Source organism: Musca vetustissima, unplaced genomic scaffold, assembly GCF_032173495.1.
Source record: "Musca vetustissima isolate MV318-11 ecotype Yass unplaced genomic scaffold, APGP_CSIRO_Mvet_v1 utg4643, whole genome shotgun sequence".
Classification (NCBI taxonomy): domain Eukaryota; kingdom Metazoa; phylum Arthropoda; class Insecta; order Diptera; family Muscidae; genus Musca; species Musca vetustissima.
The window spans coordinates 108764-180852 of record NW_026879744.1 but is presented as its reverse complement, the minus strand read 5'-3'; the positions used below and the strand labels follow the sequence as shown (position 1 = coordinate 180852).

General features: G+C 35.0%; 2 protein-coding genes across 2 annotated transcripts; one reads left to right on the top strand and one right to left on the bottom strand.

Moving 5' to 3' along the window:
* Window positions 1-34359: 34359 nt before the first annotated feature.
* LOC133324864 (cytidine deaminase-like) lies at window positions 34360-36008 on the top strand. The gene is made up of 3 exons (XM_061533693.1): window positions 34360-34423; window positions 34556-34748; window positions 35795-36008. The coding sequence occupies exons 1-3, from the start codon at window positions 34360-34362 to the stop codon at window positions 36006-36008; spliced, it is 471 nt and encodes a 156-aa protein (XP_061389677.1).
* A 2356-nt stretch (window positions 36009-38364) lies between these two features.
* On the bottom strand, window positions 38365-64472 carry LOC133324862 (polyamine-transporting ATPase 13A3). The gene is made up of 9 exons (XM_061533692.1): window positions 64370-64472; window positions 48121-48411; window positions 47836-48042; window positions 45226-45587; window positions 44963-45161; window positions 44582-44886; window positions 44291-44491; window positions 39699-41592; window positions 38365-39137 (listed from the first exon to the last, which is right to left on the bottom strand). The coding sequence occupies exons 1-9, from the start codon at window positions 64455-64457 to the stop codon at window positions 38365-38367; spliced, it is 4320 nt and encodes a 1439-aa protein (XP_061389676.1). The 5' UTR covers window positions 64458-64472.
* Window positions 64473-72089: the final 7617 nt, after the last annotated feature.

Genomic DNA, 72089 nt, shown 5'->3' with positions numbered 1-72089 from the left:
CTGTATAATTATACCCTTCACCACACTGCGGTACAGGTTATTATGTCTTTGTGCATATGTTTGTAACAGGCAAAAGGAATCGAGATAGACCCATGGTTCCTTTTGAAAATATGCATAGAATCACTTTCTGAGCCGATTTATGCATGTCCGTCCGTCCGTCTGTTCATGTTAAATTGTAAACAAAGCACAGGTCGCATTTATGATCCGAATTGGATGAAGTTTGGCATAGGTCACTTATTCGGCCCAAGGACGAACCCTATTGACATTGGGAAAAATCGGTTCAGATTTAGATATAGCTCCCATATATATATTTAACCGATTTAATGTAAACGGTCCCTACATATCTTCCGATTTGCACGAAATTTGGTACAGCCTAATCATTTAGGTCTAGAATGATGTCTGCCAAGTTTCGAGAAAATCGGTCCAGATTCAGATATAGCTCCCATATGTAGTTTCGTCCGATTTTATGTAAATGGTGCCCCAAAGTCCCTATATATCTTTTGATTTTCGCGAAATTTGGCATAACGTACTGAATTAAGTCTAGAGTGATGTCTGCTAAGTTTCGAGAAAATCGGTCCAGATTTAGATATAGCTCCCATATATAGTTTCGTCCGATTTCATGTAAATGGTGCACCAAAGTCCCTATATATCAATCGATTTGCACGAAATTTGGCATAACGTTGAATTGAGTCTTATATTTCGCGAAAATAGATTTACATATAGCTCCCATATATAGTTTCGTCCGATTTCATGTAAATGGTGCACCAAAGTCCCTATATATCAATCGATTTGCACGAAATTTGGCATAACGTTGAATTGAGTCTAGAATGATGTTTGCCAAGTTTCGCGAAAATAGGTCAAGATTTACATATAGCTCCCATATATAGTTTCGTCCGATTTCATGTAAATGGTGCACCAAAGTCCCTATATATCTTTCGATTTGCACGATATTTGGCATAGAATACTTAATTGAGCTTAGAATGATGTCTGCCAAGTTTCGAGAAAATCAGTCCAGGTTTCTATATAGCTCCCACATATAGTTTCGTCCGATTTCATATAAATGATGCACCAAAGTCGCTATATATCTTTCGATTTGCACGAAATTTGGCATAACGTACTGAATTGAGCCTAGAGCGATGTCTGCCTTGTTTCGTGAAAATCGGTCCAGATTTAGATATAGCTCGCTTTTATTATAGATTGATTTTAAGTAATTGACGCACCAAGGAACCAATAGGAACAAAACGTTCTGAAATTAGTATAACCTAACCTGTGACAAGTTTGTTTAAAATCGCTTAATATTTGGATAGACCTTCCATATATATTTTCGCCCGATTTCAAGTAAATTGGGCATTAAACTCCTCATGTTAGTCAGATTGACATCAAATTTTGCACAACGTACAAAATTGAGCATAGAATTACGTAGTTGCGTTTTCTAGAAGTACAGACATAGCCCAACGTATGACCTATGTATATTTGTTTGAAGTCGTTTGACATACTTTATGGATGGATCTAGGTAGATTCACATTTAGATAAATATCACATATTTTTTTCATACAATTTTATGTTAATAGTCCTGTTTAATATACCCATAGTGGTGAAGGGTATCATATAGTCGGCCCCGTCGGACTTTCCTACTTTCCTTACTGGTTTGTTGTACAATAGTTCTGAATTCCAACATCTAATATCATGTTTATAACCATTTAGTACTCTTCATACACATAAGCACTATTTTCCGAAATATGTTTCTTATTTCCATTAAACATTAAAAATTGATCAGAATTTTTTTATGTAAGCTTTTCTAAAACTACATCACTTCTACACTCTAACAGTAATCTTAATTCCACCAAAGTCTAAATTGTACCAAATTTAGTACTTTTCGTACTCATAAGTACAAATTTCCAAAGTGCCCAATTATGCTTTCAAATAGTAATCGTAAGTCCAAATTTAAGAATTACAGCTCTGTCTGTTCACTAAAAACCAAATTGTACCAGTTTTGGTATCATTCTGTGTTTTTCATATCCATATTCCAAACTCTCAGGATTCGAGTTCTACCCGTTCACTAAAAAAAAATTGTACCAAATTTTGTGATTTTCGTACCCATAAGTACGAATTTCCAACACCACCTCAGTCATGCACTCCAAAAATAATCATGAGTCCACACTCCAAATTGTACCATCCAAATTGTACCATATTTAGTACAATTTATTACTTTTCATGTATTACTTCTTGAATTCCACATATTTAGTACTATTCGTACTTATGAGTTTTAATTCCCAACACTATCTCAATCCTGTACTCTAACTGTAATTTTATTTTCAAATATAAGTTTTCCACCATCTCTATCCTTTCACTCAAATCGAAATTGTACCAAACCTTAATACCATTTAGTACACATAATTACGCATTTTCAAAACTACCTCCATGTCTCATCCTACTCTCCAATCCTAATTTTAATTCCAAATTTAAGGATTCCCGCTCACACAAAACGAATTGTACCATATTAAGTACCATTTAGTGCTTCTCGTATTCATAAGTACGAAATTCCAATACTACCCTAATGCTGTAATTTTCATTCCAAATGTAAGTTTTCAATCTCTATCCGTTCAATCAAATCTAAATTGTACCAAATCTAGTAACATTTAGTACGCATAAGAACGAATTTTCAAAACTATCGACATATCTCAATCCTACACATCAACTACAATATTAATTCAACATTTCAGGATCTCAGCCCTGTCCGTTCTCGTAAAAACAATTTGTAAACTATTTGGTACCATTTAGTACTTTTTGTTTCTATAATTAAGAATATCCTACACTCCAACAGTAATTTCAATTCCAAACTTCTGGAGTCCAGCTCTATCCGTTCATAATAAAGTTGTACCAAATGTAGTACCATTTAGTACACATAAGTGCTATGCTTCCATATCTCAATTCTAAACATTATTACAAATTTTAGGTTTCCAGCTCTCTCCGTTCACCCACGTACACATAGATACGAATTTCCAAAGATGTATCTATAGTTCAATCTTCAAGAGTAATCTTAATTTCAAAATTCAAATTGTACTAAATTTAGTACCCTAAAGTATTTCTCGTACCAATAAGTACGAATTTCTTAAACTACCTCAAAATCCTACACTCCAACAGTCACTTCAATTTACAATTTGAAGACTCCAGCTCTATCTGTTCACCTAAATCCAACTTGCACAAAATTTAGTACCATTTAGTACTTTTCGTAGACATAAGTACAATTTTTTAAAGCTACCTCAATCCGGTACTCCAATATTAGTCCTAATTCCGATTTTCAGGATTCCATCTCTATACACTCAACTAAATGCAAAATGTACCAAATTTAGTATCATTTTGTACTTTTTATACACATAAGTACGACTTTCTTAAACCATTTCCATACATCCACACTACTTTCCAACCTGTATTCCATATACAATTTTAAGATTCTAGCTAAATATGTTCAGTATATACACAATTAGAACTAAATTTAGTAAAGTTTAGTACTTTTCGTACACTTTTAGGTCGAATTTCCAAAAACAAAACAAAAACTTTTGTACATCTTTTTAACTTTCCACCAGTAGCCAACATTCCAAATTTCAGAATTCTAGCTCTTCCCGTTCATCTAATACAAAAGGTACCATATTTCGTACATTTTAGTACTTTTCGTACCCTTCTAGTTCGAATTTCCAAAAACCCAGCCTTAGCTCACCCCTACACAGCAACAACAACCCACACTCAATTCAAACTTCAGCCGTTTCGTCAGGGCGATGATCTGTCAGTCAGTCACTCACTCACGTAACACTAAGCTCTTTTATATATTAAGATTACTTTTTAGCACATCTTAGTACTAAATTCCAAAATTTGTTTCACACATACTATACCACGCATATCCTAGCCAAAGCTGCATACCATATTTCAGAGTTCTATATCTAACCGTTCCCGTGTAATACAGTTTTTAGTACCTTTTGGTACGAATTTCCCGACCTACATGCCAAATTTCAAGTTTCTAGCTTTAGGCTACGTTTAGACTACTAAATCCACTCGATCTCAAACGTCAATTCGTATTGCGTATAAGTCACGTTAATCCAGTTCACAAATCCAGTGGATTATATTTGACGTATGCGCTATGGAATTGACATTTGAGATCGGAGAGAGTGGATTTCGTAAATCTAAACGTTTCGTGTGGGCGTTGATGATCAGTCAGTCACTTACAACGCAACTCTTCTATATATATATATATAGATGAAATTAACATTTTTAATTTATAAATAAATACTACTACGACCAAAAATCAAAAATTCGACCCAGCATTCCGATATTCCCATAAAATGGGAACAAAATTACCAGACATCCGAATTAATTGGTTTTTTCCGTTTTAAATATCCTCCTCTTCCAATATTTTTTCACCTTTGTAAAACACAACATTATTGTTCGCAACCCTTTTGCACTTATATTTATGATTTGCTCACAATTCTGTTCGTAATCGATATAATTTCAAATACAACCAAAACCAAAAATGAACCACTTTTCTTGTAAATACCAACATAGCAAAGCTTTGGAGTCTGTTGTTTACTTTAAAATTCCAAAAAAAAAATTGTCTATCAAAATATACTGGTCTAAACAGCTGGCATTTAGTACGTCGATTTAGAAGGCAGTGTAAATTGTGCAAAAAAATCTATTTTTTGCTTCATCGAAAACCGACTTAAGGTTACCTTTTCAGATTCGTCGACAATCGACCTAAGTATTCCTATAATATTCAATTGTTATTGGCCGTTAGTTAGCAGCGGCATGGTGATGGCACGGTGCAGTGAGTAGTGTGTCGAACTACCGAACAGGGAGGCTCGAGTTCGAACCCCGCTAGATGGCAAAGTAACATTTTTCGAATGAAAAATTTTTATGAAAAAATACTTACCCGCCACACCCCCGCTTCACATAATTGTATCTACTTGATGATTACCCACCCCCTCTGGTCATAAACAAAAATAAAAAATAAACAAATTCAAACCACCCGTCATCATCGACACACCCACCTACTACTGGACAACCAGAATATGGAAGTGTAGAAATAACATTTTCATTTCTACATGACTTCAAAATTTCAACTTCGACTAGGTCGTTTCGACCAAGTGGTGACACATTCCGGTAACAAATGGCAAATTATTTCATTGAAAGTCGGCACCACCACTGCTACGTTAATGGTGGCTGCTGGTGGTGCTTGGTTGGGTTGTTTGTGGAAATATCTGAAGTTAAATGTATTGTCATGTCAATATATGCAGTTGTCAGGGTGCGATGGCAAATCATCTCCAAATCCCCACTTCTGGCTTCGAACGAATTAGATAAAGATGCCACTTGCCAAAGAAACAAAAATCAGTCCCGTCAATCGAATGGGCATCAGTTTGAATCCATTCTAAGCCCAGCGACATTAATGGTTGGCACGACTGCCACATTAATGGTTGCTGGTGCTTGGTTGGTTGCTTGTGGAAATATCTTAAGTTAAATGTATTGCCAATATATGCAGTTGTCAGGGTGCGATGGCAAATCATCTCCAAATCCCCACTTCTGGCTTCGAACGAATTCGATAGAGTGTGCTATATAAAAGACGCCACTTGCCAAAGAAACAAGTATCAGTCCCGTCAATCGTCAATGGCATCAGTTTGAATCCATTCTAAGCCCAGCTACGTTAATGGTTGGCACGACTGCCACATTAATGGTTGCTGGTACTTGTGGAAATATCTAAAGACACCATATTACGGACTTGGAAAATAAATAAGAATCCGTCGCCAATGAGCGAGCGAGCAGAGGCAGCAGAGTGCCAGTGGCACGAGAAAAGGTATTTCAATGTGAGGCTTAACCTCATCAGATAAAATCCACCCGGAGCCATCTTGTCAACACACAAAAAATTAAAAACAAAGTCACTACCATTGACACTACCGGAATATGAAAGTTCCGGAAATATTCATTCATTTGGCATATCCATTGGCAAAATCACACTCTTATCCATCTACCCTCCATGACATAAATTACCAATATTAACAATATAAATAAAGTTGATTAGCAATTCGTTAGCGAAGGCACTGGTTTTATTGTAAAATATATATCCTGAGATAAAATCTACCCGAAGCCACCTTGTATACAAGCAAAAATAAAATCCAAAATCGGAATCATCGACACCATTACTGGAAGTGCAGAAAACATTCGGCATCGGAATTAGTCATCCATCTACCTCCATGACTTCAAACATTTCAACATCGTCTAGGTGGTCATCATTATCAACGACCGTTGGCTCCATCTCATCCCAATCCATTCCTTCAACATTCCCAACCATGTTCTGCGGCACATTCGGTAATAAAGGTTCATGGGTATTTTCAGTGGATGTCGGCACTACAGCTACGATAATGGTTGGCACTACATTTACGTTAATGGTTGGCAGTACAGGCATCATAATGGTTTCTGTTGGTTGGTTGGTTGACTGAGGAAATATCTGAAAATACCATATTGACAATGTAACGTTATGCCCAACGAAACTGGCAATCTTCGGTGTTACTATACTCACAAATATAAATACGAAGATATTGTGCAATACGATCTGAATACGATTAAGGTCTGAATACGACTAACTGATTCGATAAAGTGTAGGGGAGGTTATGCAAATACAAACGGTGATGCAAGTGTATTAGTGAAAACATAAATAGACCAATAGGGAAAAGAATCAAAAATCAGTCGTCAGGATGCCAGTGGACGGGTGAAGTATTTCAACGTGATAACTTCTACCCGGAGACACCGTAGCTGTGGTGCCGACTTTCAATGAAATTATTTGCCATGAACGTTTGTTAGCGAATGTGCGCAGCACTTGCCAATGTCGAAGAAAGGGACTGTGATGGCACAGCCCAAGTTAATGAGCTGTTTATCGTGGATGATGCTGACTTAGACGATATTGTCATGTTTGAAATCATGGAGGTAGATGGATGATTCTGAGAGAATTGCCAATCGATGTTGAGTTCGCCGAATGTTTTCTGCACTTCCATATTCCGGTTGTCCAGTGGTAGTGTCGATGATTGCGATTTTGGATTCTACCAAGTGATTTTGATGCCAGCAGATGAAAATACGAATGGCATTTGGTGTTTGGGTTACTCCAGCCCCATTCCGTTAACTGATTTTGATGCCGACACAAGTTTACGCTATACTATACATTGGACTGATAATACGAATGGCGTTTGGTGCATGGCATAGCTATTCAAAGTAGTGTCATTTGAGGAATTGATAATGGCAGCCCTTCTTAATATGAAATTTTAAAGGCTGAATGTTGTCAAAAGCAAATTCATGAAAAAATTGGAAACATATGACTATATGAAACTGATTTGTATAGTAATGCCATGGTCTGGTGTTAGGAGTGCTACAGTACCATTCTGCCAAGTGATTTTGATGCCATGGCATGCCAATGTTATACGGCAGTATCGGGCGAACCACCGCACGCGTGCTGTCTCGAGAGTAAATACCACTATAAATATTCTCTCACACACACATTCAACTGAACTTCCAGGCATGCTTACATTTATCTTTCTTTCTCTTTACGTCAGTCGTTTTTAATGGTGAATTCTCAGTTACGCTCGCACACACTTGCTCTCAATTTAATTTTGCCCAGCACTGAACTGAACCAATTGAAAAACCATTGACACACACCCAAAGACAAATGCCTGAGAACAGAATTTTTTACGCTCTGCCGTGCTTGCTATACAGTGGACTGCAAATACGAATGGCATTTGGTGTTAAGAGTGCTACATTGCCATTCTGCCAAGTGATTTTGATTCCACTGCATGTTAACGCGATACTATACAGTGGACTTAAAATACGAATGGCATTTGGTGTTTGGGTTACTCCAGCACCATTCTGCCAACTGATGTTGATGCCAGCACATGTTTACGCTTACTATACAGTGGACTGAAAATACGAATGGCGTTGGGTGCATGGCATAGCTATTCAAGGTAGTCTTAATATGGAATTCATAAATCAATTTCAAATAAAATGAAAACCAAATTCCATAAAATGTTACACATGGCGATTGGCAATTTAAAAAAAATATTTTTTTCTAAAGCTCCACTAGATTTAACTAAGAATGTTGCAATTTATATTTATTGGTTTTATTGGCAGGGAACTTTAAAATATTAATAAATATAAATGGTTCAAAAATATTCGCCACTGGACACAAGATTTGCGTACATTTCGGAAGATATTTTCGTTTACAGTTTGAAAGCTGAATGTTGTCAAAAGCAAATTTATGAAAAAATTGGAAACATATGACTGCGCAAGACTAACTTGTATAGTTATGCCATGGTTTGGTGTTAAGAGTACCATTCTGCAGCACATGTTAAAGCTATACTATATAGTGGACTGAAAATACGAATGGCGTTTGGTGTTAAACACCATTCTGACAAGTGATTTTTATTCGAACAATAAACACTAGCAAACAATGCGTGCATCCATGCTCGTGTTCACATGTTGACTGTTTATCAACGACTGATTGTTGCTCTCCGAGCGATTTTGTCTTGGCATGAGTAAGCGTGCCTGCTATATAGAGGACTGAAAATACGAATGGCATTTGGTGTTAAGAGCGTACCATTCTGCCAAGTGATTTTGATTCCACTGTATGCGAATGTTTGGTGTTAAGAGAGCGACAGTACCATTCTGCCAACAGCTTTTGATGCCAGCACATGTTTACGCGATACTATACAGTGGACTGATAATACGAATGGCGTTTGGTGTTAAGAGTGCGACAGTGCCATTCTGCCAAGAGATTTTGATTCCACTGCATGCGAACGCTATACCACCCAGTGGAAATGCTAATTGTGCTGCCTGACATATAATGACGCCAGACACAATGCATTTGTATGCCAGCGGCTAAGTTACTCATTAATATCTGAAGCAATGGCATGAGTTGTGGAAGATGTGCTGAAAATTATGGCAATGGTGATGATAGTGTCAGTAGAGAGGCAAATAATGTCAGTAAGCCTAAATTGCATATTAATGGTGTGGATGTGTGTATACGTAAATAAGCTTAATTTGCATATTAATATGATGAAATAATAAATGATATTGAATTCAAATACAACAACGGGGTTTTTGTTCCTAAGTACGTCAATAACAACATGAATGTTGTTATTGTAAATGAACATCATTAAAACAAAAAAAATTGTGTTTCATTTCGTTCGTTTGCTGAATAACTGGTTTTGAAGCCGATTACTGCTTCTTGATACAAACAAACGCACCCGCTCGCATTGCTGAAATGGAAAGTTCTAGCGAGTGCTGTGACTAATATCTTTCTTCTACGACACCATTAAAAAAAACATTCATCACCCAGTATTGATATTAGCCCCTGTTACAGTACCATTCTGCCAAGTGATTTTGATTCGACAAATAAAAACTAGCCAACAGTGCCGGCATCCATGTGCGTCTTCACTTGTTGACTGCTTGTCAACGAATGATTATTGCTTTTCGAGCGAGTTTGTGTTGTCATGCTTTTACGGTAGCGTATATGTGTAAGCGTGCCTGCTATACAATGGACTGAGAATACGAATGGCGTTTGATGTTAAGAGTGCCATTCTGCCAAATTGTGTTGATTCCACTGCATGCGAACGTTATACTATACGTTGGACTTAAAATACGAATGGCATTTGGTGTTTCGGTCACTCCAGCATCATTTTGCCAACTGATTTTGATGCCAGCACATGTTTACGCTAGATTATACAGTGGACTGAAAATACGAATGGCGTTTGGCGTTAAGAGCGCTACAGTGCCATTCTGCCAAGTAATTTTGATTCCACTGCATGTTAACGCTATACTCCACAGTGGAGTTGAAATGCTAATTGTGCCTCATGACATATGATGCCAGACACAATGCATTTGTATGCCAGCGGCATACAATATCTGAAGCAATGGAATGAATTGTGGAAGATGTGATGAAAATTATGATAGTGTCAGTAGAGAGGCAAATAATGTCAATAACCCTAAACTGCATATTAATGGTGTGGGTGTGTGTGTAGATAAGCTTAATTTGCACATTAATATGATGAAACAATAAATGTTATTAATTCATCCTCCAGTATTGTTATCAGCCCCTGTTACAGTACCATTCTGCCAAGTGATTTTGATTCGACAAATGAATGCAGGCACAACAGTGCTCCATCCTCTCCCCTTTTTCTCTTGTATCCAAACATTCCGTAAACACATATTTGTTCCTGCCTCTTCCCTTTTCACTCCTAATCATAGTTCCATAACATTGCGAAATTTATTATGCTGCGTATCATATTTCTGGCCCAATGGTTCTTATCAACAAGTGTTCGTCTCTTTGTTTTTTTATTTTTTGGTGCCATTTTTATCGATACAATTGATGAATGCATGTTGTTGTTATTCCCTATAGTTTGTTTCCCATATCTGTTCCCCTTTCCCCTTGTAAACATTTCGGTAAGCTCTGTGCATGCCCACATAGTTTGCCATTCACAATATTCTAAAACCGAACGGACACACACACGCGCACACATTGCCATACTCAAGGTCAAGAGCGCGCCCACACACGTAATCAACACAGTTTGCGAACGGAGACACACACACACATTACCATACTCAGAACGGAGGATCACACACGCACACAAACTATTTGTAAACAAAAGCGCACGTGTTCACACATACACGGACACACAGACGATTTGTTAACTGTAATTTTGTTTAATTTCGTTCCTTTGTTTAATGAAGCACAGCAAACGTATCTTGAAAGCTGGTGGTGGGGTAATCACCTTCAGCCTTCAAGATACGTTTGCTGATTAACTGGTTTTGAAGCCGATCACTGCTTCTTGGTCGGCTTCAAACGCACCCGCTCGCATTGCTGACATGGAAAGTTCTATCGTGTGCTGTGACTAATATCTTTCTTCTACGACACCACTAAAAAAATCCTCACAAACATTCATCCTCCAGTATTGTTACCAGCCCCTTTTACAGTACCATTCTGCCAAGTGATTTTGATTCGACAAATAAAAACTAGCCAACAGTGCCTGCATCCATGCGTGTGTTCACTTGTTGACTGCTTGTCAACGAATGATTGTTGCTTTCCGAGCGAGTTTGTGTTGTCATGCTGCTGAGGTAGCGAATGGCGTTTGATGTTAAGAGTGCCATTCTGCCAACTGTATATATATATACTGTATGGTTGACTGAAAATACGAATGGCATTTTGTGTTTTGGTTACTCCAGCACCATTCTGCCAACTGATTTCGATGCCAGCACATGTTTACGCTATACTATACAGTGGACTGATAATACGAATGGCGTTTGGTGTTAAGAGTGCTACAGTGCCATTCTGCCAACTTGTTTTGATTCCACTGCATGCGAACGCTATACCACCCAGTGGAAATGCTAATTGTGCTGCATGACATATGATACCATGACGCCAGACACAATGCATTTGTATGCCAGCGGCTAAGTTACTTATTAATATCTGAATCAATGGAATGAGTTGTGGAAGATGTGCTGAAAATTATGCTAATGGTGTTGATAGTGTCAGTAGAGAGGCAAATAATGTCAATAACCCTAAACACACCCCTAAATTAATGGTGTGGTTGTGTGTGTAGATAATAATAAATGTTATTAAATTTAAACACAAGCGTTGTTTTTGTTCCTAAGCAAGTCAAAACAACATGAATGTTGTTATTGCAATTGAATGTCATTAAAACATAAACAATTTTTTTGTTATCGTTTTGTGTTTCATTTTGTTTGTTTTTTTAATGAAGCACAGCAAACGTTTCTTGAGGCTGGTGGTGGGGTAATCACCTTCAGCCATCAAGATACGTTTGCTGATTAACTGGTTTTGAAGCCGATCACTGCTTCTTGATCGGCTTCAAACGCACCCGCTCGCATTGCTAACATGGGAAGTTCTATAGAGTGCTGTGACTAATATCTTTCTTCTATGACACCACTAAAAAATTCCACACAAACATTCATCCTCCAGTATTGTTATCAGCCCCTGTTACGGTACCATTCTGCCAAGTGATTTTGATTCGACAAATAAAAACTAGCCAACAGTGCCTGCATCCATGCGTGTGTTCACTTGTTGACTGCTTGTCAACGAATGATTGTTGCTTTCCGAACGGCAGCGAAATGCTGTTACGGTAGCGAATGGCGTTTGATGTTAAGAGTGCCATTCTGCCATCTGGTTTTGATTTCACTGCATGAGAACGTTATACTATACGGAGTACTGAAAATACCAATGGCATTTGGTGTTTGGGTTACTCTAGCACCATTCAGCCAACTGATTTCGATGCCAGCACATGTTTACGATATACGACTGAAAACACGAATGGCGCTTGGTGTTAAGGGTGCTACAGTACCATTCTGCCAAGTCAGTAGAGAGGCACATGATGCCAATAAGCCTAATTTGCATATCAATGGTGTGTGTGTGTAGACAAGCTTATTTTGCATATTAATATTTGCTCTGTTCCCAATAAGGAATCATACTACAGGAAATACGAACAATACTAGTAGTAGTAATATATGTGCACTAGTAAATTTTAGTCGAAATTTTCAAAGTCCAAAAAATTCAAAAATCTTTGTCCCTATAAGGTTTACCCGTGTTTGTGTGTATTTTGATGATGTCAACTGTCACCACAAGACCGGCATTATTAAACATTGTCGTGTGTCGTATTATATAGAGGGCTGGTGACGATTCACCAGATATTTGGAGACAACAAAAGCAATAACAACAACAACCACATTATTGAAAACAAAATAAAGCGCGTCAAAAATTCGCAAAAAAAAAACACCGCATTGTTTTCTTTTTTTTTTTTTTTTTTTTTTTATGGATATTAGCACTCTATAGAAAGTGATGACCTCACCACCAGCCTACAAGATACGTTTGCTGTGCTTCTTTAAACAAACGAACGAAATGAAACACAAAACATTAACAAAAAAATTTATTTTTGTTTTAACGACGTGCTTAGCAACAAAAACCACAAGCAAATTATGTTTATTTACACACACACACACCCACGCCATTAATATGCCATTTAGGCATACTGACATTATTTGCTTCTCTACTGACACTATCATCACCATTACCATCATTTTCAGCACATCTTCCACAATTCATTCCATTGCTTCAGATATTGTATGCCGCTGGCATACAAATGCATTGTGTCTGGCATCTTGGTATGATATGTCATGAGGCACAATTAGCATTTCCACTCCACTGTGTAGTATAGCGTTCGCATGCAGTGGAATCAAAATCACTTGGCAGAATGGCACTGCAGCACTCTTAACGCCAAACGCCATACGTATTTTCAGTCCACTGTATAATCTAGCGTAAGCATGTGCTGGCATCAAAATCAGTTGGCAGAATGGTGCTGGAGTGACCGAAACACCAAATGCCATTCGTATTTTAAGTCCAACGTATAGTATAACGTTCGCATGCAGTGGAATCAACACCAGTTGACAGAATGGCACTCTTAACATCAAACGCCATTCGTATTCTCAGTCCATTGTATAGCAGGCACGCTTACCCATATACGCTACCGCAAAAGCATGACAACACAAACTCGCTCGAAAAGCAATAATCATTCGTTGGCAAGTAGTCAACAAGTGAACACGCATATGGATGCCGGCACTGTTGGCTAGTTTTTATTTGTCGAATCAAAATCACTCGGCAGAATGGTACTGTAACAGGTGCTAATATCAGTACTGGAGGATGAATGTTTTTTTTTTTTTTTTAATGGTGTCGTAGAAGAAAGATATTAGTCACAGCACTCGCTAGAACTTTCCATGTCAGCAATGCGAACGGGTGCGTTTTCTTGTATCAAGAAGCAATAATCGGCTTCAAAACCAGTTAATCAGCAAACGTATCTTGAAGGCTGAAGGTGATTACCCCACCACCAGCCTTCAAGATACGTTTGCTGTGCTTCATTAAACAAACGAACGAAATGAAAGACAAAAAAATTTTTTTTTTTTGTTTTAATGACATTCAATTACAATAACAACATTCATGTTGTTATTGACGTGCTTAGGAACAAAAACCACGTTGTTGTATTTAAATTCAATATCATTTATTATTTCATCATATTAATATGCAAATTAAGCTTATCTACGTATACACACACACCCACACCATTAATATGCAATTTAGGCTTACTGACATTATTTGCCTCTCTACTGACACTATCATCACCATTACCATCATTTTCAGCACATCTTCCACAATTCATTCCATTGCTTCAGATATTGTATGCCGCTGGCATACAAATGCATTGTGTCTGGCATCTTGGTATCATATGTCATGAGGCACAATTAGCATTTCCACTCCACTGTGTAGTATAGCATTCGCATGCAGTGGAATCAAAACAAATTGGCAGAATGGCACTGTCGCACTCTTAACACCAAACGCCATTCGTATTATCCGTCCACTGTATAGTATCGCGTAAACATGTGCTGGCATCAAAATCTGTTGGCAGAATGGTACTGTCGCTCTCTCTTAACACCAAACATTCGCATACAGTGGAATCAAAATCACTTGGCAGAATGGTACGCTCTTAACACCAAATGCCATTCGTATTTTCAGTCCTCTGTATAGCAGGCACGCTTACTCATGCCAAGACAAACTCGCTCGGAGAGCAACAATCAGTCGTTGATAAACAGTCAACAAGTGAACACGCGCATGGATGCACGCATTGTTTGCTAGGGTTTATTGTTCGAATCAAAATCACTTGGCAGAATGGTACTGTAGCACTCTTAACACCAAACGCCATTCGTATTTTCAGTCCACTATATAGTACATGTGCTGCAGAATGGTACTCTTAACACCAAACCATGGCATAACTATACAAGTTAGTCTTGCGCAGTCATATGTTTCCAATTTTTTCATAAATTTGCTTTTGACAACATTCAGCTTTCAAAATTTAAACGAAAATATCTTCCGAAATGTACGCAAATCTTGTGTCTCGTGGCAAATATTTTTGAACCATTTATATTTATTAATATTTTAAAGTTCCCTGCCTGTAAAACCTATAAATATAAATTGCAACATACTTAGTTAAATCTAGTGGAGCTTTAGATTTTTTTTTTAAATTGCCAATCGCCATGCGTAACATTTTATGAAATTTAGTTTTCATTTTATTTGAAATAGATTTATGAATTCCATATTAAGAAGGGTTGCCATTATCAATTCCTCAAATGAGACTACCTTGAATAGCTATGCTATGCACCCAACGCCATTTGTATTTTCAGTCCACTGTATGGCATAGCGTAAACATGTGCTGGCATCAAAATCAGTTGGCAGAATGGTGCTGGAGTAACCAAAACACCAAATGCCATTCGTATTTTCAATCCACTGTATAGTATCGCGTTAACATGCAGTGGAATCAAAATCACTTGGCAGAATGGCAATGTAGCACTCTTAACACCAAATGCCATTCGTATTTTCAGTCCACTGTATGTATAGGGTAAACATGTGCTGGCATCAAAATCAGTTGGCAGAATGGTGCTGGAGTAACCCAAACAACAAACGCCATTCGTATTTGCAGTCCACTGTATAGCAAGCACGGCAGAGCGTAAAAAATTCTGTTCTCAGGCATTTGTCTTTGTGTGTGTGTCAATGGTTTTTCAATTGGTTCAGTTCAGTGTTGGGCAAAATTAAGTTGAGAGCAAGTGTGTGCGAGCGTAACTGAGAATTCACCATTAAAAACGACTGACGTAAGGAGAAAGAAAGAGAAAATGTGTTTACCCATCGACCCTCAGTTACAGTAGCGTATATGGGTAAGCATGCCTGGTTCAGTTGAATGTGTGTGTGAGAGAATATTTATAGTGGTATTTACTCTCGAGAGAGCACGCGTGCGGTGGTTCGCCCGATACTGCCGTATGACATTGGCATGCCGTGGAATCAAAATCACTTGGCAAAATGGTACTGTAGCACTTTTAACACCAAACCATGGCATTACTATACAAATCAGTTTCATATATTCATATGTTTCCAATTTTTTCATAAATTTGCTTTTGACAACATTCAGCCTTTAAAATTTCATATTAAGAAGGGCTGCCATTGTCAATTCCTCAAATGAGACTACTTTGAATAGCTATGCCATGCTCCAAACGCCATTCGTATTTTCAGTCCACTGTATAGTATAGCGTAAACATGTGTTGGCATCAAAATCAGTTCACAGAATGGGGCTGGAGTAACCCAAACACCAAATGCCATTCGTATTTTCATCTGCTGGCATCAAAATCACTTGGTAGAATCCAAAATCGCAATCATTGACACTACCACTGGACAACCGGAATATGGAAGTGCAGAAAACATTCGGCGTACTCAACATCGATTGGCAATTCTCTCAGAATCATCCATCTATCTCCATGATTTCAAACATGACAATATCGTCTAAGTCAGCATCATCCACGATCAACAGCTCACTAACTTGGGCTGTGCCATCACAGTCCCTTTCTTCAACATTGGCAAGTGCTGCGCACATTCGGTAACAAACGTTCATGGCAAATAATTTCATTGAAAGTCGGCACCACAGCTACGGTGTCTCCGGGTAGAAGTTATCACGTTGAAATACTTCACCCGTCCACTGGCATCCTGACGACTGATTTTTGATTCTTTTCCCTATTGGTCTATTTATGTTTTCACTAATACACTTGCATCACCGTTTGTATTTGCATAACCTCCCCTACACTTTATCGAATCAGTTAGTCGTATTCAGACCTTAATCGTATTCAGATCGTATTGCACAATCTCTTCGTATTTATATTTGTGAGTATAGTAACACCGAAGATTGCCAGTTTCGTTGGGCATAACGTTACATTGTCAATATGGTATTTTCAGATATTTCCTCAGTCAACCAACCAACCAACAGAAACCATTATGATGCCTGTACTGCCAACCATTAACGTAAATGTAGTGCCAACCATTATCGTAGCTGTAGTGCCGACATCCACTGAAAATACCCATGAACCTTTATTACCGAATGTGCCGCAGAACATGGTTGGGAATGTTGAAGGAATGGATTGGGATGAGATGGAGCCAACGGTCGTTGATAATGATGACCACCTAGACGATGTTGAAATGTTTGAAGTCATGGAGGTAGATGGATGACTAATTCCGATGCCGAATGTTTTCTGCACTTCCAGTAATGGTGTCGATGATTCCGATTTTGGATTTTATTTTTGCTTGTATACAAGGTGGCTTCGGGTAGATTTTATCTCAGGATATATATTTTACAATAAAACCAGTGCCTTCGCTAACGAATTGCTAATCAACTTTATTTATATTGTTAATATTGGTAATTTATGTCATGGAGGGTAGATGGATAAGAGTGTGATTTTGCCAATGGATATGCCAAATGAATGAATATTTCCGGAACTTTCATATTCCGGTAGTGTCAATGGTAGTGACTTTGTTTTTAATTTTTTGTGTGTTGACAAGATGGCTCCGGGTGGATTTTATCTGATGAGGTTAAGCCTCACATTGAAATACCTTTTCTCGTGCCACTGGCACTCTGCTGCCTCTGCTCGCTCGCTCATTGGCGACGGATTCTTATTTATTTTCCAAGTCCGTAATATGGTGTCTTTAGATATTTCCACAAGTACCAGCAACCACTAACGTGGCTGTCGTGCCAACCATTAACGTAGCTGGGCTTAGAATGGATTCAAACTGATGCCATTGACGATTGACGGGACTGATTCTTGTTTCTTTGGCAAGTGGCGTCTTTATCGAATTCGTTCGAAGTCAGAAGTGGGGATTTGGCGATGACTTGCCATCGCACCCTGACAACTGCATATATTGGCAATACATTTAACTTAAGATATTTCCACAAGCAACCAACCAAGCACCAGCAACCATTAATGTGACAGTCGTGCCAACCATTAATGTAGCTGGGCTTAGAATGGATTCAAACTGATGCCATTGACGATTGACGGGACTGATACTTGTTTCTTTGGCAAGTGGCGTCTTTTATATAGTACACTCTATCGAATTCGTTCGAAGCCAGAAGTGCGGATTTGGAGATGATTTGCCATCGCACCCTGACACAACTGCATATATTGACATGACAATACATTTAACTTCAGATATTTCCACAAGCACCACCAGTAGCAACCATTAACATAGCTGTGGTGGTGCCGACTTTCAATGAAATTATTTGCCATTTGTTACCGGAATGTGCCACCACTTGGTCGAAACGACCTAGTCGAAGTTGAAATTTTGAAATCATGGAGGAATGAATGACATTTCTGCACTTCCATATTCTGGTTGTCCAGTAGTAGGTGTCGATAATGGCACGAGTTTGAATTTGTTTTTTTTTTATTTTTGTTTGTGGTCCAGAGGGGGATGGGGTAATCAAGTAGATACAATTATGTGAAGCGGGGGGTGTGGCGGCTAAGTATTTTTTCATAAAAATTTTTCATTCGAAAAATGTTACTTTGCCATCTAGCGGGGTTCGAACTCGAGCCTCCCTGTTCGGTAGTTCGACACACTACTCACTGCTCCGTGCCATCCCCAATGCCGCTGCTAACTAACGGCCAATAACAATTGAATATTATAGGAATACTTAGGTCGATTGTCGACGAATCTGAAAAGGTAACCTTAAGTCGGTTTTCGATGAAGCAAAAAATAATTTTTTTTTGCACAATTTACACTGCCTTCTAAATCGACGTACTAAATGCCAGCTGGTTAGACCAGTATATTTTGATAGACAATTTTTTTTGGAATTTTAAAGTAAACAACAGACACCAAAGCTTTGCTATGTTGGTATTTACAAGAAAAGTGTTTCATTTTTGGCTAAAAAAAACAGTGTTGTATTTGAAATTATATCGATTACGGACAGAATTGTGAGCCAATCATAAATATAAGTGCAAAAGGGGTGCGAACAATAATATTGTGTTTTACAAAGGTGAAAAAATATTGGAAGTGGAGGATATTTAAAACGAAAAAAAAAACCAATTAATTCGGATGTCTGGTAATTTATATATATATATATATATATAGAAGAGTTGCGTTGTAAGTGACTGACTGATCATCAACGCCCAGACGAAACGGCTAAAGATACGTTTAGATTTATGAAATCCACTCTCTCCGATCTCAAATGTCAATTCCATAGCGCATACGTCAAATATAATCCACTGGATTTGTGAACTGGATTAACGTGACTTATGCGCAATACGAATTGACGTTTGAGATCGAGTGGATTTAGTAGTCTAAACGTAGCCTAAAGCTAGAAACTTGAAATTTGGCATGTAGGTCGGGAAATTCGTACCAAAAGGTACTAAAAACCATATTACGCGTGAACGGTTAGATGTAGAACTCTGAAATTTGGTATGCAGCTTTGGCTAGGATAAGCGTGGTATGGTATGTGTGAAAAAAATTTTGGAATTTAGTACTAAGATGTGCTAAAAAGTAATCTTAATATATAAAAGAGCTTAGTGTTAAGTGAGTGAGTGAGTGAGTGAGTGACTGACAGATCATCGCCCAGACGAAACGGCTGAAGCTTGAATTGAGTGTGGGTTGTTGTTGCTGTGTAGGGGTGAGCTAAGGCTGGGTTTTTGGAAATTCGAACTAGAACGGTACGAAAATTACTAAAATGTACCAAATATGGTACCCTTTGTATTAGACGAACGGGAAGAGCTAGAATTCTGAAATTTGGAATGTTGGCTACTGGTGGAAAGTTAAAAAGATGGAAATTCGACCTAAAAATGTACGAAAAGTACTAAATTTAGTTCTAATTATGTATATACTGAACATATATAGCTAGAATCTTAAAATTTTATATGGAGTACAGATTGGAAAGTAGTGTTCGATGTATGGAAATGGTTTAAGAAAGTCGTTCTTATGTGTACATAAAAAGTACAAAATGATACTAAATTTGGTACTTTTTGCATTTCCTTGAGTGTATAGACATGGAATCCTGAAAATCGGAATTAGGACTACTATTGGAGTACCGGATTGAGGTAGCTTTAAAAATTATTATTATATGTACGAAAAGTACTAAATGGTATAGAGCTGGAGTCTTCAAATTGTAAATTAAAGTGACTGTTGGAGTGAAGGATTGAGGTAGTTTAGGAAATTCGTACTTATTGGTACGAAAAATACTCTACGGTACAAAATTTAGTACACTTTGAATTTTGCTTGAAAGGATATAGTTGAAAACCTGAAATTTGAAATTAAGATTACTGTTGAAGATTGAACTATAGATACATCTTTGGAAATTCGTATCTATGTGTACGAAAAATACTACAATTTGGATTTGGGTGAACGGAGAGAGATGGAAACCTAAAATTTTGGAATAATGGTTAGAATTGAGATATGGAAGCATAGTATCTATGTGTACTAAATGGTACTACATTTGGTACAACTTTATTATGTGTGAACGGATAGAGCTGGACTCCAGAAGTTTGGAATTCAAATTACTGTTGAAGTATAGGAAATTCTTAATTATAGAAACAAAAAGTACTAAATAGTACCAAATAGTTTACAAATTGTTTTTACGAGAACGGATAGGGCTGAGATCCTGAAATATGGAATTAATATTGTAGTTGATGTGCAAGATTGAGATATGTCGGTAGTTTTGAAAATTCATTCTTATGCGTACTAAATTTGGTACAATTTAGATTTGATTGAACGGATAGAGATTGAAAACTTACATTTGGAATGAAAATTACAGCATTAGGGTAGTATTGGAATTTCGTACTTATGAATACGAGAAGCACTAAATGGTACTTCATATGGTACAATTCGTTTTATGTGAGCGGGAATCCTTAAATTTGGATTTAAAATTAGGATTGGAGAGTAGGATGAGACATGGAGGTAGTTTTGAAAATGCGTAATTGTGTGTACTAAATGGTATTAAGGTTCGATATGATTTGAGTGAAAGGATAGAGATGGAAAACTTATATCAAGAAGTAATAAATGAAAAGTAATAAATTGTACTAATTTGGTACAATTTGGATGTTAGAGATGGAATCCTTAAATGTGAAATTAAGGTTATTGTTGGAGTGCATGACTGAGGTGGTGTTGGAAATTCGTACTTATGGGTACGAAAATCACAAAATTTGGTACAATTTTTTTTTTGTGAACGGGTAGAACTCGAATCCTGAGAATAGGCTACTGTGGGAGTGTAGGATTGATATAGGTTTTGAATATGCATATGAAAAATACAGAATGATACCAAATCTGTTACAATTTGGTTTTTAATGAACACACAGAAATTCTTAAATTTGAGCCTACAATTACTATTAGAAAGTGATCTGGAATATTGAGATAGGGTTGGAAGCTTATGCAAATATAATGATTTGCACAAATACTTTTTTTGGAAATTAGTACTCAAATGGTACTAAAAAGTACAAAAGGTGTATTACACCTGAACGGTTGGAAGTAGAACTCTAAAATTTGGTATACATATTTCTCAATGACAACCGAATCAGAAAAAGAAATTTGAAAATTAGTACTAAAGGTACTAAATATTATACAGTATTTTTCGGCTAATTGGCCCTACGGTTAATTGGTTTCCACGCTTAATTGAACCACATGGTGGGGGGAAAAAATATTTCATAGGAAAGTACATGTAAATTTTCTCGGATAATTAAACCCTGTTAATTGATTTTTCCGCTTAATTGGTTCAAAATTCATGTCATCAAAAATTAATTTCCTTTTACTTTTCACCGGTAAATTGCATAATAATAATGAAAAATAATCTGCCATTTTTTTTACATACATATTTGACATAATTTGTGAAAAAGACTAGGTGGCATCTCTACTAATTCAAAATATATGTTTATGGCAAAGGAAAAACTGCGAAAAAGCGTAATTTGTATTTGAGATTGGATTTTTTTAAATCATTAGTAGTTCCAGTTTTACGTGATTACAGTAATTGAACAAACTATTCAATTAAGCGGGTTCGGATAATTGGTTCTTCGGTTAATTGAACAAAAATGTGTGCAAATTTTGATGTGCAATTAACCGAAAAATACTGTACTACGATATAACAGGTAGGATAATATATATGAAAGTTGGTATGTATCTTAAGCTATTTGAAAAAAACAACGAATGTACAAGCGCATTTTTAGAAATCAGTACTAAAAATTTTATTACATTTTAGTACTGATTTATAAATATTATATTACAATAGAAATGTGAAACTTCGCCTAAATAACTTTTTTTTTTTTTGGAAATTAGTACTAAAGTGGTGATAAAAAAGTACTAAAGAATAAAATAAAATTGTAGAAATAGAAATCTGAAATTTACTATGTAGCTTGCTCTATTACAAATAGAATGCTATGGATTATTTTTTTTTTTTTGTTATTAGTACTTAAATGTACTAAATAATGTAGTATAGTAGAACTGGAAGAAATGAAGATCTGAAACGCGGTACGTAGATTTAACTATGACAAATACTATTCTATACAGTAATATATTTTTGAAATTAGTACTAAAATGGTACAAAGTATTAAATTATAATGCAAAATTATAGAGATTAAAATCTGAAATTTAGTATGTAGCTTAACTATTACAAATAGAGCGATGTACATAACTATTTTTTTTTTGGAAAATTATTTCCATTATTCCTTCCGTTTGTTTATGAAATGAGGGAGCCCCCGGGTTTAGATCGTATAGAAGTTGTGGACAGTATCTGCCGGATTAGAAGTAGAAAATCGCCAGGTATGGATGGTATGACTGGAAGGATGGTGAAAGCCATCTGAAAGGTTATGCCGGAATATATCGAGTCCATTTTCTCCAGCTGCATTCGTCATGGATACTTTCCGCGTACTTGGAAATGTGCCCGATTGGTGGTGCTACTTAAGTCGCCTGATCGGGTGAGGAGTGACCCTCGCTCGTATCGGGGCATAAGTCTTCTTCCAGTTCTTCTAAAAGTACTAGAGAGGATTATGGTGGCACGGCTTAAGGTCGGGTGGCAGATTGCTCTTTGGACGAGTTATTTCCGGGACAGGAAGGCTTGTGTCGTGCCCCTCGGGAGCTTCGCGGGGGTTGTGGTTTCGCCCCTCATCAAGGGGGATAGTATGCCTTCTGCATGCTCTCCGATTGGTACAGCACTTCGGTGCTGGTGCGCGCATATCCGCCTGTGACTCAGCCACTGTGAGGTAGGCAAATAGGCAGGTACTCACGCTAAACTACTCAAGATACTATACTAAATATTGTATACGACAGAGGGAGTACAGGTAGAGTTATGAAATTTTGTATGTATATTTAGCTATAATAAATTAAAAAATATAATTTTTTGTTTTTAAAGTTGTTAGAGACAGATCTCCAAATTTTAGTATTTTTTTACTTTGGCAAATAAAATTTTTTATGGAAATACTTTTCGAAAATTTTTACTAAAAACTATGGAGGCTGTAGTGCTTTTCTGTCCCAAAGCATCTCAGGTTATGGGTCTATTGCGCTTTTGGGATGGTTGCAAAATTCTATAGAGTGATGTGACTATTATGCTTCTTCTTCTACTTACTTACTTAGCTGGCTTGTTACAGAACGGTTGTTCCATAAGCCGAGCTTAAAAAAGATTTCCAAGCGCGTCGATCTTGTGCGCAAATCCACCAATTTGGAATACCACGTTCCAAGATGTGGTTTTCTACTTGGTCTTTTCATCTAATTCGTGGTCTTCCCCTGCAACGGGAACCATCGGTAGGCTCGTTTTTCTATGCCTTTTGAGCTGGGGCATTCTCATTCATCCGCACAACATGGCCTAGCCACCGTAGTCGCTGCAGCCGCGTAAAAATTGTAAAGCTCGTGGTTCATTTGACGCCGATATTCACCGTCGACGCAGATCGGCCCGTAGATCATTCGGAGATCATTTTCGTTCAAACACCCCAAGAGCTGTCTCATCTGCTTGCGCAAGTACCCATGCTTCTGATCCATATAATAGCACGGCGTCTTGTAAAGTGTGAGTTTGATCTGGCGGGAGGTGGCCTTGTTTCTAAACTGCTTACTTAGACCATAGTAGCATCTGTTGGCCATCAGAATCCTTCTTTGAATTTCAAAACTGATGTCATTCGTTTTATTTATGGCGGCACGGAGGTATATAAAATCTTTGACTACATCAAAGCTGTAGTTTTCAAGTTCCACAGTTGGTCCGAGTCTACTGGACGTCTTGCGCGTTGATACCATCAGCTTGGTCTTCTCGCCGTTTACTGTCAGCCCACTTTGGCAGACTCCTTTTCAATTTGTTCAAAGGTGGCTGTTACCGCTCGCCATGTTCGACCCATTATATCGATGTCATCGGCGTAGGCGAATAACAATAACATAACATGTGTTGTTTGGTGTACAGAGTGCACCATATGACCGTATGACCTATGCGTCTCGTATGACCTTTTCCAGCAGAATGTTAAAAAGATCACACGACAAACTGTCACCTTGTCTGAATCCTCGTTCGGTATTGAAGGGCTCCGATAGGTCCTTTCCTATATTAACTGCTGACAATGTGTCACTTAAAGTTGTCCTGCATAGGCTTCTTCTACGTCACCATTCAAAAAAAAAAACCCTCACAAACATTCATCCTCCAGTGTTGTTATCAGCCCCTGTTCCAATGTTTTCATAGGACATTTTCCAATGTGTTTGTTTCCAGCAGTAATGTTTGATCGTTCCTTATCTCTCTCATGTCCCTCCAACCATCTGGCAACTTGTACTGCGCATGCCTATTTCCTCTGCTACCACGGTGCTTTTAATGAAGTCGAGACTACGTAAAGCCTCTACATAGTTACGATGTTGAATATGCCAAATGTTTTCTGCACTTCCATATCTCGGCGGTTGTCCAGTGGTAGTGTCGATGATTGCGATTTTGGTTTTTATTTTTGCTAGTAGAAAATAAGAGTGCTACAGTACCATTCTACCAAGTGATTTTGATGCCAGCAACTGGACTGAAAATACGAATAGCGTTTGGTGTTAAGAGTGCTACAGCAAGTGATTTTGAGTCCACTGCAATGTTAACGCCATACTTTACAGTGGACTGAAAATACGAATGGTGTTGGTGTTAAGAGTGCTACAGCTCCATTCTGAATTTCAGTCCACTGCATGTTAACGCTACAGCACCATTCTCCCAAGTGATGTTGATTCCACTGCAATGTTAACGCCATACTATCAAAGACATAAAAGTATAAAGATACGACAATTGATACGTCGATAAATTCCAATAGATGGCTTTTGTTACGATATCATAACAACAGACAAAGACATAAAAGTATACAGATACGACAATTGATACGTAAACAATTTCCAACAGATGGCTTTTCCTCTGTTGTTACGATATCATGACAACAGAGAGAACAATATTAAAAGTTTTTAGTGAAAATTAAAAACAAATTTTCAACAATGTCCAAATATGTTCTAAATGGCGCCAAAGACGAGGCTAGCATCAGAGAGTTTGATACATTAGGTAAGTAGGAGACGATGATGGCTATTTTCAAATCTCGATGGCTACTTTATATCTCTGGAGGATTATCTGTCTGATTTGCTCAGAGACTCTAATTGTTAATACAGTAGTTTTCGTTTATAATCCACAATTATAGTTGCACAACTTTTGTGGACTATAAGCGAATTTGTACTATATCCGAATTTCGTTTTAAGTCCATTACTGGATTATAACTGAATCGTGATATAATACACGTCATGGACTATACACAAAACATGTACTTTTCTAAATAAAATTTAAGTTTATTAAAACAAATTCATATATTTATTTAAAATAAATAAATTGTTTAAACAATAACCACTGCATTCTGGCCACGCATTTCATTAAACCATATAAGAAGCGACTTTTCAATATCAGGGTGATCACCTTTTCTTTGACGCAATGTTTTTAGATTGCACGAATTGGAAGCTTTTTTAATTTTTGAACTATTTTTGATTATTTTATAAACTGTTGATTTATTTACTCTATACTTGGCACTCAGTTGTCCACATTTCATATTATTTTCTTCATAGTCTTTCAATAATTTTAATTTTTTCTCCACACTCAATGTAACGCGCGTACCCATTTTCACAACTTCTATGAATCTAGCAATTTTTGACATTTATAAATGTTGCCAGAAATCCAAATGCCATTCAAGTTCAAAAAACTGGGTGGCCTATATGAAAATTTCAAAAAACAGGTGCCAGAAATCCAAATGTCATTCAAGTTCAAAAAACAGGGTGGCTTATATGAAAATTTTTTCTATGCAATATTAGTTTTGCATGCACAGAAAATGTGGCCTATAAACGAAAATGGACTATAGGCGAAGTGGACTATAGAACAAATAATTTGTATGAATTTGGAAGAAAAATTTCAGTAAATAGAACTTTTTCGCTTATATCCGTTTTTGGCCTTTAAGCGAAATGGACTATAAGCGAAAACTACTGCAGTAACTTTCTAATTTCTTTCTTCTTCATTTAGATGCTCCGGTGCGAAAATTAATATTAGCCGCTGTGGAATCTCGCAAACATGCCTATCGTCTGTACCAAGGTGGATATACAAGGTAGCCGCAAATTCTTTTAGAAAATGTTATAAAAAATATCGCCAAACAAGCTCTACAAAATTCAGAGAGATTTTCATTTATAATTTTATTTTTTTAGTTTTTTTTTTGGTTCAACATTACAACTACATTTTTGATATTTATTTGCACCAACAGTTGGGCCGATGCGGCTACCTTATTAAATATACCTTGGTCCGTACAGTAATTTTGCTGTTGCAGCTGCCATACGCACTTCAGATGGCACCATTTACCAGCGTTGACAGTTTTTTTTTTCTAATGGAAATTTCCAAACGAATATATATTATCCCCATAAATCTCCAAAAAAATCCCTTTGCAAGAATCTTTAATTAATCGAAATTGATTTCGATCTGTTCTTGTGCCTCAAGAAATTCTACTAGATTTTATTTTTCGATATCATAAAGGAAATTTGTTTTCGTAGTAAAAAGTAGTACGGGATCAGGCCAATATATTTTAAAAAATAAAAAATGAGTATAGAACAATTATTTTGTAATAATTATTTGTCGTTCCCATACTCCCAAAATCTGCTATTTTTTACTACGATAACAAATACTGTTTCTCTACCAGTCAAGTTAAAGTAACTTGGCTGCCTGCATGGAGGGGAAATTTTATATTTATATTTTAAATAAATATCAATACCGGCTCTGATCTTCGCCTCTTTGTTTTGCCCCTCTTATGTCAATGTTCTGATGTTTCTTTTTCGGCATAACTCATCCCCTTTTTCTTCCAACCCCCCATAAAATTGTTTCGAGAAATTTTTCATAGCAAGATGTTTCACAAAAATATATTTACACATTTTCTGATTTTACATAATTTCTGTTGATTTCTGGGACTTTGTCATTTTACGCTTCAAAATCAGAATGGTGCTGTAGCACCAAGGGTGCTGTAGAACTTTTAATATTGACACCATTCGTATTTTCAGTCTGTATAAAGTGGACTGAAAATACAAATGGTATCGGTGTTAACGAGTGCTACAGCACCATTCTCTCATGTGATTTAGATTCCATTTCGTGTTAACGCTATACAAAAAGTGCATGAAAAATTCGAATGGTGTCGATTTTAACGAGTGCCACAGCACCATTTAAAACAGGCACGCTTACCCATATACTACATTGTTGCTCAAATTAAAAATGAGAGCGTTGTAGGGAGAGAATTCAAGTGTACACTTAAAGTTTAAGTCTTAAACTTTAAGTGTACACTTGAATTCTCTCAATTCTCTCAATGATCGCGTTGAGTCATCCGTTGCGTTATATGTTATCGAAAATATAACAACCGCACAGTACCATGGTGCTATAGCACCATGGTCCTGTAGCACTCTAAGCAGAATGATCGCGTTGAGTCATCCGCTGCGTTATGTGTTATCGAAAATATAACAACCACAAGGAAACAATAACACTGTATAGTATGGCGTTAACATTGTAGGACTCAATATCAGAATGGTGCTGTCGCATTCTTAACACCACACCATTCGTATTTTCAGTCCACTGCATAATATAACGTTCGCATGCAGTGGTATCAAAATCACTTGGTACAATGGTACTGGAGTAACCGAAAACCCAAACGCCATTCGTATTTTCAGTCCAGTTGCTGGCATCAAAATCACTTGGTAGAATGGTACTGTAGCACTCTTATTCTTGCCTGTACAAACAAAAATAAAAATTAAAATCGCAATCATCGACACTGCCACTGGACAACCGGAATATGGAAGTGCAGAAAACATTCGGCGTACTCAACATCGATTGGCAATTCTCTCAGAATCATCCATCTACCTCCATGATTTCAAACATTTCAATATCGTCTAAGTCAGTATCATCCACGATCAACGGCTCACTAACATGGGGGCTGTATCATCAAAGTCCATTCCTTCAACATTTTCGACCAAGTGCTGCGGGACATTCGGTAACAAATGTTCATGGCAAATAACTTCATTGAAAGTCGAAACCACAACTACGGCATCTCAACGACTGATTCTTGATTCTTTTCTAATTTCGTCAACATTTTTTATCACTAATGCGTTAGTTGTATTCAGACCTTGATCGCATTCAGATGCTACTGCACAAATCTGTTGCTATTTATATTGTTAGTATAGTGACACCAGTTTCATTGGGTCGACGTTATTTATATTGTTAATATGGCATTTTCAGATATTTCCTCAAGCTACCAACCAAATCAACAGATACCAATTATGATGATTTTAATACTGTCAACCATTATCGTAGCTGTGATATGTGTGCCTCAGCACATGGTCGGGAATGTTGAAGGAATGGATTGTGATGAGATGGAAGCAATGGTCGTTGTTGATGATCACGACATAGACGATGTTGAAATGTTTGAAATCATGGATGATGAGTCTGAGAGAATTTGCCAATCGATGTTGACTACGCCGAATGTTTTCTATACTGATTTTGGATTTTTTATTTGCTTGTATACCTTATTACATATTTTTTATTATTTATTATATTATATTTTACAATTAAACCAGTGCCTTCGCTAACCATTAACATAACTGTGGTGTCACCTTTCAATTGGAATTGTTTGCGATGAACATTTGTTGTTACCGAATGTGCCGCAGCAACATGTTTGAAATCATGGAGGCTAGATGGATTATGCCGAATATTACAGTGGTGTCGATGGTGGTGATTTGTTTTTAATTTTTTGATCCGCGTGGATTTTATCTGATGAGGTGGTTGAGCATCACATTGAAATACCTTTTCTCGTCCACTGGCACTCTGCTGTCTTTGCTCGCTCATTGGCTCATTGGTACTATTATATAGTCAACTTTTTTATATTGGCGGTACTATGGTGTATCTTCAGATATTTCCACAAGCAACCAACTAAGCACCATTAACGTAGCTTGGGTTTCGACAAGGGGCTTCGAATAGATTCAAACTGATGAGGTGTTTGAATTCAATTCGATTGACGGACTAATTCTTGTTTCTTTGGCAAGTGGCGTCTTATTATTTTGGTACTCTATTATATATCGATGTCGTTCGAAGCCGGAAGTGGGGATCGGCATCTCAACGACTGATTTTTGATTCTTTTCTAATTTCGTCTACTTTTTTTAACACTAACATATATCACACTTTATCGAATGCGTTAGTTGTATTCAGACCTTGATCGCATTCAGATGCTATTGCACAAATCTGTTGCTATTTACATTGTAAGTATAGTGACACCAGTTTCGTTGGGTCGACGTTATTTATATTGTTAATATGGCATTTTCAGATATTTCCTCAAGCTACCAACCATATCAACAGATACCAATTATGATGACTGTAATACTGCCGCCAACCATTATCTTAGCTGTGATATGTGTGCCGCAGCACATGGTCGGGAATGTTGAGGGAATGGATTGTGATGAGATGGAAGCAATGGTCGTTGTTGATGATCACGACATAGACGATATTGAAATGTTTGAAATCATGGAGGTAGATGGATGATGAGGTCTGAGAGAATTTGCCAATCGATGTTGACTACGCCGAATGTTTTCTACACTTCCGGTTGTCCAGTAATGGTGTCGATGATTCTGATTCTGATTTTGGATTTTTTATTTGCTTGTATACTTTAGTATTTTATATTATTTATTATATCTTACAATTAAACCAGTGCCTTCGCTAACCATTAACATAACTGTGTGTCACCTTTCAATTGGAATTGTTTGCGATGAACATTTGTTGTTACCGAATGTGCCGCAGCATGTTTGAAATCATGGAGGTAGATGGATAAGAGTGTGATTTTTGCCAATGGATTATGCCGATAGTGTCGATGGTGGTGATTTGTTTTATTTTATCTGATGAGGGGTTAAGCATCACATTGAAATACCTTTTCTCGTCCACTGGCACTCTGCTGTCTTTGCTCGCTCATTTGGCTCATTGGTACTATTATGTAGTCAACTTTTTTATATTGGCGGTACTATGGTATCTTCAGATATTTCCACAAGCAACCGACTAAGCACCATTAACGTAGCTTGAGTTTCGACAAGGGACTTCGAATGGATTCAAACTGATGTGGTGTTTGAATTTCATTCGATTGACGGACTAATTCTTGTTTCTTTGGCAAGTGGCGTCTTATTATTTTGGTACTCTATTATATATCGATGTCATTCGAAGCCGGAAGTGGGGATCGGCATCTCAACGACTGATTTTTGATTCTTTTCTAATTTCGTCTACTTTTTTTAACACTAACATATATCACACTTTATCGAATGCGTTAGTTGTATTCAGACCTTGATCGCATTCAGATGCTATTGCACAAATCTGTTGCTATTTACATTGTAAGTATAGTGACACCAGTTTCGTTGGGTCGACGTTATTTATATTGTTAATATGGCATTTTCAGATATTTCCTCAAGCTACCAACCATATCAACAGATACCAATTATGATGACTGTAATACTGCCGCCAACCATTATCTTAGCTGTGATATGTGTGCCGCAGCACATGGTCGGGAATGTTGAGGGAATGGATTGTGATGAGATGGAAGCAATGGTCGTTGTTGATGATCACGACATAGACGATGTTGAAATGTCTGAAATCATGGAGGTAGATGGATGATGAGTCTGAGAGAATTTGCCAATCGATGTTGACTACGCCGAATGTTTTCTACACTTCCGGTTGTCCAGTAATGGTGTCGATGATTCTGATTTTGGAGTTTTTATTTGCTTGTATACTTTAGAATTTTATATTATTTATTATATTTTACAATTAAACCAGTGCCTTCGCTAACCATTAACATAACTGTGGTGTCACCTTTCAATTGGAATTGTTTGCGATGAACATTTATTGTTACCGAATGTGCCGTGTTTGAAATCATGGAGGTAGGTAGATGGATAAGAGTGTGATTTTTGCCAATGGATTATGCCGATAGTGTCGATGATGGTGGTGATTTGTTTTATTTTATCTGATGAGGTTAAGCATCACATTGAAATACTTTTTCTCGTCCACTGGCACTCTGCTGTCTTTGCTCGCTCATTTGGCTCATTGGTACTATTATGTAGTCAACTTTTTTATATTGGCGGTACTATGGTATCTTCAGATATTTCCACAAGCAACCGACTAAGCACCATTAACGTAGCTTGAGTTTCGACAAGGGACTTCGAATGGATTCAAACTGATGTGGTGTTTGAATTTCATTCGATTGACGGACCCGCCATCGCACCCTGACAACTTGCACATCAGCGACTTGCTTGGTCAGAGTTATTTATATTGGTGGTGTTGTCAACCATTAACGTAGCTGTGGTGGCGGCGACTTTCACTGAAATTATTTGCCATGAAGATTTGTTGCCAGAATCTGCCACCACTTGGTCGAAACGACCTAGTCGTAGTTGAAATTTTGAAATCATGGAGGAGGAGTATTTTTACCGATCGATGTTGGAGGACTGGGGCCCGAATGAATGTTTTTTCTGCACTTCCATATTCTGTTGGTCCAGTAGTAGGTGTCGATGATGATGGCGAGTTTGAAGAATTTGGTTTTTTTTTTATTTTTGTTTGTTGTTGACCAGAGGGGTAATCGAAGCGGGGGTATGGCAGGCACGTCCTTTTCTTATAAAAATGTTGCTTTTAAAAAATGTTACTTTGTCATCTAGCGGGGTTCGAACTCGAGACTCTCTGTTCGGTAGTCCGACACACTACTCACTGCTCCGTGCCATCCCCACTTCCGACGCTAACTAACGGTCAATAACAATTGAATATTATAGGAATACTTAGGTCGATTGTCGACGAATCTGAACAAAATACCCTTAAGTCGGTTTTCAATGAAGCTAAAAATAGATTTGTTTTGCAACATTTAGACTGTCTTCTATATCGTGGTACTAAATGCCAGCTGATTAGACCAGTATTTTTTGATAGGCAATTTTTTTTTTGAATTTTAAAGTAAACAACAGACTCCAAAGCTTTGCTATGTTGGTATTTACAAGAAAAGTGGTTCATTTTTGGTTTTGGTTGTATTTGAAATTATATCGATTACGAACAGAATTGTAAGCAAATCATAAATATAAGTGCAAAAGGGTTGCGAACAATAATGTTGTGTTTTACAAAGGTGAAAAAATATTGGGAGTGGAGGATATTTAAAACGGGAAAAAAAAACAATTAATTCGGATGTCTGGTAATTTTGTTCCCATTTTATGGGAATATCGGAATTTTATATGTTGGGCCAAATTTTTAATTTTTGGTCGTAGTAATATTTATTTATAAATTGAAAATTTTAATTTCATCTATATATACGTATATATAGAAGAGTTGCGTTGTAAGTGACTGACTGATCATCAAGGACCCGACGAAACGGCCAAAGATACGTTTAGATTTACGAAATCCACTCTCTCCGATCTGAAATGTCAATTCCATAGCGCATAAAGAGGAGTACACACTATCATTTTTGAATGGCCGTTAATTTCTCTCAGTCATCAGGCAACCACAAAAATCTTTATGGTTGCGTGACAGTCAGATGTTGGATGTTTGTTGGTTCGATAATTTGAACATAAAAAACGGCAGTCGGACAATAAATTTCGACATTGAAATTAAATCGTATGGAGAGCTGCTACATATAATGAAAAATTATAAAAATTATATGTACTGTGGACGACGTGAAAAAACAAAATAAACACCATACGTTCATCCTATAGAAGGGAACTCAAAAAATAAAGCAATCTCAAAACATCTGGACATTCTGAAATAGTTTTTAAAGTCCATGGGCTCAGAGTCTCGAATTTCTTCACCCATTTCGTTCTTTTAATAACTTTCTTTTCGCCATATTACAACGCAATTATTAAAAATGCGCACCCAATTTTTTGTCATCCATTTTTATTAATATATTTCGTTTTTACGGTGTCTTATTAGAACAATTTATAAATTTGAATGTCGGTTTGAAAAAAAAGCCATGAATGATAATATGGCCGCTACAAACAACACAACAAAACTGTAACAACCGATAAGTTATCGAAACTGTCACTCAAAAATGATAGTGTGTACACCGCTTAAGTCTAATATAATCCACTGGATTTGTGAACTGGATTAACGTGACGTATACGCTATTGAAGTTTGAGATCGAGTGGATTTAGGAGTCTAAATGTAGCCTAAAAGTACATTTACATATACGATTTTAAATCGACTCGATTAACCAAATCCAGAAATCCACCCTAATTGTTTACACATACCTTTAATCATGATCTAAATGCTGATCAGCTGATGTTTGTTAGTATACATACAAAATGATTAATTTGAACCAAACATTTTTGTTTGCAATTTGAAAATGAAAAGAAGAATTACAAAAATGGAAATGTTTTCGAAAACCTGTGACCGTGTGAAAAGTTAATAAAAACATAAAAAAATTAAAAATAATTTTTATTTTCCTTTAATCTTTCATTTTTTTTAATTGGCAACCGTTAAATTAAAAAACAAACAACATGTGAAAACAATTTCAAATTTTAGTACATTGTGTGAGAGTTGTATTTTTTCGTACAAAAACCGCGTTGCATCGCATTAGTAGCATGCTTTCGCTCATGATTTACAATAAACCCTGCCGATGATTTAAAGTTGTATGATAAATCGTGGTGAATTCAACCTGATTAAGAAAATAAACCCTGATTCAGCCTTTAATCATGATTAGAAGTTATATGTAAATCCACTTTAAGAATCTACCAACTAACTTTCATTTTCTAACTTTTGTGTGATCCCTCTTGTTATTCTTAGTCTCCTTGTGTTGTAAACATGACGCCAAAAACATATGTTTTCTGTATAACCAAACAGTCATTGTGGAAGCAAGATTAAACAAGTCAATTCTAATTGGGGATTTTTTATTAATTTGAAACCAGTGCTTATTTTTCGAATAATTTTTAAAAAAAAAGAAAACAATTTATCCATAATGTCAAAATACTTTCTAAATGGTGCCAAAGACGAGGCTAGCATTCGAGAGTTTGATACATTAGGTAACTATGAGACGATGATGGCTTCTTTCAAATCTGGATGGCTACTTGTATATCTATGGAGCAATATCTGTCTTATTTTTTAGATTTGTAATCGTTAATAGCCACATCTTAATGCCATTCTTCTTCTTTTAGATGCTCCGGTACGTGAATTAATATTGGCCGCTGTGGAAGCTCGCAAACATGCCTATTGTCCGTACAGTAATTTTGCTGTCGGAGCTGCCATACGCACTTCGGATGGCACCATTTACACTGGTTGTAATATCGAGAATGGTGCCTACACCGCGGGTATTTGTGCGGAAAGAACTGCAGCAGCTAAGGCTATAAGGTAAGTTTTTTTTTTGCAAGGGTGACCTCTTAATTTTTTAAATTTATTTGCATGCATTCGAAATCATATCACATAATTTCATTAGAATAGAATTTCATGTGCACTGACTGTCGTCAAGTCAAAATGTGTATAAAATATTTATGCAATTAGAGGGATTGGAAATGTAATATAGGGGCCAAAATGAAGATACGATCACGCAAATCTTATTGCTTAAAAAAAAAAATTGGTTGTTATTCTCAGAGGACACCACATCGTGTGGACACGTATGCTCAAAATTGGCTTCGTTGGAAACAGCAAGTTCAGGACCGCGAAATATGCCACTGTTCCGCTTTCGAGACCATTATTTTATTTGATTTGTATACCCTCAAACTCATGGCTAATGGGGGCATATGCCCTTCCTAAGCCAAAAATGTGCCTTTTCAAAATATTGGTTTTAGACACCCCCTTTGATCCAAATCGTAACAATTTTATTAAAGCACCAAAGTCACTGTAAATCTTTCGTTTTGCACGAAATTTGTCGTAGCGTACTAAATTGTATCTAAAATCGTTCGTTTCACGTCAATGCTCGAAAAGGATGTTAGGATACGTATGTAGAATATACCCAAAGTGGTGAGGCGTATCATATTGTCGACCCAGTCCGACTTTACTACTTCCCTTACTGGTTTTATTTTATTTCTTTGGTTTTGGTCACCTCCATTTTCCTCACACCAACATCATTCAAAGGGATTTTTTACTGAAAGGAGAAGTGTCCAAATATTTACTTATCGTTATTTTTGTTATCGGAACATATCGGATATATGGATAAAATTAAACTATATTTCATATTTATGATTTGAATGTTTTATTCTTCGATCTTTTCCATTTTTCGTTCATCTATCTCAAATGCTAGACAGTGATTCATACCAAAAATTCATCCATTACACACACACACACACACAATTTGCATGACATAAGAAAACATAATCCCTTGCAGATATCACAATACATTACAATGATGATGATGATGTCAATCCTCCAATTGTTTATTTCTTCATTTTTCCCTCCAGCGAAGGTAAACGTGATTTTGTTGCTTGTGCCGTTGTCGCACAACAGGAGGGCTCATTTACCACACCTTGTGGTGTTTGTCGTCAATTTTTAGCTGAATTCGGTGCTAAAAATGATTTCCCTTTGTATGCAGCTAAGCCCAACAGTCCACCGTTTCGTGTTTTGTGTACAAGTATAATGGAGTTGTTGCCAAAAACATTTCTGTTAGAAAAATAAAAACCCCATAATTTGGATAAAATCCATTTAATTGAATATCAAACTTTTTTTATAAAACAAATTGTGACCAAAATAACCCACAGAAGCTAAATGTTTTTATTTTTCCTGAAATAGTTTAAAAACCATATACGATATATTTGTAATTAGTGTTGTTTTTTTGTTTGTAAATATATTTATATATTTAAAGGAAATATATTATAAAAATAAAATGTAATAGACGTTTAATATTTCTGTAAAATGTTTTTTTATTATAACCTGTATTCTCATCAAGAATCTCCTAATAACGGGAATTACCTATAAATTAACTATTTTTACGAGATTTTGCACCAAAAGGTACTCACCCCTATTCCGACATCACTTCGACATTGTTTTCGTATTCTCTAACACTTATGAGACCCATTGTTAATTTTTAGTATATACATAGAATTAATTTTTGAGTCGATTTATGTCCCTCCGTTCATGTATTATTTTAAACAAGTAACATGCCAGGTTTATGATCGGATGGGGACGTATTGAATAGAGTCTAAAGTGATGTATCCTTTTTTTTAATTTCTAAAAAAAATGTTTAAACACTCAGTCGTCAATTAAAATTATGACGAACAAATTTTCGACATCGTCCTTGTCAAACTTTTTTACGGAATACCAAAAATGCTTTCTCAGATCCCCATTGAAAACATATTTCTTAAAAAATCCACGCTTTTTGAAGACAAATTAAAAATAGTTTTAAAAAGTCAACATTTTTTGTAGACACCCAAAAAATATTTGTAAAAAAATTCACGCTTTTCGTAGACCCCACAAAAAATTTCTGTAAAAACTCCACGTTTTTATAAACCGCACAAAAAATTACTTTAAAAACCCAACACGCTTTTTATATACCCCACAAAAAATATATTTTTTAAATATCCACCCCAAAAAATATTTTTTAAAAAATACTCACCACATAAAGGCATATTACAACGTTACCTATAATTCTACGGGGCGTACAGAAAAATTCAACTTCCCCACTTTTGTAAAATGTTGTGTACGGCCGTATTACCCAAATACGTCGAAACCTTTCGATTATACACAAGCTCTACAAACCGCAAAACAAAGTTGTTAAATTAATCCAAATATTTATGTTCACATTCGAAATTTTATATTTTCTGAATGTTTTGTTTTTATTTTCAACAAAAGAAAAATACAAAAAATACGTTCTGTCAAAGTTGAAAATTTTCAACTTGAAATTTTGTACGCTCGACGTATTTCGGTAACATTCATATAAATACATGTGTTCTACCTTTTGTGGTGAAATACGTCGAACGAGAAAGTCGAAAGTCAAAAGGGTGATTATTGTGTGCACAGTTTTTAATAAAATTGTCTACTCCTTTCGAGGGTTATACAACATCTACACTTTGCAAAGTCATACAGCCTCTTCAAATAAAATATATTTATCCGGAGAGGTTGTATAAGTCAAATTTGTAATTTTTAAATAGTCCCAAACTTCAAATACCACAATTCCATTGTTGACAAATTCCATTGCTGAGTGGGAAATGTAAAACCCAACCGGAAAACTTTTTTCTTTATAACAAAATAAATAAAACAAATGTTTTTTCTTTTTGTTTCTTACATAATAATATAATTATGATAATAGTATAATATATTTTTTGTTTTTGTTGTTGGTTTATAATCATTCATTTTTTAAACCTTAAACGTAATTGCATTTATTTATAGTATATTTATATATATGTAACTAAACTAAATAATAGTAACATTATTAATAAACATTATTGCATACTTCTAAAAAATATGTTTTTTTTAGAAAACAAAAAAAAATATATCTTAAGTATATATATAAATGAAAAAATATATAATAATTAAATTATAAATGTACCCGAAAAAATAAGAAACTCTAAGAGTTTCATTGTTTTGGGTGTGTATAACAAAATTTAAGTGATATACGGAGTAGTAAATAAATCATAATAGTATTGTTTGTTGGTTTTTAAAGCTATCCTATTTAAGTAAATGTTGGGTTTTGTTTTATTTCTTGTTGCTAATAATGGTAGTAAGTTTCTCGGCATTGTTATTTTATATATGATATATCCTTTTTTTGTTATGTTTCTTGTTTATCCTTTATAAGTACAAAATAATATAAATATTTCTACAAAATTGAACTATCTGGTTTGTTGTTGTTGTTTTTTTGTTTCCTTACTTAATATACAATTTCTATTAGACTTGACTTTTACTTTTACAATTTTACTTCGTTTTCTAAACAAACAAAAAAGTGGTACCTCTCACTACTCCTAAAACAATAGGTTAGGCGGCAAGGGAGGGTTGGGGAATTTTGTTTCTATTCTATACTTGTTTTTAAATAAATTCTCTAATTATTTGCAACATTTGCCGCCGCTGTTGCTTGTTTCGCACCATTGTCTGGGTTAACAGTACTTGAGAAGGAGGCTGCATGTGGTGGTGGTGCTGCTGCTGGAACCGCCATTATAAATTGTGGCTGTTCACCACCTTGTGGCGTTGTTGGCGTCTCCACATCAAAGAAACTATTCAGTGGATTATTTTCATCCGACACCGGCGTATCGAAATTCTGTTCGGCACTTATTTCAAAGTAGGCCGGATTGATGTTACTTCGTTTCTTTTCCAATGGCATCGACTCCACAACTTCGCTTATTTGTGGCCAATTCTTATAGAATTTCATATCGTATTCAATTTGCATATAACGTCGTTTTGATGTCTTCACATCACGATCACGTTTCGCTTGGAAATTCTTAAACAACAACAGTTCCACAATCACAGTTTCGATCAATACATGGGCCACAAATGCTGCCACACCATAGATTAACATCCAATAACGGAAATTCATTTCAGGCGGTAATATCAGTTGGAAGAATTCCGCCAACCATGCCGGTGGATACAGAATGAGGTAGATAACAATACAGATATTAGCAATGAGGGTCAAACAGAAGGGTATATTCGACCAGATGGGTCGACGATATGGAGCACCTTTAGAGAATACAAAAGCTAAAATGATATACTGGAAACTGGATATGGCGAACATGGTGTAGTTTTCCCAACAGCCTAAATGTTCGTCACTGCTGTAGACGAATGGTTCGAACCATTCCTGTTGATGAACATGGAACCAGCCTGCAAAGAGAGAGAGAGAGAAAATATGAATACAATTTTGAATATAAATTTGAAGAATTATAATAAAATATGAACGGCTTTGGGCCAAACCTTTTACACCCTCCCCTTCAATGAAGGGGACACATTCCAGATAAACCTAAAACCGTTGAGGAGCGGGATTTGACAACCAACGATAGAACAAATTAAAAAATTATTTTTAATTCGTTTGAAAAACGTGCCCCAAAACCTCTAAAATATCGAATACAAGGGGGTTGGGGAACCCAAAATACGGTTGAAAACATTTTCAAATCCAAGGGACCATCCATAATTTTGTTGTTCATAATGGGGATCGAATGGTGGGGACATATTCCAGCGGAAGCGGGATTTGACAACCAATGATAAACGAAATTGAAAAACGTGCACCTACCTCGAAACTTGAGTCAATATCGATCATTTTTGGTATGGATATTTTTTGCAAAAATGGGTTGACCTACCCTCGATCTGGAGTCAATATTGACAATTGTTGTTTTGCAACACAATAACATAATTAAACAAATTAAAATATTTTTTGTCACAACTCACCTGCTACTTGGAATGCAATAACCACCAACAAATGCAAAACAATCGATGCCAACGGCGTCAGCGATATTAGCGACGATAACGGCACCTGCTTCACCAATGGTCCATTGAACGATTCCGTTTTGCCAAAGAAAAATGCAAATATCGATATTAAACCCAAATCTATATATAAATACTGTTTATCCGTTAAATTCGAATCGATGGAATAGAGAATCATGACCGATACAAATTGTACCATCGAATAGGCAGCCATGTATTTGAAGATACCGAAGGAGGTGACCAAGGCGGCACGACCCTCCTTGATGACATTCGGTACGGCAGCAATGGTGGGATTACGCGAGGTAAATGGCGAGGCAATTGAAGATTCAGTTTCGCTGAGAGAAATGCCGGTATGGGCAACCTTTAAGGCACCACAATCGTTGGCACCATCACCACACATGGCCACACAATAGTCCAGGTTTTGCAGTTCCACAACAAGGGCCTGTTTCTGTTCTGGTGACATGCGAGCATAGATAACACCTCGGGTCAGGAAATTGGGCAGCAGATCGGGGAAGTGGTCTTTGACAATTTGCCATGTCTTACCGACCATGGCAAAACGATAATTGTCACGCCAATTTTTGTCGAGCAATGAGGTTGCTGGTGGTTCTGCCACATCCATGGGCGAGTTTAAGCCAAGTTCCGTATCATTATGTGTCCAGGTATCTACAGTTTCAACACTACCACAACTTTTACTGTTGGGCATGGTAATGGAGGCGGCACTTGACAGTGATGCAACATCACCATTTAAACGGTGGTAGTTCGTGTCGTACAGCGATTCGTTGGTATTGGATGAGGCAAGAAGGGTGCCATTGGTTTTACCATTTGTCATTGAGGTAGAGGCGGCACAGGAGGCACTGCCCAAATCCAGGGTATAATAAAGCTCATAATTACTGTGATCCGTCTCGTTGTGTTGATGTGAACTATGATGATGATGCTGGTGGTGATGATGATGGTGTTCTCCCCCCTCGGCATCGGCTTTGTGACGTACATTCACCGTGACCACCGGTTGATTGGAACTAACAATACCACAATCACGGGCCACACTCAACGCTGTCAAGATGTTATCACCCGTTATCATTATCGAACGAATATTGGCTTTGGTCAGGGCTTCAATGACCTCGGTGGTATCGGGTTTCAAACGATTTTCCAACACCACAAAGCCCAAAAATTCCAAATCACTTTCGACACTTTCACGAGGCAAACGTTGTACTTTGGTATAATTAACTTTGGTACTGAGAGACTTATAGGCCAAGGCTATGACACGATAACCTTGTTTGGCATACACCGACAGCTGTTGGGAGAAATTATCCGGCAGACTTTCGGGCAAACACAACTGTTGCAACATCTCCGGCGATCCCTTGCAATAGACATTAAAATGCTTCTCACTAAGACGTCGCGTAATGACCGACATACGTTGCAGATTGGAGGTGAATGGAAATTCCCGAACAATACCATGATCGTTGACGGCCTCACCATTCAACAAACCCACATCGGATAGTAAATCATCGACCGAAGATTGGCGTTCGACCCTTTTTGTTTCCATTGGCGGTGTGGCGGGTGGAGTGGTGGCCTTTGGTGGCCTAACCACTGTCGGATGTAGCAGACCATATTTTTGATTATCCGGTACCCCCTGAGCATCTTCCAATATCCAACCGGTCGATTCGAACATTTTCAAATCCAATGGATCACCCATCATTTTGTTGTTCATAATGGTGATCGAATGGCAGGTGACCATGCCGAAGAGGAAGTTATCGTATGGTAAACGTTCAATTTGTTTAATGGGAATTTGGAATTGATTTGTAGCCGATTTTGGTACAACGCCCCACATATCGAGACCGTCTTCGGTAAGGGTACCCGTCTGAAAACGAAGAGACAAAAAATAAATTAAATATTAAATGAAAAGTTATTTGGGGTCAGAAGAATAGGTTCGAAATGTTTTTCTTTTATTCCAATTTAAGACGTTTTTCAGAAGCTATAGTAACTTGAGTAAAATATTGATCCTCTAACTTGAATAGAATATTAGTCCTCTTCTATGCATGGCCTTAACGGACTTTTTCCAAGTGAAGGTCAATTGGATTTCGATACCACGACTTATTGGCCTTCTATAAGAGAACCCATTAGTCTTCCCACAAGATAACTATCTGGTCCTCTAGGAGAGGATACGGCATTTTTTTAGAGTAACTTCTGATCTTTTAAAAAAACAATTTTTGAATAAGAAATACCCATATCATTGGACTTGTGTAAGATGTCTTCTAAAACATGTAGATTTTCATTTTAAAAATGACCTTCATTAAAAAAACAATTTTTTTATAAGAGAACTTTAGGACACAAGATATAAGAGAGGACCATTTTTTTAGAGTAACTTCTGATGTACTTTTTTTTTGATAGAATACATATCATATCATGAGAATACATATCATTGGACTTGTGTAAGATGTCTTCTAGGTGGAAACATATTGGTCTAAGAAGTCTTCCGTCATTTTATAAAATGACCTTCTGGTCTTTTATAAAAAAAGACCTTCAGGACTTTTTTTATAAGAGAACATTTAGGACTTCTATAAGAGGACTTTCAGGAATTCTAAAGGAAGTCCTTTTGGATTTCTAAAGGGAAGACCTTCAGGACTTCTATAAAAAATACTCTTTGGACTTTCTATAAGAAGACGTTCTGGTCTTTCATAAGAAGACTAGAACGGAATTCTAAAGGAAGTGTTTCTGGATTTCCAAAAAGAAGACCTCTTCAGGACTCCTATAAAAATACTCTTTGGATTTTTCTACAAAAAGGCGTTCTGTTCGTCCATAAGAAGACCTTTTTGGCTATCTGTAAGAGGAACTTTTGGTTGTCTTTGTTAATCTTTTTTACCTTTGAAAAAACACCTTCGGCTCTCCAATAAAAGACAATAAGAAGATATTCTGGACTTCTATAAGGAGATCTTCAGGACTTCTATAAGAGATGTTTTAGTCTTCCATAAGACTTCATGGCCATTTAGAACTTCTTTAAGAGGACTTTCAGGAATTCTAAAGGAAGTCCTTCCGGATTTCAAAAGAAGACCTCAAGGACTCCTATAATAATACTCTTTGGATTTTTCTACAAGAAGACTTTATATTCGTTCATAGAAGAAGATCTCTTTTTTGCCTTGGAGAAGACCTTCGGTTCTTCATTAAAAGACTGGACTTCTATAAGGAGACCCTCAGGACTTTTATAAAAGATGTTTTAGTCTTCCATAAGACTACTTTGTCCTTTAAAGGACTTTCAGGAATTCTAAAGGAAGTCCTTCTGAATTTCAAAAGAAGACCTTAAGGACTCCTATAAAAATACTATTTGACCTTCTATAAGAAGACGTCCTGGTCTTCCATAAGAAGACCTTTTGTCTATCTGTAAGAGGATCTTTTGGTTGGTCTATTAGAAGATCCCTTTTTTACCTTTCAGAAGACTATCGGATATTCTGGACTTCTGTAAGGAGATCTTCAGGACTTTTAAAAGAAGACCAAGACCTTCAGGATTCTATAAAAATACCTTTTGGACTTCTGAAGGTACCGAAGGCCGTTTTATAGAAATCCTGAGATCTGAGAAGATATAAAAGAAAACCTTTAAAAGAATACTACTACAAAAATACGACTTTTGGACCTTCTACAAGAAGACCTTTTGGAAGACTTCGAGGACCTTCTGGTCTTTTACTTCTTCCACTCGAAGTCCATTCGTTTACTCTACATAAAAAGTGTTTGTCCTTTATAAGAACACCTTTTTGTCTTCTATAGAAAGACCTTTTGTTCTCTTAAAAACACACTTTCTGCTCTTAAAGGCCTTCCACTCGAAGGCCAGGCCTGTTCTTCCATTTGAAGACCATCTGATCATCTATTAGAAGGCTTTTTGGCTCTCTATTGGAGGATTTTTTTGATCATCTATTGGAAAATCCTCTGGTCTTTCTCTAAAAGAAATTCTTGTTTTAAATTTGAAGACTTTCTGATCGTCCACTAGAACACTTTCAGGACTTTTAAATGAAAACCTTCAGGACTTTTAAAAGAAGACCTTCAGGTATTTTTAAAAGAAAACATTCAGGACTACTACAAAAATACCTTCAGGAATATTATAATAAGACCTTCAGTATATTATAAAAAATAATTTCAGGACTACTGCAAAAATACCTTCAGGTTTTCTATGGGATCTTATGTTTTCCATAAGCATACGACATATATTTCTATTAGAACACCTTCTGGTCTTCCATTAGAATGCCTTCTGGTCTTTCTCTCAAAGACATTCTGGTCTTAAAACTTGAAGACTTTCTGATCTTCCACTAGAAGACCATATGGTTTCCCATTAGAAGACCTTCTGGTTTTACTTTGGAATACCTTCTCTTCCTCTATAAGAAGACCCAATATTTTCAGGACTTCAATAAAAAATACATTCAGGACCTCTATGAGACCTTATGTCTTCCATAAGCATGAATATCAATAATAATTTTCTTCTAGTCTTCTATAGGATAACCTTCTGTTTTCTATGAGAAGAAAAACAGAAGAAAATACTTCTGGTTATCCATAAGTATTGGTTCTTCGCTTACCTTATCAAAACAACAACAATCGATGCTGCCGGCAACATTAATCGATCTTGGCGATATACAATAAATATTATTGCGTTCCAAACGTTTTTGGGCATAAAAACGGCCCACTGTCATGGCAGCTGGTAAGGCGGGAGGCACAACAACCGTTATTAAATCCAATGATTCAACAGCGATTTTGGTGGCTTCAATGTTTCTCATTATCTGTAAAAAAAAGCAAACAACCAATAACAAAAAATTCAATTATATCCAAACAAAAATCAAATCATAAATGTGGTGCCAGCGAATACCTACCTTACTGACTAGCGTATAGATGAATCCGATTAAGGCAATTAAACCCAAAAACTCAATAAATTTATAAGAGTCCTGCTCAAATTTATAATCAACTGGTGGCGGATACAATATGGAACGTATTAGACCACCCTTGGCCGTAATATTGCCGGTATTTATGACAATGGCTAGCACCTTTTCCGAGCCAATATAACGGGTCTGGATGACTTTGGTGCCACAGAAGAGGGTGTGGCGTGCATGTTCCTTCTTATCGAAGACAACATCACGTTTCGATGGCAGTGGCGTCTTGGTAACCGGTACACTTTCACCTAAGAGGGGAGGGAGGAGGAGGAGTAAGTGGGGGTAAGATTCCACTGCCAAAATGCATTCATTCATTCTTCATACCAGTTAACATGGCCTCATCAAGGATACAATTGCCCGACAACAGGACCGCATCGCATTGCATTGTACAACCACTGGAGGGTATTTCAATAATATCACCCGGCACCAAACGCTGTGTCGGCAGCTCATGGACCTCACCGCGTTCACCCACAATTAAGGCAGTACCTGTATTCTGCACCGTCTCACGGAGGGCATCTTGATTCTGCAAGGAAAGTAATCACTTTAATATTCACCAAGAAGACAAACAAATTCTTTGAAAATTCTACCTTTTTCGTTTGAATTATAGACATCGTTATGCCGAACACCGACATCAGCACAATAACACAGGCATAATAATAGTAATCGTATGTGAACCACAATACCACCGAAAATATTTGGAATACATAAAATGGATTAAGTACTTCTAAGAACAACAATGTTTTCACATCTTTATAAGGAACTGTTATTTCATTTGGCCCATAGACTAGACGTCTGGCCACTCTCTCCTGTTGGCTCAAGCCGTGCTGTTGATGGAAATACGCATTGGACACATCGACATCCAGCCCTTGCAATTTATCGAATGTTTGTGTTTGAGAATTCCATGCGTAGCGCAACTGTTTGCAGACGAATATACGGGCACTTGTACAATCTGAAGAAGAAGAAACATTTTATAACAAAAGAAAGAGAAATAAGTGAAAGGAAGGTTAGGTTACATTAGAAGACATTAGAAGACTTAATGGTAGACCTATTGTTCCACCCCAAGGAGACCTCCCTGGTGTTTAATAAAAAAGCCTTCTGGTCTTGCACATGAAGGCTTATTGTCTTCTGGTATTCTATAATAAGACATATTTCCGGTATTTAATTATAAATATTTCTGGTATTAAATAGGTCTTCACAACTTCTATAAACCAAAAAAATTGTCTTTAATAAGAATACCCCCCGTTCTCATATATGTTCTCCTGATTGTTTATAAGTTCAAGAAGACCTGGTCTTCCATTCGAAGACCATTTGTTCCTCTGTATAAAAAAGTGTTTATCCTTTATATGAAGACCTTCTGGTCTTCCATTCGAAGACCATTTGGTCCTCTATATAAAAAAGTGTTTATCTTTTATAAGAAGGCATTTTTGTCTTCTATACAAATACCTGTTGCTGTTAAAAAGGAAAACCTTTTGGCCTTCTATGCTTACCACATGAAGACCTGGACTGTTCTTCCAACTGAAGACCATCTGGTCCTCTATTAGAAGGCTTATTGGAAGATTTTTTGGTCCTCTCTGAGAAAACCTTATAGTCTTCCATTAGAAGGCCTTCAGGTCTTTCTCTAAAAGACATTCTGGTCTTAAATTTGAAGACTTTCTGATCTTCCACTAGAAGGCCATATGATTTCCTACTAAAAGACCTTCTGGTTTTACTTTCGAATTCCTTGTCGTCCTCTATAGGAAGACCCTCTTTTAGTAGACTTATTGTCCTCCATTAGAATAACTTTTGGTAGATCTTCTGGACTTTCTATTGAAGACCATCCGGACTTATAATAATAAATTTTCTGATCTTGAAGTAGAAGATCTTTTGGCTTCCCTTTCAGAAAACCTCCTCCTTCGAAGGTCATCTGGTCCTATATTAGAAGACTTTCTGATATTTTTTAGAAGGATTTCTGGTCTCCCAACTTCCTTGTCTTCTAAAGTATTCTTTAAAAAGAAGGCCTTCTGATCTTCTAAAGGAAAACCTTCTGCTTTTCTAAAGAAAGTCCTACTGATCTTCTAAAGGAACACTTTCTGGTCTTCTAGAGAAAGACCTTCTGATATTGTTTAGGTCTTCTGGTCTGTTATAGGAAGACCTTCTGGTCTTCTAAAGGAAAACTTTATGTTTTTCTTAAGGGAGGCCATCTGATCTTCTAAAGGAAGACCTTCTCATTTTCTAAAAGAAGATCTTCTAAACGAAAGACCTTTTGGTCTTCTAAAAGAAGACCTTCTGATCTTCTAAATTAAAACCTTCTGCTTTTCTTAAAGAAGGCCTTCTGCCCTTCTAAAGGAATATCTTCTGATCTTCTAAAAGAAGACTTTCTGATCTTCTAAAGGAAGATCTTCTGATCTTCTAAAGGAAGAACTTCTGATTTTCTAAAGAAATACCTTCTGATCTTCTTAGAGAACACCATTGAACCAACAAGAAAAACTATAGACTAGAAAGACTTTTCATTGAAGACCAGACCAGATCTTCGAATGGTCTTCTAATAGAGGACCAAAAGATCTTCTAAAAGATGACCAAATATATTCTAGAAGAAGTCTTCCATTCGAATAACTTGGGCTATCTATTAGAAGACACTTTGGCCTTCTATTAGAAGTATTTCAGGGTCCTCTTTTAGAAGACCTTCTGCTTTTCCATTCGTAAACCTTCTATTCTTTCAAAACAGAACTTTCTTGTCTTTCATTCGAAAACCTTCTGGTTCTGTAAAAAATACCTTTTTGTTCTCTATTAGATGAGTTTTTGGTCCTCTATTGGAAGACTTTCTGGTCTTCCATTCGAATAACATTTAGTCTTTCAAAAGAGGACTTTCTTTAAATCCATTCGAAGACCTTCTGGTTCTCTATAAAAATATGTTTTTTTCTCTATTAGGTGAGTTTTTGGTACTCTATTTGAAGACTTTCTGATCTTCCATTCGAAGACATTTAGAAGAGCTTTTGGTCCTCTGTTTGAAGTCTTTCAGGTCTTCCATTCGAAGAGCTTCTGTTTTTCCATTTAAAAACCTTCGGGTCTTCCCAAAATTTTTCTTTATAATAAGATCTTCCTAACCTTTAAAAAACATACTCCTGATTTTCCATAACCAATATCTTAAGAAGACCTTTTGGTCTTCCATACATTCCATATTTTCAGTTTTGTGAAAATTCTATTCCCGCCAAACTTACACTTGAATTGACCCGTTGCAAAATGCATAGACAAATGGAAATTCCGTTCTTCCAAATCGGCACCATCGAAAACACCAAGACCGCCGCCCGCACCACCACTTTCAACATTATTACAACCATTGGCTAAATTTTCTTTATTGATTTCCGCAGTGGTCGTCGTCGTGGCATTTCTTGCAGGAGATGATGACGATTTTTGCTGCTTGGCTGCTTTCAATTGTTCTTGTCTGTAAAGAAGGTATTACTTTCAATTTATTTTTATTTTCAGATTTCATTATTGTACTACTCACCTCAATGTATTAATATCTAAATTTTGTATCTCCTTGACATAGTAGATTTTATGGTTACCCTTGTAATCTTCTTGTACCAGAACTTTGTCGGCTTCTTCCAAACTGCAGATTTCATGGGTGGCCATTAGATACCAATGACGCCACCAATGCAATATCAAACGCAACAAACCGCCGGTCAGGCAAATGCATAGCCAACATAATGCGGTACGCATTGGTGACCGGCGATAGCCGGTTATTTTCATTTCATCTTCTTCGTTGGGATTTAGTAAACCAGTGCATGGTTTTTGATCTGCAAAAAACAAAAGAGGAAATATTAAAAATTAATTAAAATTAAGAAAAAAATATGTTTGCGAAGTTGAAAAATAAATTTGTTATTTAAGATATTTTTTAACAATTCGTGACTTGAATTGTTTTCTTTTTTATTGCCAAATCTTAATGGCTTTGGATAATGAAAACATCTTCTTAAATAAATTAAAGTAATTATTTAATTAAAATATTTTATTGTTTATCTTTATCTTTTTTTTCGAAAAATGTATTATTGTTAACTTTGTTCTGTAGATATCTTGGAAAAAGGTAAATCCCATTTGAGGGTTCTTTTCGTACATTTCGTGAGAAGTGTGTGTGTTTGTCTTTAAACCACCTGTATATACACACATATTTATTTTATTATCTGTCAATACCCCGAGTGCTTAAAACGTGTTAATGGCTTTGCTTTTATTTAATTTTTTGTTGCAGACAATTTCAATTTTTTTATGCAATATTACAGAAACAAAATCGATAAAAAAAACTGGAGTGATGTTAACCTCAATACTGAATAAAAATGGAGTATTATACTACAGTGGAGACGTAAGGTAAACAAAGATCAGGATCAATGGAGGTAAATAAATAAATTTCATTCGTTTTTTTCTGCATTTTCCTAATCGTTCTTTTTTCCAAATTAGGTTATCATCAAGATTTACAACCCCCCTATTTTTGCCGTTTGGTGTCCCAGTTAACTCGTTTTAGTTCAAGGCCATAAACCGAAAACCTCAAATTGATGTCGATTAACTGATATCGTGCCTGGCAATTTTTATTACACGCCAGTGATTGTTAGAGATTACAAATAATGTGTATTCTGTTGCACATACAACGACGTATCTAAGTACATATTAACCTATGTAAGTAAGTTGGTTATCACAATGTACGTAAATACGTACATATGTAGAAAATTACAACGAATCATTATCGTCGTCATCGTATCTTTAAAGCTATTACTAAGACAAGTAAATGTGATATATTTTTGAGAAATTGCTAATGGGTACTTACGAACGGACCTTAAAAACTTTTAATAGAGGACCAAAGTGTCTTCAATAGAGAACCCAAGTTATTCGAATAGAAGACTTCTTCTAGAATATATTTGGTCATCTTTTAGAATATCTTTTGGTCCTCTATTAGAAGACCATTCGAAGACCTAGTCTGGTCTTCAACAAAAAGTCTTTCTAGTCTATAGTTTGTTTTTTCAATTGGTTCTCTAAGAAGATCTTTAGAAAATCAGATGTTCTTTTTTTAGAATATCAGAATGTTTTAATTTAGAAGATCAGAAGGTCTTCCTTTAGAAGATTAGAAGGTCTTCCTTTAGAAAATCAGAAGGTCTTCCTTTAGAAGACAAGAAGGTCTTCCTTTAGAAGACAAGAAGGTCATGCTATAGAAGACCAGAAGACCTTTCAAACAATATCAGAAGAAGATCAGAAGGACTTCCTTTAGAAGATCAGAAGTTCTTCTTTTAAAAGACCAGAAGGTCTTTCTTTAGAATATCAGAAGATCTTCCCTTAGAAGACCAAAAAGTATTCCTTTAGAAGACAAGAAGGTCATCCTATAGAAGACCAGAAGACCTTCTAAACAATATCAGATGAAGATCAGAAGGACTTCCATTAGAAGACCCGAAGGTCTTCCTTTAGAAGATCAGAAGGTCTTCCTTTAGAAGATCAAAAGGTCTTCTTTTAAAAGACAAGAAGGTCTTCTTTTAAAAGACTAGAAGACCTTCCAAACAATATCAGAAGAACAGAAGGACTTCCTTTAGAAGACCAGAAGGTCTCCCTTTAGAAGATCAGAAAGTCTTCTTTTGAAACACCACAAGGTATTTCTTTAGAAGATCAGAAGGTTTTCCTTTAGAAGATCAGAAAGCGTTCCTTTAAAAGACCAGAAAGTCTTCCTTTAGAAGACCAGAAGTTGGTAGACCAGAAATTCTTCTAAACAATACTTTTTAAGAGCACAGGCGTGAGCTTGTCAAGAAGTAATATTTTTATTTTAAATTTTCAAGATATATTTTCTTTCTTTAAAATATTGTATGCATAGTTTTTTTTAATATTTGTCAAAACACTTATATCAACCTTGTTTAATATAATATTATGACTTCCCGGGTCCCATTTAAGTGATAATTTTCTTTTAATATTAATTTTAATTGCTTAGCAAATAACATTTGTTGCTCCCTTCGAACTTTACCGAGGGTATATAAACACTATTATTAAAAAAATAGTTACTTGACCTGCATCTTTTCACACTATATTTGTATGTAAGTAGGTGTAGGTACCCTGAAATATGACATTTAAAAAACAACCTCTTAAACGTCACCCTCACCTCGTCATACCACATAATTTTGAATGCATTGCATGTACAACACGTATGACTGTGTGTGAGTATGTGTGTGTGACTACGTATTTTGCATGCCTTAAGCGCTACTGTCACACCGCAGAACACAATTTACATACTAAACCAAAAAAATTAAAAAAAAAATTGTTGAGACAAAACCCACTTCCCATCCACCCACACAATAACAGCAACGCTGAATAATAACAACGTCAGACTCATCTGCCTGCAAGGAAGTTAGACAAGAAATATACGTCACTTTTTTTGGTAGATTACGTAGAAGAATTTTAAATTTTATGATATTGAGAAACATTAAAAAAATGGTTAAAATTGTCTCCAGTTGTTCAGAGAGGATTCATAAAGACCTTATACAGACTCAAAGGGTTTTACAGTGATCTATAAATGTACATATTTGATTTTTTTAAATATTTTTTTCAAAATAATGTATAGCGTTGATTTTTTAAAAATATTTTATGTTTTCATAAAACTTTGGAAATTTACCTGTTACAGTTGTTACTTCTCTATCGTTCATTGGTCTGCGGAAATGCAGCAAAATGTGCGGCCGATGAAATTCTCAAATAATTTTCTTCTAGAGACATTAAAGTAACTTCGAGTTGGTGGGGAAAGGGGAAACGCAAAGCGTAACGATTTGTCGTTGAATGGTGTTGGATTAATTTAAATTAATTAAATTGTGTTTATATTTATATTGTTTTCAATTATTTGTTTTACTTTTTGTTAATTTCTCTTTTTTTTAATTTGTTTGTAATGTAAATTGTTATTATTGCGTTTTAATTATTGTTAATAATTACACGCATACCCCATTGCCTTGAAATTGAATTCTAATGGTGGTGGGGAGGAAATATTTCATTATTATTAGTTTGTATTTTTTTTATTTAATTTATTGCCTTTTATTATTAATAAGGCACAATTTGTTTGTGTTTTTTTTTTCTTTTACTTATAATTGTTGTTGTTGCTGTTGTTTTATTAATGAGAACGCACGCGAATTGTAATTATCAATGTTTTGAATACAAAGTTTATTTTAAAATTTTGCCAAAGACAAAAATTATGTTTTAAGGGGGGAAATCACATGAGAACTTTTGGGTTAAATGTGGTGATAAGTGGTTAATAATCGCAACATCCATCCCAAAAGCCTGGATTTTTTGAAAATATTTTTTTAACATCTACCCATTGGTGTGGATTCTTAAACATACTTTTTAAAATCTAACCACAGGCCTGGATTTTTTTATTTTTTTTTAACATCCACCCTTAGGCTTGGATTTTTTTAGATTTGGATTTTTAATACTACAACCATGCTTAAATTTAGTATCCATATTTAATTACATCCAATCAGAACGAATCTAATCTGAGAGATTTAACAACAAAAAATTTAAACTATTTATAAAGGTGTTAAATACATATTTGTATTTGTGTTTAATTGGAATGTAAATTATTATTAGTTGTTTTTGTAATTTACTTCATTATATTAAAATGACTTGCTTGCTACGGCAACTTATTTCAGATGACTTGCACATGTATATGCATTGATATCTTATTACTCAGTTGCCGTTATTTGTAATTATGGCTTAAGTCCAATTTTGAATAATTAATAAATATTATGACAATTTTAATTGCAAGGAAAATTTAATTAAATGAAAAATGTTATATGGGAAAGATATTATTTTTAATTTTTTTATTTAAAAAATTGTGTTTTATAATTTTTTTTTCATTTGCAAATTAAAAATATTTTTTTTTTTTTGCTAAATTATTCGTAATAGCTAAACAAAATGTATTTATTTTCATATGTTTGAAAGTCAGGGTTATATGTAAATTAGAGTTTGAAATTGGATCCACTTGTGGTTGGTTGGCTACTGTTTGTGAGTCACAATAATGGGTTTTTGTGTGTGGAGTTTATTGAACTGTTTTTCGTTGGATTTAAAAAAAAATATATATATATTCGCATTCACATTGGTTATCTCTTTAGATAAACTTCATTCATATAAATGAAAAATGTGCTAAGTGATTTTAAGAAATGCATTTAAATTTAGTTATTTAATTTGGATATTTTTATCATAACATTGCAAATAACTAAAAAACGTAGTAAAAAAAAATAGAAATCTTCCAAAGTTAATCTCTTCTCAAAATACATATTTGAAAATACTCATTTATTGATGCCTTTCTTCTTCGAGTCTAATTTGTTTATTTTTATGTTATAAAGTACCCTCGTGCTAATTATTGTTTTTGTATTTGTTGCTAATGCCCATTCACTGAGAATTCTGATAAGATTTTTTCTTCTCTAATCTAAATCTATATTATGAGGGTTTATTGTTTTTTTTTTTTCGTTTTATTTTTCCCTTTTTTTTTGCTGTTATGATGTTTTCTATCAAGTGCCAAATGACGTTTAAAAAACAACAACAAAAATTACGAATATCAAATGAATGATAATAACATGTGAGTGAAAAGCTATAACACCTCCCTCTCTCTCTCTAAGCAGACACTCATATTTGTGATAACAAACCAGTTGAAATGAAGTGAGTGCGAGACAGAGAGAAAGAGTGAACAAAAAATAAGAGTGTAATTCGTTTGCTCGTGGTACTGTGTGTGATAAGCCGTAATTGTTTTTATTATGTATTATTATTATTGTAATAACACACCAACACAATGTTATCGCTGTCATCTGCCATGATATTTATCGATAACAATGGTATATCGGTCATTTTTGTTTAATTCAACTGTTGTGCATGTGTGTTTTATTGTCAACCTAATTTCTGTGATAAAACAATTTCTTTATTTTGTGATTTTGAAAAAAAAAGAATTATAAAATAAATCTGAATATTGTCAGGGCAATATTTATTTCTCTAATCAGTTCTTTGCCTTTATTATCATTCATAAATAGCGTAAGAAAAATTGTGTCTCTATTATAAAATTATGTTTTAAAACAAGATTATTTTTGGCACGACCTCATGCCGTTATTTTATTGGGTGAATGGAATTTTTTTCATTAAAATGTTTATATGATTGGGTTTATTTAGATTTTTAATAGCCCATGCAATATGTAACTCCATAAAATAATATAATTTTCGCTAATATAAAATTTATCAAAGATTCAATTGGATAAGGAAATGGTGAAATGGTCGAAATATTATCAATGACTGCCATAATTTTTTTTTTCGAAATACAAATTTCAAATTTTGGAAATAGAAATTTATTCAAAATATTTAAAAAAGTATATTAAGAAAAATATTTTTTTGATATTTTTCCAAACATGGATTAAAATTTTTTCCAAATATTACTAAGTATGTATTTTTTAAAAAATATTTTTCCCCAAAATTTTCCAATTTTTTTTTTAGAAATTTTTTAAAATATTTCCAAGCCCGAATTTATATTTTTTTTAATATTTGATTTTTGTTTTTCAAAATGTTTTAATTAAAAATATTTTGAAAAAAATAATATTTTTTAAAATATTTCCATACGTGGATTTTTTTAAATATTTCCAAGCCCGGATTTAATTTTTTTTCAAAATATTTAATTTTTTCAAAGTATTTCAGTATTTCAAAATACTTCGTTTTTTCAAAATATTTATCGTAGATCGTAGATTTTGAAAAAAAATCTAAATATTTCAAAATGTGATCAAAAATAAGGTTTTTTTTTAAATATGTCCATGCATAGATTTGTATTTTGTTTTTCCAAAATATTCCCAATGGTGGGTTATTAATGTTTTTGCTAAATTTTACCAAGCATTGATTGATTTTCGAAATATTTCCAAGCGTATATAAATTATAAATTTAAACTATTCTTCGAAAATGATTCTGAGAACATTTAAATTCAGTTGATATTTAATCGGTTCCGAAAGGATTAATTATTAATATTCAATGCTGTTGTCCATCATATCGCATTTCCGTAATTTGTTAATTTTTTCCCCCTCACTTGTTTGAAATTTGAATAATTTTATTTTTTTATACCCCCTAAACACACACACACAACATAATACCGCACGCTCGTCTTACATATTCGGCACGTTGCGGTCTCGTTGAGAATTTTTTTGCTGAATTGTGTGTATTTTTTTGTGATTAAGACAAACCTTTAATAATATTATCTCAAATAATCACCCAAGAATAAAAATATTCAATATCTCAGGTTATATATACTTATATATGTCATACCAACTACTACGTTTATTTTTATTTGATCGACATACACGTTTATGTAGTGATAACAACAAAAAAAGCAAAAAAAAAAGGCAAATTCTGATTGGAATTACTGTCAATTGATAAGACGTTATAGCAAATTTAACTTTATCGATAACAACAAACAAGCTGACATTTTTCTTTTCAATTCTGGGGTATAAAATTCGAACTGCTGGTAACAACCTCTTGGCTCGTCATCGCTGATTGCTCGACTCTCTCGGTCAACAACCAGGTCTTTCGTTTTTTCCATGTGAATTTAATTATGGTTATAAAACAGAGTTGAACAGAACTAAATTGAGAGTAAGTATGGGAGAGCGTAACTGAGAGAGATAATCATCAAAAGTGACTAACTAAGAGAGAAAAAAATAGAAAACGGGTTTAGTAATCACCACTGCTATCGTACTATTTTGAACATTAGTGATATAAAATAACTTTTTTTTATTGATCGGACAGGGGAGCTGGGATCATATATTTTTTGAAATATTCACTCGTTTTCATGATTTAAAAAAATAAGCGTGAATTAAAAAAAATTTTCGTTCAAAATCATGCCAAGCAGCTTGTCTAGAATAATTTGTGTGATTTTTTATTTGTAATAATTACTACCCTCCTTTAATCCTCAGAATATTTTTGTAACCTAAATAATTGTGCTATTTTTTATATTGACTAAAATACCTAATAAATGCAAATGTAATGTAATGTCTAGACACTAAACATTTAAAAATTCATAAAAATTATAATTTTAATTAATTAAATTTCAATACGACATTTTAACTTTCTATGTTATTTTAATTATTTTTTTTTTTTTAGAAAAGAAAAACATCTTGTTTAACATTTTTTTATTTTCAAAATTATTTAATAATCATTTGTAGACATTCTAATCCATTCGTTTGTTTGTTTTTTTATTTAAACTAAAAACACACATTTCAAAATAAATTTGAAAAAACTTGTTTTCATTTCTATTGCATTCGATTTGTTGTTGTTTTTTCTCCACAACAAACAAATCTGTATATAAAAAAAACGACGACAACAAAATTAAATGCATTTGTAACACAAAAGTGGCTTAGAGACCGATCGACCGATCGCAGCCACATTAGTCAGTCAGCAGTGTCGTTTAGACAGGCAGACAATGGCAACAAAACATGTCAATTGATGTCGTAAACCAAACGCCAGTCAGCCAAAGTGCACAATTTTTTTGTCGCTGCTGTGTTTTTTTGCACCTGCATTTTTTTATAGTTTCTAATGGGGCTATCAGAATTTATTAGGGTATTACAGAAAAACAGGTATTTTAATTTTTTCTGAGTGTCTTCAGAGGTCTTCTATGGCTAAAACAGGGTCTTCAGAGGTCTTCTATGTCCAAAAGTAGGCTTTCAGAGCCTTCCAATGACACATCGTGGGTCTTCAAACAATGGCTTCCATAGGACTTTTATGGCTTATTGAGGTATTCAAAAGTCTTTTATGGCTAATTGAAGAATGTCTTCTAGGTCCAAAACAAAGCCTCCAGATGTTTTATATGTCTTCTATGCCCAAACGAAGGTCTCCAAAGGTATTATATAGCTAATTCAAGGCCTTCAGAGGTCTTCTATAAGCAAAAGAAGGCTTCCGGATTCCTTCTATGGATAATCGAGGTTCTTTGGAGGTCTTATATGGCAAAAAAGGCCTCCAGAGGTCCTCTATGGCTAATTGAGGAGGCCTGCAGTGCCCTTCTATGGCTATGGCTAAATGTCTATGGACATTCAGTAGTCTTCTATGAAAACGTTTGCTATGAACAATCGAAAATCTTTAGATTAATAGAAAAAAATATAAACTTTTTTGCTTAGTGGAATATCATCAGAGGTCTTCTCTGGTTAATAAAGAGAACTTCTATGATTATTGGACTGCATGAAGCCATCACTGGGCAGTTGAAGACCATTCAATGATTAATGGATGCGCTTTACGGGAGGACCTTTCTGTTCTCAATATAGAACTTTCAGAAATTGTCTCTGGTTAATAGAATACCATCAGAATTTATTTCTGGTTACTTGCAGACCCTTTTGTGGCGTTATCTGGATAATAGGAGATAATTGTATGAATTCTGTTGGAAATTACATTTACAGAAGACCTTCGGATTTCTTATAAGGTTAGTAATAGACCTTCAAAAGTCTGAAATACGTGGACAATAATCGCCTTGATTTTTCAATTTTTATCATCTTAGGCCCAAATTATTGCCTTTGGCTACTTTTTTTTTTTTGCTTTAGAACGAATGCCAAGCTTCTTAATCTCTGAGATTTTCTTTTCCTTCTAAAGGTACATAACGAATCCCCGAATATATAGTATTTATGAATGGGTTATTATTATCGTTTAAATAAGAAAAAAACCCCTGATGACTCATGTCTTCCGAATGCGTGATTATTAAAATGCCCTCCTTTCTATGGGGATTCACACAATGAAGTTTTCCTTTCACATTAAAACCACTTCAAAAAAGAAGTTGTTTGCAGTGTAAACTTTACTCATACGTTCACAGTGATGAGGAGTTCTTCCCCTCTTAACGAGACAAAAACAACAACAAAATGGGTTAAATTCGCAATTTTTATCACTGAATAAATACACCAACATATTTGGTACACCAGCGAACCAATCAACAAGTGCGTTTTCATTTTCAAAACAACAACAACGACGACAACAACAAAAACACATTTGAATTTCTTTTGCAATGACACCGGTTTGTTCGGGTTTGTTCACATTTCATTTCATTTGTTTTTCTGTTTTCTTGATCAATTCTTAAATATCGATTACTGTCAATTTCTTTTCGTTTTATTCTTTTAAAGATTCATCATTTAATTTTCTTTTTCTTGTTTCATTTTTATTGATTCTTTTGTTTTATCGGCATTTTTTGGTTAAACTTCCACTTATTTTTTTATTACTTTTAATTGTTTCATTAGACGGCAGCATCATTCGTTGGAGAAGACGTTGAACAAAAAAAGACAACGGAAAAGAAGAGCTGTGTCTGCAGATGACCAACAACAACAACGGTAATAATAGTAACAATAACAACAACAAAATGAAAACAACAGCACACTACCGCATTGACTTTTTCTATGACACTACTGACTGACAACAGCAGCAGCTAACAGACAAACAAACGAACGAACAAACAGTCACCGAACAGCGGTTATTTAAACGACCGCCTTATTCTAAGCATAATGAACACGAACGACGAACGGATCAAAGGAGACTGAATGTGATTGACGATCTGGAGAAACGTCAGAGTAGCAAAAACCGACAAAAGCAAACAAAAAAAAAATATGGTTGTTGATCGGCAGTTTGCCACTTTGACAGCAAAAAAACAACAACGAATTTTGCGCAGTCGTTGTTGACCGTTAACGTCAACGTTGTCGCCAAGACGTTGCTGTTCAACGCGTTTCGTTTTGTTTTTAATGAAAATCGATTGAATCGATGGAGAGTGTGTGCAATCGGAGCAGAGAGCGCCAAAGACAAAGCGAAAAAATAATAATATTAAGACAAGAAAAAAACAGCAATTATCAGAGTGTACAACAACACACATTGTCACAGAACGATCGTAGATTGGAAGTATTTGTGGTTCATTTGACTGGGTCGACGTTGATAACGTCGACGCCAGCAGTTAAAGCGTCGACCACGATTGTGTGTATGGATTTGTTAACTCTCTTTGAGAGGTTTCTTGCGTTGTTATTGCTACTGCAGCTGCGGGCTGGTTGGTTTGGTTAGCTGCTTAAGTAATTTTTTTTTGTTTTGTTTTTATTCGTTTATCATTATTTATTTAACAACAACAATAAAAATAATAACAAAAACATTAATAATAGCAATAAATGTGTAAGATAATTAATCAAAATTGCCAAAGATTGGCCACACGATGCCAAGCAAAATAAGAAGAAGAAAAATGTATATAGGAAACCAAGAAGTTAGGAATAACACTGGCATACTCCATAATAACACTCAGAGATAATTATGAGTTAAAGAAAAAAATAATTCATATAGAAACCAGTGAGAAAAGTAGTAAAGTCTGACGGGACCGACTATATGATACCATTCACCACTATGGGTATATTAAAAAGATGCATCCTAAAAGAAGGGCCATTAATATGGAATTGGATGAACTAAAATATGCACTACATCTACATCTGTGTCAATCAGCCTAACTTTGAATTTTTGGTGTACTATTTATTTAAAATCTGAAGAAAATATATATGGGAGCTTATATCTAGATCTGAACCGATTTTCAAGAAATTTTACACATATCATTCTAGACTGAAGTCAGTACGCTATGCCAAATTTTGTGGAAATCGAAAGATATATAGGGACTTTGGTGCCCCATTTACATAAAATCGGAGAAAACTATATATGGGAGCTATATCTAAATATGATTCGATCTTCTCGAAAATTAACACACGTCATTCTGAATCAAATTCAGTACTGTATGCCAAATTTCGTGCAAATCGAAAGATATATAGGGACTTTGGTGCCCCCAGTCCCTATAGTACGAAAATATATATGGGAGCTATATTTAAATCTGAGCCGATTTTCTCGAAACTTAACACACGTCATTCTGGACCTAATTCAGTACTCTGTGCCAAATTTCGTGCAAATCGAAAGATATATAGGGACTTTGTTGTCCCATTTACCTTAAATCGGACGAAAATATATATTTCAATAGGGTTCGTCCTTGGGCCAAATAAATGACTTGTGCCAAATTTCATCCAAATCGGATCATAAATGCGGCATGTATCAAGTAAAGTTTTTAAGTAAAAGCGGACCTTTACAACTAATCTTCATTTTTTATTATTTGTTATAAGTATATTTTCTATAAAACATTTGTTAAATGTTTAAATTGTTTTCTTTAAGTGTAAACTATTAAAAAAATGTTACTCAATTTAAAAAAGTTACCACTGGAATAGAAATATTAGTTTCGGTTAGACCACTAACGTACATGATTGTATGATGACGATGATGTTGAAACACAGTCAGGTGGTTAATGCAGCGGTCTGTGTTGGGCAATTTATAACAAAAACATTTAAAATCTTAACAAAAAATAAGGAGATAGATTTATAAATGACTTTATACGACTAATGCAAAAAATAGTGCGATACCGGAGATTACTAAACCCATTTTCTCTTTTCGTCAGATTTTTTTGATGATTATCTTTCAGTCAGGCTCTCACACACTTACTCTCAATTTAGTTCTATTCAACACTGCTTTATACAATTGGCATATAGGATCGGAGCAAATTTTTATATCGAAATAAATCTTGCTTGAAATAATCGTGATAGTTTTTCTACTTCTCATCATGTTACGGGAGAGAATATAGTGTAATAATTATGGTTATAATATGTACACGATATAACTTTCCCTCTCTCTCTCTGGTATAATCTTTAACATAAAAAACATAAAAGAGCAACATAATCAATATCTCTTTGTAAATCTCTAATTTTCTTGTGGTTTTAAGATAATAATTATAAATTCTTATCTTGATGTTAGGCAATTCACAAATAGATTTGTTTCGAGACCATTCCTTTTTTAAAAGATTACGCACAATCTGTAAAATATCAGAATGTTATGTATATAGTTGGTGACGAGCACGTGTACGTAAACATAATTTTCATAGATAAAAAATCAATCGATAAAATACTAAAACAATTTGTGAATTAGTTGACATATAATCGATATCGTAGATAATGTAGATCATACGTTACCATGAACCATGAGTGGAGAGAGTGCGTATTTTAGTTAATATAAATCATACGCAACCTGGGAATAATAGCATAAGAGTATACCGATTTTTTAATAGGATCTTCAAAAAATATTTTTAAAAAAATCCATGCCTTTTATAGAACCTCACAAAATGATTTTCATTTAAAAAATCCAGGAATTTTTGTAGGTCGATCGATAAAATACTAAAACAATTTGTGAATTAGTTGACATATAATCCATATCGTAGATAATGTAGATCATACGTTACCATGAACCATGAGTGGAGAGAGTGCGTATTTTAGTTAATATAAATCATACGCAACCTGGGAATAATAGCATAAGAGTATACCGATTTTTTAATAGGATCTTCAAAAAATATATTTTTAAAAAATCCATGCCTTTTATAGGACCTCACAAAATGATTTTCATTTAAAAATCCAGGAATTTTTGTAGGTCGATCGATAAAATACTAAAACAATTTGTGAATTAGTTGACATATAATCCATATCGTAAAATCGTTACCATGAACCATGAGTTTTTTAGTTAATATAAATCATACACAACCTGGGAATAATAACATAAGAGTATACCGATTTTTTAATAGGATCTTCAAAAAATATTTTTAAAAAATCCATGCCTTTTATAGAACCTCACAAAATGATTTTCATTTAAAAAATCAATGAATTTTTGTAGGTCTGTAAGCCTTTAAAATATTAAAAAAAAATCCACGCCTCTTATATTCTCACACAAATATTTTTACAAAAAAAAAAACGCCTTTTTAAGTCCCTTTAAAACATATTTTTCAAAAATTCTATTTTTTTAATTTCCTTTAAACATATTTTTTAATAGGATCTTCAAAAAATATTTTTAAAAAATCCATGCCTTTTATAGGACCTCACAAAATGATTTTCATTTAAAAAATCCAGGAATTTTTGTAGGTCTGTAGGCCTTTAAAATATTTTAAAAAAATCCACGCTTGTTTCCACACAAATATTTTTACAAAAAAAAAACGCCTTTTAAAGTCCCTTTAAAACATATTTTTCAAAAATTCTATTTTTTTTTTTAATTTCCTTTAAAAATATTTTAAAAAAGTCCTCGCACGCCTTTTGTTCTCCACGTAATTATGTTTTAATAGTTTGAAAGCCACTGCTTGTTGCCTTTTTCTCCAAAACGCCTGAAAGTATGCTTTGGTTTTTTTTAGAGAATAAAGCAACACTGCTATTCAATGAAGCAACCGCCAATTAATGCATTCTTTTTTTATATTTTATGCGATTTTATATTAAAAAAGGCAATTATAACCCATTTTAAATTAATTAGCGCCATTAAAAGTGAACATCAAATGGAAAATGCTAAATAATGGAACTATTGGCTCCATACACTTTTTTTATTATTATTGACATAATACATTAACACCGACTTTTATTTCAGTTAACACACAATTAAAATAGATTTGTGTACGCACATAACGACAATGCGGGATGATGATAATAAAATTCCATTCTTAATAAAAAATTGAATTTCACATAGTTATGGTGAATTGAAAATATATGTATTGTAGTAATCGATATTCATGCTCAATTTCATGTTTGAAAAAAATCAAACGATCAATTTATGTTAATTGAATAAAAAACGACAACAACAACCAACAACACATGATTGCTAATTTTTCAAACCTAGTAACAGCAAAACAAATAAAGCCCTTATGCTACGAGACTAATGCGTTGTGAATATGATATTGAAACACAAATATTGAAATGCATGGACACACGTGCAATTAGTTTACATCATAACAACAGAGGGTGGGGGTAGAGTACTAGGTTAGGGGGTGCGGCAGTGAAAAAAATCTCAAGAAATATGTCTCCTCCATTAAGCACCACCACATCATATCGTCGGCCGGCCTCAGCGATCATAGCAATTTATTTTCTGTTTCATTTACAAATCAACATGACAACAACAAAAACGAATAGCCATATTAAACAGACAGACATTCTTACATTCAAATGACTGACCTTAAGCGGCAATTACAAGTGTAATTTTCTGTGTGTGTTTGTGTGTGCATACAAAAATATATTTAACAAACATTGATTTGTAAAGAAAAAAATAAATAAATCACCAATGATATCGGTAATGGGTTATTAGAATTGAAATGCATTCAAATAATAAATTATGATTGTTTTGACATCTTATCGTATCGTCGTTTTGAAAATATAAGTGACAGAATAAATATGGTCTTTTGACAGCTATCTAATTCAATGGATTTAATGGACTAAGAAGGGAAAGCATGAAACACATTATAAGTAAAAAATCCATGATTTTTATGGACTTAAAAAAAATATTTAAAAAATTGCATAACTTTTATGGACTCTTTAAAAATATTTTTGAAAAATCCACACTTTTCATTGACCCTTTACAAATCCACGTATATGATAGGTCTCCCACTTTTTTAATCTACGACAATGGTTTGTTCACCAATTTTTTTTAATCTACGCGTATATATATTTCTATAAAATCCACGCCAATTGCAAGTCTTTCAAAAATATTTTTAAAACCAGTAAGGAAAGAAGGAAAGTCGGACGGGGCCGACTATATGATACCCCTCACCACTTTGGGTATATTCGACAGATGAATTCGAGCGGACGTCGCATTTTTAAAGGACCAGTAAAATTAAATTGGATCCATAAACATGCCATTCTGCAACCGATACTAAATTTTTCATTTGGTCAGATATAGTAGCTATATCTAAATCTGAACCGATTTCAGTAAACTTAACACACATAATTCTAGACCTAATTCATTACGCTGTGCTAAATTTCGTGCACACCGAAAGATATACCTTAAATCGGAGGAAAATATATATGGGAGCTATATCTAAATCTGAACCGATTTTCAGGAAACTTAACATACATCATTCTAGGCCTAATTCATTACGCTGTGCCAAATTTCGTGGAAATCGAAAGATATATAGGACTTTGGTGCACCATTTACATTAAATCGGAGGAAAGTATATATGGGAGCTATATCTATATCTGAACCGATTTCAGGAATCTTAACACACATCATTCTAGGCCTAATTCATTACGCTGTGTCAAATTTCGTGCAAATCGAAACATATTAAGGGACTTTGGTGCACCATTTACATTATATCTAAATCTGAACTGATTTTCAGGAAACTTAACACACATCATTCTAGGCCTAATTCATTACGTTGTGCCAAATTTCGTGCAAATCGAAAGATATATAGGGACTTTGGTGCACCATTTACATTTAATAGGACGAAAATATATATGGGAGCTATATCTAAATCTGGACCGATTTTTCCCAATTGCAATAGGGTTCGTCCTTGGGCCAAATAAGTGACCTATGCCAAATTTCATCCAAATCGAATCATAAATGCGACCTGTACTTTGTTCACAAAAATACATGGACGGACGGACATGCATAAATCTACTCAGAAAATGATTCTATGCATATTCTCAAAAGGAACCATGTGTCTATCTCGTTTCCTTTTGCCTGTTGCAAACATATGCACAAAGACACAGTGTGGTGAAGGGTATAAAAATTCACGCCTAAGGTAGGTCTCCGAAAAATATCAAAAAACAATCCACGCCTATTATAAACCTTTTGGATTTTTCTTCGTAAAGATGGTTTTTTGTTTATAAAATTGAATGTCCCTAAGTACGAAGTTTTCCTATATAGTCCATTATATTATCGCATTAATTCTTTAAAATGCACTTACCATTCAATAACAATTGTGAATCCTGTTTATTGGGATCGGGTTCCTCTTCAATACTGAATTGATTGGTTAAACCTATGCGTGGTGACATATTGTCAACACTGCTGGAAGAATGATGATGCGAATGATGACCCCCGGCCGAATGATGGTGGTGTTGATGATGATTTAGACGATGTCTGGAACTGCTGGCACTTTTCGATAATGGTGTACCACCACCGACACTGCTGCCATATTGTGAACGTGGTGTTTGCTGTGGAGTTGTAATACCATTTTGCATTTCAAAGGATTTATGGGGATCCTCCTCCACATCCTCTACAACATTATTAGATGTATTCGAAGAATTAATACCATTTTGTACGGGACCACCAAATGTGTCCAATATTAGACGTGGTGTTGGTGTATTCCACCATTGTAATTTGGCAATATTTGCTTTGTTCGTGTAGTGTTCATCGTATAAGGTGGTTGGAGGTGGTAGTGGTGCTGGTGTAGTCTCTTTGTCTAAGTGGTGAATACTTTTATTTGTTGCAGCATAGTCTGCACAATCGGTGGCTGTTACTTCTTCGCCCAGTTGAGAATCATGGCCATTGATTAGAGGTACTTCAGCTGTTGCTACTTCTGCTGTGCAGCAAGCAGCTGTGTTATCCTTGAGAACTGTGTATTTTTGCATTTTCGATTTTTTGTTTTTGATTTTTTCAAAATAAATGTGCGTAATTTAAAATTTTTGTTTTGTTTTAAATTATTTTGTTTTTGGTTCTAAGCGAGTTTTTTGTTGTTGTATTAAATGTTTTTTGTTTTTTAAATTAACTTTTTGTTTCTTTTGTTTTCTTTTATACAAAAAAGTCTTTTCTTAATTAAATTTTTATTTTCTTTTGTAATTTATTTTATTTTTTCTTTTTGTTTTCGTTTTATTTTATTGTAAAGTCCTTTTTCTTAGCTATGTTATATTGTTGTAATTTATTTCTTGTTGTTGTTCTTTTTCATAGAGCAGTAGATAATGTCAGCTTCGCAGTTTCTTGGCTCCTGCAGCAACCCTTACATTATCAGTAGCAGCATCAGCAACATTATCTTCCAAACTGATATTTTTCATTACTTCCTCCATCAGATGACCACCATCACAACATGGCTGATATGAAAAATCTAATAACACATCTAATGGTTGACTGAGTTCCATTTTGAAATAATATGAATATAAATATTGTCACGGTGTATGTCGTATCGGAAAAAGAAATTTAAATCAACCAGAATTGAGATGTGCTATGACAAGCAAGGAAGGTGTGCGGCGTTGATGAATTGAATGTCAATCCAGTAATGGTGTTGACAAGCTGCCCGGCCAGTTTCAAAAACCTTCACAATTGTAGCAGTTATGGAGCGAGCTGGGTTCGTGGGGTTTTCAATTTCACCCTTTAATCAAATTTCCGCAATTTTTTAATCTCCCGGCGTGTTTTTCTAACGATTGCGTGCACGAGTTTTTAAACGTCTTCGCTTTAGGTGATGATGCTGCTGTGGCTGTAAATTATGCTGCCAACTCCAATAATTGACTGGTATTGATGACAAATAATGCTGCTGCTGTTGTTGTTTCTTTTGTCCATAGACTAACTTGTTCAACCTCCACCACCAGCAATTTGTATCCTTAATTATCAATCATCCATGGCAGAGCTGTTTGAGGTTAGCTAATTTGTAATTTATATCGTCGGGATCTTCGTCGGGTCCTCCTCCGCCGCTACGTTTTTCAAAATAGAATTGTTCAATGTACTCTTTTTGCAACAACACCAATGACAGATTCGATACTACAATACCATGTACAATTGTGTTGTGTGGAATTTTAGGAACTGATTTACGACCACCACCAAAGAATGTGGATGCTGCTCTACGCAATGCTGGGGTGGTATGATATCGGGCGATTGGGAATACTTCTAGTGGTCCGGTGCTGGCTGCTGCTGCTGCTGCTCGTACACCTGTACGATGACAATGTCTTCGTTGTCTACTTCTCAATTTTAATTGTTTTTTTGAACTTTGAACTGAATGCATTACGATTTGAACGAAAAAAACTTTAGAAAACTTTTCGGTTTTATATAATAAGCGTTTAATTTTTTTTACACACACACACAGACACACAAAATAAATGGGCTTAAGTACTTTTTGTTTTTAATTTGTCTTTTTTTAATTACAATTTAAAACGGGGTGATTGACTTGATTTAACTTTTTAAGTACTTGGTTTAAAGGAATTTTTTTTCTTTTCAAAATTATTTCTTTACTGATTTATAATTTAAATATTTCACTTTTCTTTTTTCATAAATTGTTTACAAAACTTCCTTTCAATATTTTAAATTCAAAATGTTGTTCTCTCTTAGAGTGTGCTTTTGTTTGTTTTGTTTTACATAAATTTACAATATTTCTTAATAACAAACGACAATTGTTGTTGCTGTTCTAAAAATTGTTGTTGTTGTTGAACTATAACTAATATTGTTGAGTAGTTGTTTAATAAAAAATTATTATTAATTATAAATTGCTTATTACGTTTACTAATTGTATGCATTGATAAAGATGATTTAAATTTTTGTTTCTCATGCACACTCTGAATAATCTTCATATTCATTTCGCACAATTTCCACACTCAAGTTAAAGGGGGGACGACGACAATATTGTTGTTTTCAATTTTTGCTCTTTAAATTTCGTTGATACTTCATTGGGATCAATTAAAGTATTTTTTTAGTTTAATTCACAAATAATTATTTGATTTGACTTCACTGCATACATAGCATATTTTTAGGCTGTTTGGAGTAGAGTCCGTGTTTCGTGTTTCAGGTCTAGCTAGACTTGCAATTCGCTTGCCGGTATATATTAAACTAAAATGTCTCAGCTCTCTATTATAGAACCGTAGTGACGATGACGATAATGATGTTCGGCCAACACACACTGCAATGAATCTGTTAAAGAAGACAAAGAAGAAGAAGAATAAACATTAATAAACATTCATATGTTGCTCAAAAAGAAAATCAATAATAAAATGGCATTTCGAAAAAATGCCAAAACCAATGTGGTCGGGTCGTTGGTTGGGTATTCTTCTTCCACATACACATTTAAACCCATATATTTTGTTGTTGTTGTTTTCATGAAAATTTCTACTGTTGCTTTGTGTGAATGAATTCTTTGTAGGTGTTGCTGCTCTATTCTGCTCTGCACGATTCCTGACAATGTTACGCATTTTGCCATGAGTATGCGCAATGATGATGAATGGCTGGGTTGCTTTGACTTCGTTTGTCGTCACATGATGCAAAAATCATCATCATCATCACCATTAACAACAACAAAAGCCCAATTACACACACACAGGGTGGTGTAGGAAATTGCCACGTTTTATTGGAGGTTATTTCTTTCTGTTTTAAATGAAATTCCAAAGTTCAGCAAGAAGGAAAAAATGAGAGAGAGGGCCTACAGGACGATAATGCATATAGAGTAAGTAATAATACTATTTTTTCATTTCTATCAAGTGTCAAATTTAAAAATATGAAGGGTCATAGAGTGAGAGGAATGACATTTAAATAATTTAAACATTGAAAACTATTTAAACGGCCAAACAAATATTAAGAGATTCTTATTTTCAAGGCGTGGATTTTTTAAAACGAATCATTCTTTAGGAATTTCAATGAACTTGGAATTATAAAATTGTTTTAAGATCAACAATGGGCGTGGATTTATTAAAGAAATTTTTTCATTAATATTTTTTTCTGATAAGACGTGGATTTTTAAAGAAAGCTTTTCAAGGTTCTTATAAGGCTTGTATTTTTAAAGAAAACATTTTCAAATATCTGATGAGGCGTGTATTTTTTAAAGAAAACATTTTCAAGCCTCTTATGAGGCGTGTATTTTTAAAGAACATTTATTCCTGGGCTCACACAAACCGTAGATTTATTTAAGAACATTTTTTCCTGGGCTCCCACAAGCCGTGGACTTAGGCCTTGAGTTAACCTACAAGCTGGATTGCAACTGTAGTGTTTTCCAAGGAATCAAAGGAATCTTCGCGATTAGGAAGGCAGCGGAATTGATAAAAAGTCTGGATGCAGAGGTCGTTGAACCGGTGACTATCTTTGTGGGTAGTCAAGCGGCTCTTAAAGCCATCAAATCTTGTTAAAATCTGAGGCGTCTTCAAGTGTAGAGCAGCTTTGGAAGAACTTACAGCTTATCGGCTGTGTTGGGTACCAGGACATTGTGACAGGATTTCAATCCATAGATTTAACAATTGATGAATCAATAAAACCACCCATATGTCATCTTTACCGGGACTTTGAGGCGTTCTTCGACGAAAGAGCCTATGAACTTTGGCACAACGAACCTAGGTGCAACGTGTCAAGATCCAAACCTAACCTAAATAACTATTTTCCTGTGTTTTCCTGGGCTCCCATAAGGCGTGGGTTTTTTAAAGAACTATTTTCGTGTGTTTTCCTGGACTTCCATAAGACGTGGATTTTTTTGAAGAACTATTTTCCTGTGTTTTCCTGGACTTCCATAAGACGTGGATTTTTTTAAAGAAATATTTTCCTGTGTTTTCATGGACTTCCATAAGACCTGGATTTTTTTTTAAAGAAATGTATTGAAGAATATTTCTTCCTGAGCTCCCATAATGGGTGAATTTTTTAAAGAACTTTTTTCCAGTTGTTTCCTGGACTTCCATAAGGCTTGGATTAGTCTGAGAATATTTTTTTCTGAGCTTCCATAAGGCGTGGATTTTTTAAAGAACTATTTTCCTGTGTTTTCCACGACTTCCATAAGACGTGGATTTTTTTAAAGAACTATTTTCCTGTGTTTTCCACGACTTCCATAAGACGTGGATTTTTTTTAAAGAATATTTTTCATGGGCGAAGGCGAAGAATATTTCTTCCTGAGCTCCCATAATGCGTGAATTTTTTAAAGAATTTGTTTTTCCTGTTGTTTCCTGGACTTCCATAAGGCGTGGATTAGTCTGAGAATATTTTTTTCTGAGCTCCCATAATGCGTGAATTTTTTAAAGAACTTTTTTCCAGTTGTTTCCTGGACTTCCATAAGGCGTGGATTAGTCTGAGAATATTTGTTTCTGAGCTCCCATAAGACGTGAATTTTTCAGGGATATTTTTCTGGGCTCCAATAAGACGTGGATTTTTTCAGGGATATTTTTCCTGAGCACCCATAAATAAAAATAAATATACATAGCTACTGTGCACGCTTTTTGATCAGACTGGCGAACATTTCTACTACGACTCTAAATGTTCACAAATTAATTTGGTCCAAGGGCACATAGGGTCGTCGGTTAACAAACAACATTGATCTATGAATGTAAATTAAGGCATAAGCCGAAGTGTTTAAAACAAGTGAAAGTGAATTTTAAAGCATACTTTTAGGAGGTCATATATTTTTTAGTTATACAACATTTGGTATTATTTGGTCAACTTTTCCGAGCGAGATCGTACTTCCGATCAATAAAATCTTAAGATGTGACTGGGATAACGGTTTTCTATTACTAAAATCAGCTGTCATTTTGAAGATCTAGGCTATAGTATTCCTAAACCACAGTTTCATGCCAAATTGATGTTATGTATTATTTCCTAGGATAGGATTGCAGAGAACAATGGTAAATCACTGTAGTCGTTTGAGAGTCATCTGGAGATTCACATTTTCCCGATAATAAAAATTACACATACTCGTGTATGCGAATAGATAAACAACAAAAGGTCATGACAATTCTTGGGATTTTCAAGGATTTCATTTGAAACTTTTCGGAAACAGAAATAATGCTTAAAAAACCTTCATCTATGGCATTTGGCATCCAAGCAAGCAACCAAACACCCACAAAAAAGAAAAACAACAACAAAATTGTCGTCTTTGTGGGATTTCAATGGACTTTCTTTGTTAGCCTTTTTTTTTTTTGATTGCTTGTTATAGACGACAAAAAATTTGCATGGTTTCGGGCTGGAAGATAACATTGAATATTGAAATACATACAATTTAAAATAGATTTGTATGTCTGTAGTGTGTCAAGAAGGAGAACAAAAAAAAAACAAGCAATCAACAATAAAAGGTGCCATCAACAGCTGTTGTCACTGCAAAAAAATTGAATGACAACAATTGTTAGGGGTTTTAGCAACTACTCTAAATATTGATATTGATTGGAAGCCGCAAAGTGTACCAAAAGGTGTCTATATATATAGAGAGAGGCAAGGAGGGAGCAGAGAATTTAATGGAATATATTACACAAATAAATGATTTCGACATAGAAAGAATATCCAAAAAGTAAAAAGTATTGTTTCAGAATATTAATGTGATGGAGGATAGGATAATCGGTATATAATCTTGTGGTAAAGTGTGACTTGGATTCACATTAACCACATTCCAAAAATTTGAAATTAATTTATTTTCTTGCCCTTTTTTACATTGGCAGGATGAGTCCTGGTCTTTCGTCATTACCAAAAGTCAGCTGCTAACAGAGTACGATCAACACTTTTAACCAACCTAGCGATATTTTATTCATAAGTATTTAACAAAAATAACATCGTTTAATGTTTGATACTTCAAATATTTTCAAAGTCCACAATTACACCTTTATTTGCTTCAAAAAAAAAAAAAACTTTTTTATGTTCAATAATTGATTTCATAGCAAAATTTATTTTCGATATTTGCTATTACCATGCCAAAAGCTATGAGTCGTCATCGTTTAGACACTAATCGCAAAATGTCACCAGTGAACGATCATTTATTTGGGATCTTGACGCTCGCCATATGATATCTGGGCTGGGTTGGGTGGTGGAGGTCTTTAATTACGTTTATGATTTGGACACACTATATACATAATTACATACGTACATATATATGAATGTAGTACAATGAAATTTAAGTGATATTTGTGCATACGTAAGATGATCGACGTCGACGACAGACTTCTGTAAATTGTCAAGTTTTTGTTTTTTGGTGCGAAAAATATGTTTGCTTCTATGTTTTTGATGAATATACATACATATGCGATTTCTTTGAAATATATTCAAGGTAGAGGTATATTCGATTATGTTGATAATCATTTAAACAAATTTAAATATTTCAAAATTCGAAGAGGAGGCAAAATTAGGAATTAGAATTGGAAGAAGATACCTAAAATGACCGGCAACTTTATAAAGGTTAGGTTTGGGGATGTGTAGTCACAAATGTGGCTGCGACACGAATTTTTTTATTTTGTAATACCGATATTGTCTCCTGTCATTACTCTAATTTCAACATTGCTCAGGTTCAACAGTGAGTGTGTCCTTTTGGTAGACAGTTCCAAAAAATATGACAAATGGTTGGTTTGATTGAGCCATAAATTGCTAGATTTGTAGATTGAGATCCTCGTCTAGTTAATTCGTCTGCTCTTTTATTACCCATGATGATGTCACAGTGTCCTGGTACCCAACATAGCCATAAATTGCTAGATTTGTAGATTGAGATCCTCGTCTAGTTAATTCGTCTGCTCTTTTATTAGCCATGATGATCTCACAGTGTCCTGGTACCCAACATAGCCGATAGCTGTGAGTGAGTGTTTCCAAAACTGCTATACACTCGAGGAAGTCCTCAGATTTGATGGCTTTAAGAGCCGCCTAACTATCCACCAAGATAGTCTCTGCATCCAGACTTTTTATCAATTCCGTTTCCTTTCTAATAACGAAGATTTCAGCTTGGAAAACACTACAGTTGCGATCCAGCTTGTAGGTAAACACCTTCT

What these genes read in the sequence shown, in the direction of transcription:
- LOC133324862 (XM_061533692.1), bottom strand. Translation starts at nt 64,457, where the DNA reads ATGTCACCACGCATAGGTTTAACCAATCAATTCAGTATTGAAGAGGAA. An exon ending in TGCAACGGGTCAATTCAAGT is followed by an intron (nt 45,588 to 47,835) that starts GTAAGTTTGGCG and finishes CTTCTTCTTCAG; the next exon opens with ATTGTACAAGTGCCCGTATA. An exon ending in TATTGCATTCCAAGTAGCAG is followed by an intron (nt 39,138 to 39,698) that starts GTGAGTTGTGAC and finishes CTCTCTTTGCAG; the next exon opens with GCTGGTTCCATGTTCATCAA.
- LOC133324864 (XM_061533693.1), top strand. Translation starts at nt 34,360, where the DNA reads ATGTCAAAATACTTTCTAAATGGTGCCAAAGACGAGGCTAGCATTCGA. An exon ending in TCGAGAGTTTGATACATTAG is followed by an intron (nt 34,424 to 34,555) that starts GTAACTATGAGA and finishes TTCTTCTTTTAG; the next exon opens with ATGCTCCGGTACGTGAATTA. An exon ending in GCAGCAGCTAAGGCTATAAG is followed by an intron (nt 34,749 to 35,794) that starts GTAAGTTTTTTT and finishes TTTTCCCTCCAG; the next exon opens with CGAAGGTAAACGTGATTTTG.